This window comes from Dermacentor andersoni, chromosome 5 (assembly GCF_023375885.2).
Source record: "Dermacentor andersoni chromosome 5, qqDerAnde1_hic_scaffold, whole genome shotgun sequence".
NCBI classification, from domain to species: domain Eukaryota; kingdom Metazoa; phylum Arthropoda; class Arachnida; order Ixodida; family Ixodidae; genus Dermacentor; species Dermacentor andersoni.
This window is the reverse complement of record NC_092818.1, coordinates 9,231,873-9,303,961: the sequence shown is the minus strand read 5'-3', so window position 1 is coordinate 9,303,961 and position 72,089 is coordinate 9,231,873. Positions and strand designations below refer to the sequence as shown.

The 72,089-nt window shown below is 47.0% G+C and overlaps 1 long non-coding RNA gene across 1 annotated transcript; it reads left to right on the top strand.

Moving 5' to 3' along the window:
- Positions 1-18,022: 18,022 nt before the first annotated feature.
- Positions 18,023-27,879, top strand: LOC140218444 (uncharacterized). The gene is made up of 2 exons (XR_011894697.1): positions 18,023-19,866; positions 22,574-27,879. It is a non-coding gene; the product is annotated as an uncharacterized lncRNA (long non-coding RNA).
- Positions 27,880-72,089: the final 44,210 nt, after the last annotated feature.

The following is a 72,089-nucleotide window of genomic DNA, read 5'->3' as shown; positions in this document are numbered from 1 at the left end:
AGAAAAAGAGTGTCCACGTCACCTTTACCGGGAAGAGCTCATACGACAGCAATCGTAACACTATAAATAATGCTACTCTTGAACAAGTGTCAGAATATAAATACTTAGATGTATTTTTTTCTGCTGATCTAAGGTGGAACAGACACGTTACTCATGTTAGGAACAAGGCTGTCGGAGCATTAGATTTTTTGAAACGTAACTTTAGTAGCTTGCCACAGAAACTTAGGGAGCAACTGTATTTCACACATGTGCGCAGTACACTGGAGTATGCGTGTGTTTGCTGGGATCTATATGCTACAGAACTTGTAGATAAACTAGAAAAAGTGCAGAACAGGGCAGTTCGGTTTGTCCTTGGCAATTATGACAGGATGCTTAGCATGACAGAAAGCAAAAAAAGCATTAAATTGGCATCTTCTTGAACACCGTCGCCGAAATCTCAGATTAAAATTTCTTCATAACATATACCACTCTAATACGGGGATAGCCAGGTAATTGTATTTTCAGCTGCCCACATATGTTTCTAAAAGGCGAGATCACAAATTAAAAATATGTGAGATTCCTTTTGACCCTCTATTGCATGAATTATGAAAGTCATTTTTTCAGCTTTCATTATTGATTGAATGAACAAACATGACTGTAATAATAAAGATAAAGCTTTGTGCCAAATATGGCACACCATGAAGATGGCTGAGCGCTCTTGCTGCCATGGGCGGAAAACAAAGCTTCACGGACGGTGGCCTTTTAATGTGATGTGAGGAATGAAATGAAACAGTTGTTTGCTGCGTTCAGGCACAGATGAATGTTTCACTTCCTCTATCTTACCAACGACTTGTTTGTGCAAGGTGGCCGCTTACATCTTTGTTTCTTCTCTTCAAATTCTGGCCAGTGGCTGACTTGGTCAGATCGGTCGTCTTTGGGTGGCATTGCGGCCGCTGGTCCCTGTGCTTTTTTGACTTGAACATGGAATTCGATGTCCTGACTAGGAGTCCTTCCTGGTCGCTAGTTGGGTAGGCACTTGTTATGCGAGGTAAGGCATTCTGCAATTTCTGCTTTTAATTGAGCCAGCGGTAGTACTTGTCTCCTACTAAGCTGCTCCTGCACCCTCCTGTACAATACCCATGCTGTTAGTACCGATAAGTCTAGCATAGGCGTAACAATTCGAAAGTGCCATTTCTTCGACATCTGATATGTATGCAGTAAAGTCCAAACAGAGAGTCCAGCAGGTCGACTCCCCCCATGTGCCTGTTATGGACCTTTACTACGCTGGGGCAATCAATTTCGCGAAACACCTTGGCGGAGGTAAACCAGCGCTGAGTCTTTTGGACTGGATCTCTCCCAACAAAGCTCGACAGAAACGTCACGGCGCGGTTGTCGTATCAACGTACACACGATAACTCTACGTCATCTATCGCGCTTGTGAGTGCCTCTGAAGCACCACTTTCTTTACATTTCAGTTCCTTTTCACTTTTCAGGCGGCTGTTTGGTAGACAATTCGCCCTCACCGTACCGATCATCAAAATTACATCTTGTGATAGAGTGACCTGCAGCTTCGGGCTATTGAACAGATCGCAGCACGTTACCATATTTTGTATTTCAAGTTCATACTCCGCCAAATATGGCACACACCGATTTCGGTTTCTCTGCTGTAGTTGCAGGCAAAATTGAGAAAACTAGTAACTGCCTTGAATTGGCGAGGCCAAAAAATATGCCAAAATAATTTTTCTACGTTCCTGCGGTCGAACTTTTCAGAGAAAAAAAAACCAATTGCTCGTGTTTGCCCCCTCCGAGTTTCACGTCGCATCCCAAAATCTACTTCACCTCAGTTTTGCGTATCACTCAAGAAATGGCAGCACTTGCCCATAATAAGTGCGCATAACTACGAGATTTACTCTGACGGTATCACATTCTCAACTGGAAATCTTACACACGCGAAAAAGAATAGTAACCGGTATGTGCCAAATATGGGACGCCATGCAATAGAGGGTTAAAAGCGACGCTTTCCGCTACTCTTTCTATGTTTGTACTATATGAGACTGGAATACTCTACCACCTGACACTGTCTGTATTTGTTCAAATGATGATTTCTTCCATGCTTTATGACTGTAATTCTGAGTGTTCATTTATATGAGTTGTACCCTCCCTGCTGTAATGCCTGAATGGCGAAGCAGGTACCCAATGAATAAAATGAATAAATAAAGAAATGTTTCATTGTCATGATTTTGTTTATATTGTTGCACCTTGTTAAGCAGCAATTACGAGCATTATGTGAAATCATGCGTGCAAGAAATGCAATGTTGAAGCAACTCTTGAGTTTAAAGAAAGCAGTAGTAAGCATGAGTGTCTGCTATTTAAAAAAATCCTGCTCCAAAAAGTGCTCGGCATGTCTCGTTTGTTGCTATACGTTTTAATATGTGCTATACAGATTGCTCTGAACGACATTTCAGTTGCTGTGTAACTCGTGCTGTGCTTGCGTGTCACACATCAACAGACATCTTCAGCTTTGGAATAATGCATACTGCACAGTAAAATAGGCATCGCAAAGCAATATTCAACAATGCAAGATTGGTTGCCATTCACCTTGGAAATAACCTTTATTTAAAGAAAATTCCCTGGCGAGACAATATTCAAAAGCACAGTGAACAAAGCAAAGGAGTAACATAATGACACATGGTTACTTGTCACTGCATGTGTATCTGTCATGCTCAACACAGACAAATCATGTGCTTTTCACTACTGCAGTATGCAGCATACTACGATTAGCCACATGTGAGCACACGCAATGTGTTATCTTGAAGTGCACGGCCTATTTACTTCATGAAAAGAAAAACAAAACATGTTACACCAGCACACGTCTCCGCCTCATTTGCCAGCGAATGCGCCGGCGCACACTTTGCAGGTAGGCAATGCGCAAATTTCTGGGCAGCCAAAACACACCAACTATGGATTCGTGCACCGCACGGCCTCTTTGAAACAAAGCTCGAGAAGGCTGTACAGGGTGCGCCTGCGGCGGCACCTGTACTTGAAGCGGCACTTGTGCCTGGGCTGGCTCCTGTGCGCTGTCGTCATGTGCACCGTCGTCATCTGGGTCGTCTGGCAGAGGCACGCCTGCTGCAAGGCAGAGGTTATGCAGCGCTGCACAAGCTGCAACAATAGTGGCTGCTTTCTGAGGCGAGTAGTGGAGCACCCGATACCTCTGCAGGCATCGGAAGCGGCTCTTGACGACTCCTATGCACCGCTCAACGGCATTTCGCATTGATGCGTGTGCCTCATTATAGCGCCCCTCTGCCGTGAGGCGATTTGGGTGACCAGGCACAGGAGTCATGATCCATGGCTCTAGCGGGTACCCAGAGTCCCCTGTAAAGTGTTGCACGTCAGTGAACGAACGTGGATACATTAAGGCACAATGCAAGAACACAGTCTACGCCAGGGCCCTTTTACAACAGCAGCGGGTCTTGGATTTATTGTTGCAATATCTATCGAACATTGACCTTCCCAGAAAGTTGTAAAGAAAGTTCGACTCATTTTAAAGAAAAGCCCAATTTCACCTGTTGTCTCGGCTGCAAATCTCATTCTCGGGTTAAGTTGGACATGTAATATTTATTTCATACTCGTGGTTTTCTGCTCCGCTCATCCCATTTGCTTCTCCCTAAATGTACATCCTCCACTAAAACTAATTAGCTCTTCTCTCTTCAGAAGTGTTATTTTATAAAACACTTCTAAGGTCTACTCTCGAATATGCTGCCAGTATCTGGGATCCTTACTCTACCTTTTACCTCTACCTCTTCTCGTGAAGGTACCCGAACTCGAGCTACCCGTTTGATCCTTTCTAATCATTCCCGCACCGCATGTCGCTGCAACAAAAAAAATTGCAGACATTGTGACACAAAGAAAAATAGCGCAACTTGCACTATTCTACAATATATACTACACCGATCACAAACGTCGATGCCGAAAGTTTCACGCACACGCTTATTCCTTCGTTCCAAGGACAGTGACCAGGAACCAGCTACCCGAGTCCATTGTCACCAACCCTTTTCCATCATACTTGAAAAGTGCCATTTCGACGTGTTCTGTAGAATTACACCCCTGCCTGTAACGCTCCGCGTGGCATTCAGTGTATTGAAATTAATAAGTAAATAAACAGAATAACATGTCAGCTGTTGTATACATGCTGGTAAAAATATCTGCCTTCTAAGAGAGACATGTTTCTCTCGATAGTCGCTGCAGGTTCATTAGGTACTGCTGCATTCACAACACATTTCTAGCAAATCACGCTCTCTTAAAGCTTGCTAGGATGCAAAACTATTTGTGTATGTTTTACATGTGGAAGAAGCACTGCTACTTTAGGTGCACTTACCAAGCAAGACTTCTCCATGAAGTAACAGGCCACGAGTGAGGCGGCGGCGAAATGCAGAATGCCTCCAAACGAAATAATCGTGGCACGATCCCGGAAACCGTGGGTCAATTGCCAAGATATTCAGCTTTGCATCACACACCTCGGAAGGGAAAGCAAAGAGAAGGTGTCAATGCCACTGCAACAAATATCTGGCACAAACTTTTGCTTACAACACTACTTGCCAATCAGTTACTGTTCAGTCAGCCAACACAATTACAGAAAAGGAGATATCAACATACGCAGTAGGCAGTTGAACTAATCATCAGCATGATAACAATGTCATCTTAACCTACAAATGCAATGTTGGCATGAGTACATGTGCTCATGTATGGCATGCGGTCACAACACAATGTGCAAAATAATTCCTTTGGTTTCTTCCATTCATATTGTACAAGATTCTGCTAGAGAGCGCCACCTGTGTTTTTTTCTTGTTTTTCCAGACAAAGTGCCTATTACAAGCGAAAGAACGCGGAAGTGGCAGCATGTGCCGTATTAACAGCTAGAGCAAATGGGTGTCCACACATTCTCATTCTCCCTCACACCATTTTCATTGATGGGATGCTCCGTTTCACGTTTACAGTCTGTTGGCCACAATGCTTTAGTTTTACGTCGAATAAGAATCACAAGGGCTCGTCTTCTGTTAGGATCGCTCGCAGACGAAGACTCCCTTCACTGCTACGGCGTCTATTCCGGTTTAAGTCGCGCGTAATGTGTTTACATTGTAGCATCGAAAAGGCTATTCAACTGTGATTAGAGAGCACTGAAAAAGTGCGGCCGGGTTCTATTGCCAAGATCAAAGTCGTCATTACACGTACAGCACAAACGCTACTTTCTCGAATAGGAACGCAAGTATTACCGGCAATTGATGAAAAATAACGAAACGAAGTTTTTACAACGTGCACTCACGCAATCACATATCGAAAATATTTGTCAATGAACAATACTCACGACCATGCCGTTGAGGGCGTAATACCCTTTACGGCTCCAGTACGATTCCGTTTCGCCGGGGCCGAGTTTCTTAGGGCGAACGATGGCTATCAGACTCCCGTCCACACATCCTAGAACTCCTGGAATTTTTCCACGGCTAAGAAAGCCTTCCTTGACGGCGGCTTTCTGTTGCGCCGTGGATGGGAATCTAACCCATCCTTTTTCTTTGCCCACAACCGTAATGGCCTTGGCGACGGCTGTAATGATCCGGCTGACCGAAGGCTGCGACAGTGCATTCGCTTCTTCATTCCCGACGCACTGTTGAAAGCTCCCGGTGGCAAAAAACCGCAGCGCGCACAGCACTTTCATCGTAGTGTCGACACCACGAAATCTTTGAGGTCCGAGATGTCCTTCCAGCTCATCGCAAAGACGTCACACTGAGTCTTTGGAGAGCCTAAAATGCCTTCGAAACTCTTCTTCGGCCATGCCGAACGCGTCGCGTCGTTGCCTCTCGTCGCGTCGTTGTCTTTCGGCACTCGCCAGCAACACAACCAAAGGAGCCGCCATTGCCGTCTCTGTCTCGTCTCGTCTAGGTGCCGGCTCGTCAGCTGGCGCGAGATTAGCCGGCAGCCACGGTTGCCTTTGCAACCCTCGACATCATGCTCGCCCCCGCGCGCGACCCTCGAGAGAACTACTTCTCCGCGATTCCTCTCCTAGCAGGGAACCGGTTCCTTTCCAGAAGATTGGCAACCTGTGTGACGTCATCAAAATTTGTCGTCCCGCCCACCAGGGATGACGACAACGAAGCGCCGACCAATGGCAACAGCCAAAAGGAACCGGTTCCAAAAGGAACCGCTACAGAATACGGCCACTGGATTGGGGAGAATTGGGGATAAGAGTTAATGGAGAATACCTTGGTAACTTGCGATTCGCGGATGATATTGCCTTGCTTAGTAACTCAGGGGACCAACTGCAATGCATGCTCAGTGACCTGGAGACAAAGAAGAAGGGTGGGTCTAAAAATTAATCTGCAGAAAACTAAAGTAATGTTTAACAGTCTCGGAAGAGAACAGCAGTTTACAATAAGTAGCGAGGTACTGGAAGTAGTAAGGGAATACATCTACTGAGGACAGGTAGTGACCACGGATCCGGATCATGAGAACGAAATAATCAGAAGAATAAGAATGGGCTGGGGTGCGTTTGGCAGGCATTCTCAGATCATGAACAGCACGTTGCCATTATCCCTTAAGAGAAAAGTTTATAACAGCTGTGTCTTACCAGTACTCACGTACGGGGCAGAAACATGGAGGTTGACGAAAAGGGTTCTGCTTGAACTGAGGACGACGCAACGAGCTATGGAAAGAATAATGATGGGTGTAACGTTAAGGGATAAGAAAAGAACAGATTGGGTGAGGGAACGAACGCGCGTTAATGACATCTTAGTTGAAATCAAGAAAAAGAAATGGCCATGGGCAGGACATATAATGAGAAGGGGAGATAATCGTTGGTCATTAAGGGTTACGTATTGGAATGCAAGGGAAGGGAAGCGTAGCAGGGGGCGGCAGAAAGTTAGGTGGGCGGATGAGATTAAGAAGTTTGCAGGGACAACATGGCCACAATTAGTACACGACCGGGGTAGTTGGAGAAGTACGGGAGAGGCCTTTGTCCTGCAGTGGGCGTAACCAGGCTGATGATGATGATGAGTGGCGAAAAGGATTTAAATCAGAAATAACTCTTTTTTATTTGTTTAGTCAAATCATGCATAATCAGCGTGTACACGTCATATCAGTGGTGAGCTGTGGTGATTTTCGTGAAGCCGCGTGACAGACAGGTGAAGTGGGGGTGGTCCAAAAAAGCTTTTGTCCAATCGCAGAGGGCTGATTGCAGAATTGGAATAGAAAAATTTGGAATAGTTTTACGTTATAGCGCCTCAGGTCCAAACTTTATTGAACTTAATTTCTACACCGTACAGTCAAATTTCCCTTCTGAACGAGAAAGAAAATACAGAGAATCATACCTTATCCATAAGTCCAAGACATCGTAACCAATAGGCATAAACGTTTCAAAGGGAGATTTCGAATTTATTCGCTATGCTAAATTTCAAGCTATATATAGACTACAAAACTTAGTTTGGTTGCTTAGTGATTTTCCCTCGCTCTTTCCTTGTTTTTTCGTTTATTTATATTGTTACGTGTAGCTGAAGCTGAATGCCATTTACAATTTATTTACAAGGAAGCTAACGGAGGCCAAAATGGCGACGCTATATCAAACCGGCACACACGTCGTCTTCTTTCTCCTCAGTGCAGCCACACTGTGGCGGCTGTTCCGTAGCATCACCCCCGGTTGTAGAAGCACTGTCCCGGTGCTTAATCTACACATCCGCGGTGAAAGGTGTGTGGTATGGTTTTAGTCTCGCCACGTGAACGATGTCACTTGCAGCTGATGATGACGCTGAGAGGTCGGCGGGGATGATTTCATACGTGACATCATCTGTCACTTGTCGCACCACACGGTAAGGGCCAGTGTAGCGGGACAGCAGCTTTTCGGAAAGGCCCACACGTCGAATGGGTGACCAGAGAAGCACCAGAGAATCCGGAGAAAAGTGCACGTCGCGATGGTGGTAATCATAGAGGCGTCTCTGATGCTCCTGTGAGGCCTCGAGACGGGTGCGGGCGAGCTGGCGCGGGTGGTCGGCGTGTGCGATCGCGTCGCGGGCGTATTGAGTGGCTGAACGTGTGGCCCAGGGCAACGCGGGTTCTCGGCCATATAGAACGGTGAATAGCCGGCGGTGTCGTGACGCGATGAATTGTACGCGGACGTCACATATGGTAAGTAAAGATCCCAGTCGTGGTGGTCGGTCGCAACGTACTTCGGAAGCATGTCGGTGATGGTCCAGTTGAGGCGCTCGGTGAGGCCGTTGGTCTGTGGGTGGTAGGACATGCTGAACTTGTGCTTTGTCGAGCAGGAGCGGAGGATGTCCTCAACGACTGCCGAGAGAAAGCTGCGGCCACGGTCAGTGAGTAATTGGCGCAGAGCACCGTGCACTAAAATGATGTCATACAGAAGAAAGTCAGCAACGTCAGTAGCAGAACTTGTCGGGAGGGCTCTGGTGATTGCGTACCGCGTAGCATAATCAGTAGCGACGGCGACCCATTTATTTCCGGAGCCCGAGAGAGAAAATGGTCCAAGAAAGTCTAGACTAACACGGAAAAAGGGTTCGGGTGGGATATCGATCGGCTGGAAACATCCAGCTGGAGGTGTGGAGGGCTTCTTCCGGCGCTGACAGGGCTCACAAGCGGCAACGTAGCGCCGTACGGAGCGGGCGAGACCCGGCCAAAAGAATCGACGGCGCACACGGTTGTATGTACGGGAGACGCCCAAGTGTCCAGCCAAGGGAGCGTTGTGAAGTTGCTGGAGGACAGTCGAACGCAGGTGCGATGGAATGGCGAGCAGAAGGTCAAGGCCGTGTGGATCAAAATTCCGGCGCTACAATGCCCCCTCCTTAGGGAGAAACATCCGGAGAGAGGTGTCGCCAGGAGTTGACTCCAGACGGTCGATGAGGGCTCGTAACGAAGGATCGCGGTGTTGCTCGTTGCCGATTTGAAGCAACTGGGACACAGAGAAAACATAAGTGATGGCGTCCGCATCAGCCGGCTCGTCGACGGGGTAGCGGATTTGTTCCATTTCAATTGACAATGGACAAGAAGTTTATTAAGGTGTACTGAAGAACATGATTGGAAGGAGCCGAAGGCTCCCCAATCAGTCTGGCGGCTCCGCCCACGACGGCACCGGGAGGTGGTGACTCTTGCGACGTCGCGGGCCCTCTGCACGGCCTGTAGTCGGTGCGTGAATTCCGAGATCTTCAGCAAGGTGTCCCACTTGGACTTGTATTGAAGTTCGGAGCCCGCGTTATAACGGCACAGCCAGAGCATGTGGTCGAAGGAGCAGCGTGCGTGACTGCATTTGGAGCGCGACTGCGGGAAATTGGAGTCTATCCAACTTAGCGTCTGGGGGTGAGATACGATCTCGTAGGTAAAAGCCTTAAAGTAACGGTCTGAGCCCTGGTCAGTTTCGGGCTGGGGGCAGGGGATTTCCTCCTGCTTTGTCTGTAATGCGACGTAATTTCGTGATAGGTGGCAAGAGGATCTTTGAAGGGACAATCCTGTGGGAGAGCCGAACCGTTAGCTCGGGTGCGGTTCGTGAATTCAAGCGCCAGGCAATTGGCCCACTTGTTATGGTTGCAACACGCTTGGCTAATTATATCATTCACATCAGTAATTCTTTTAACGAGCACCGTTTTCTGCCGTTCCTTTTATTATCTGTTTCAGAGGCATGGTAGCCCACGAGAACCAGCTAAGCAGGTAATAGAGGGGTGCTGTGCACACGGCCGTTGACACGCCGACTAACACACGGCTGTGTCACCGGCCTCGTGGACAGCATTCTTTTATTCTACACCTTCGCCGCTAACACACCTTCGGTCGTTTGCGCGCCCTCCCGCCTTACACCCGCTCCCATTTAGAAGGACCCTACATATGCCAAGGAAAGCATATGGCGCCTTGAAAAAGACAAATTCACTTGTCGAAACGTTGGCGCCCGCTTTTACCTTGTTCTCGTTTTAACGCGATAGCGTTAAGGAGCCCATGTCGCAGAACACCAGCGTTAGACCTCGTTTCGGCGAGAATATATTCGAACCACCCATACTTAGGTGATTCATGTGACGCAAGGAATTTACTGAAGTAATTGAATTTCTCAAGCTAAAATACGTGGAACAATAGTAAACTACAATGTGCACACAATCTATAGACATGATATAGCTCTCGGATTGTAATTTGGCTATACGAGAAAACATATTTATGTTACGCGAAAACTCAAAGGAAAGCCTTTTCAAGTGTTTCCACAATTCACAGACCTACCGCCGCGTCCGCAATTAGCGCACGTCGGCGCGTGGGTGCCTCGGGGGCCACGGAGCGGCCCGGTTCCTTGCAATACCTCCAGGTGGCGCTCGCCTCCACGGCATCGGGCCGCACCTAGAATATTTTGGAACCACATAAAATTATTAGGTAGGAAGTCAACAACAATACAACAACATATCCTAGACGAAGATGAAAGCAGACTGGAAGGAGAAGCGGCAATAAATTACATCCGAAAAATAACAGCCGAACCATTCCAAGGCAATGACGAGGTTGTATTTGAGGAAAAAAAGAGCATGAAAGAGACCCAGGAAAAGGAGCTGGTTCTGACAAATTTAAACTGGAAGAAAGCGGAAGAGAAAATTCCTAAGCGCACAGCCACAGGGCTAGACGAGGTTCCCGATAAGCTGATAAATGAACTAGGACCAAAAAGTAAGGAAGCTCAGGTGAAAGCAGTGGAAAAAACTTTAAAAGATAGACGGATACCAGACAGTTGGCGACAAAGTAGAATGAATTTAATTTATAAGGGTAAGGGGGAGAAAGACAGAATTCACTCGTATAGACCGTTGACCATTACATCGGTAATATACAGGCTAGCAATGCAGGCAATCAAATTAAAGCTTCAAGCATGGACAGAGAATAATGGCATTTTGGGAGAGCTTCAGAATGGCTTCAGAATAGGTAGGCGTTTGGACGATAACTTGTTTGTTCTTACTCAGTGTATTGAAATATCAAAGGCAGAGGGCAGACCGTTGTATGTGGCCTTTTTGGACATTACAGGAGCCTACGACAACGTAGACCGCAACATTTTGTGGGATATTCTGGAAGGGGAAGGCTTAGGTAACGATTGTATACAGCTTTTGAGAGAGATTTACCTAGAAAATACCGTTTGCATTGAATGGGAAGGGATGATGAGCGCGGAGAAAGTTCATATCAACAAGGGACTGAGGCAAGGGTGCCCGTTATCCCCTCTGCTGTTTATGATGTACATGGTGAGGATGGAGAGGGCGCTGGAAGGAAGTAATATCGGGTTTAATCTCTCATACAAACAGGCAGGTACAGTAATAGAGCAGCAACTCCCGGGTTTGTTTTATGCGGACGACATTGTGTTGCTCGCTAACAAGCAAAGCGATTTGCAACGTCTGGCTAATATCTGTGGACAGGAAGGCAACAATTTAGGTTTGAAATTTAGTGTTAGAAAATCAGGTGTTATGGTATTCAATGAAAACAGTGAACAGACAGTGGAGATACAGGGCCAGGAAATACCTCGGGTAACAGAATATAAATACCTTGGTATATGGATAAACGAAGGCAACGGATATATGGAAACACAGGAAAAAACCATAACAGTCAAGGGGAAGAGAAATGCAGCCATAATGAAGCACAGAGCGCTATGGGGATACAATAGGTACGAGGTCCTCCGAGGTATGTGGAAAGGGGTAATGGTTCCAGGACTTACTTTTGGAAATGCGGTTGTTTGCTTTAAATCAGGGGTACAATCAGGACTCGACGGGAACCAAAGATCAGTGGGTCACCTCGCATTGGGCGCTCACGGGAAGACTACAAATGAAGCTGTGCAGGGGGATATGGGCTGGACTGGTTTTGAAGTGAGGGAAGCTCGCAGTAAAATTGAGTATGAAGAACGGCTGAGGAATATGGAAGAAAGTTAATGGGCCGGGAGAGTGTTCAGGTATCTGTACAGGCAAAACATTGATTCACAGTGGAGGAAAAGAACTAGGAAGCTTACCAGCAAGTATGCGGCCTGTGGGGTGGGAAACACAGCAACAAGGAAGGTCAAGCGGAAAGTCAGAGAGGCTGAATTAATCTCATGGGTGGCGGCAATGGAAAAGAAACCTGCCATGAGTAACTACTTAAGAGGAAAAAACGAAATCAGGAAAGAAACCATTTATGATAACTCAAAGGGAAGCTCATTACTTTTCGAAGCGAGATCGGGATGCCTTAGAACACGCACCTATAAAGCGAGATATAAGAAGGAAGAAGAAGCATGTGCTTGCTGCGCTAAAGCTAGGGAAACGACGGAGCATATTTTATTAGAATGTGAAGACGTCTACCCAGCGGTCGATTTAGGCACCACTGACCTCCTTGAAGCCCTTGGGTTCAGCGGGAGCAGTGGTAAAGCAAACAGGTCCGCAATAGACATTAGTAAGAGGCGATTGGAGGATTGGTGGAAGAAAAGTAGGGAAACGACAAAAGACGGAGACGTACAAAAGCACAATTCGCAATAGAGGATCAGAAAGCTTGGACGTGGTAGTTCATAGTGTTTTTTTTTCTTTTTTCATTGGTTAACCTAGGTAGGATATTAGGCAGCATAGTAGCAAGAGCTTGGTGGCGCAACCCACCGCCCCGTTCCAAAGGGGACGCTCACCCTTATGAAAATGACTGTTGAAAAGTTGTTGGCATATTGTTGACGAATTGTTGACTCAATAGCCTTTCAACAATACCTCAACAATTATTGAAACCACAGGCAATAATTCAAGAGTAAAATTGTTGGGCAGTTCACAACAAAAAAGTCGTTGACTAAATTCTGTTGGTATATTGTTGAATAGTATTGAGTATTATTGAGCCATTGTTGAGCAGTTTTCAACAATAAAGTCATTGACTAAATTCTCTTGATATATTGTTGAATAGTATTGAGTATTATTGAGCCATTGTTGAGTAGTTTCCAACAATAAAGTCGTTGACTAAATTCTGTTGATATATTGTTGAATAGTATTGAGTATTATTGAGCCAATATTGAGTAATTTTCAACAATGAAGTCGTTGACTAAATTCTCTTGACATATTGTTGAATAGTATTGACTATTGAACCATTGTTGAGTAGTTTCCAACAATAAAGTCGTTGACTAAATGCTGTTAACTTATTGTTGAATAAAATTGAGTCACGAGCAATATTGGGTTTCGAAGTACATGTGAAAAACACACGCACATATATATGTGTGCGTCTTTTGCACATATATGTTGCTTTACTGATCACTTGATCACCATTGCATATATACAGGGTGTTGTTTCACGTTACTTGAACCATAGACGTATATACACGTGTTTCAGCTAACTTTACTCAGAGTTTAAAAATATGCCGATGCACCATAAGACGATGCGACCAAATGCATGTTGCTCACTCTTGTACGTGTCACGCTATTCTTGTATTTTTCCTAAGTAGTTAATTAGTCAAGAAAATTAGCCATTCTGAAGGAACAAAGTTAGGCGAAAAATTCTAATTAGAAAGCTCTAGAGCACTTTGCAAAACGTCCTATTAGGCAATTTCTCACTTTCTATCTATTAAGTGTTAGTGTTTTTCAGCTTACTGCGGATGCCCGTGAAATAGAAAAAATATCACCTGACATATCCGCTTGCGCGCCGTGCTTGCAGCGCTCCCAAACGAGCATACCATCGAGCAGGGTGTGTTGCCGCTTAAAAGGCAACAGGGCAGTGACGAAGGCGTTGGCTGTGGTATTGACGCCAGCGACGTGCTTCCCTCGCTGCGGTTCATGATGGCGATAAGCAGACGGGTGTTCACACCGGTTAAATGGCATGTTTTCGTTTGTGCGCAGAAGGCTTAGGAGCAGTGCAATCACGACTCGCAGGCGGGCATATGTCACGTGGTGCTTTTTCTATTTCGCGAGCATCCGCAGTAAGCTGAAAAACAATAATACTTAACAGATAGAAAGACAGAAACTGTTTATTCGGACGTGTTGCCAACAGCTCTGCAACTTTCTAATTGGAATTTCTTTCCTAACTTCCTTGCTTCAGAAGTTGGTTAATTATGCTTGCCTAATTAGCTAATTAAGCAAAAATACACAAATAGCGCGACACGCTACATACCAAAGGGAGCAACATGCATTTAGTCGCGTCGTCATAGAGTTTACACTCGGCCTAAAGTTAGCAGAAACACCCTGCATATATATATATATATATATATATATGCAGTTTCAGAAGACAAACGTCCCTACAACCGATGATTGGACGCATCCTGCATTTCCATCGGCGTCCATTATAAGGGGCCAGTGCCCTGGCTGTGTGTTAGGAAACGGCATTGCATGCCTCCATGTTAAATATGATCAAGGTGGCGGAGAACGTTAACAAAATTCAAGTCTGGGGTTTGACGTGCCAAAACCACGCTTTGATTATGAGCCGCACCGTAGTAAGAAACGCCATATTTATTTTTGCCATCTGGGGTCCTTTAACCTGCACCGAACGCACAGTACACGGTAGTTTTTGCATTTCACCCCAATCGAAATGCAGCCGCCGCGGCCGGCATTAGATCCCAAGCACTCGGGTTAGTAGAGCAACAGCTCAGCCACTATGCCACCACGGTGGGTGCGGCGGAGAAAGGAGTGAACATCGTTTTTACAGAGTGCGTTTCGCTTACCCGTTAGCGCGCTATACAGAACGAAACGAAAAGCTTGGCCGATATGTACGACATGGTGCTCATATTTCACATGGAGGCCATATTCTTTTCTGTGACCTAGACGGGGTGCTGGCGAATGTGTTCGGAATCTGCTCGGCCACCAAGCACAATCTGCGCTGCTATACGTTCTCGGTGACAAATCGCACAGCGCAGGAGCACACGCACAAATGTTTAAAGAATGGGACGACAGACCGCCCGCAGTTTGCCATGACGTCGAAATAAGAAGCACAAACAGCGACGTTTCTGTACTTTTCTGGTCAATAGTTCAGTTCGCATGGTTGCGGCACGCATTACTTTTTTTTTTTAATCCAAACGACGAAAACTTTGCGCGCACAAATTAGCGCGGCGTTTGTGACGTTTGAATTTGGCGCCTTTTCCCGCGCATGCCATTAGCTCCGGCCGGTGCACAGCGTTACTGCGCTAAAGAAAGTAGTTCATCAAAAAAGCGAAGCAAAAAACTTTTATACACTTGCAAATCGCCACAATTGTTCAGTAATAACATGAGATTACATAATTTGTTATCCAATGGTACAATTTATGATAATATAAGCGTGTATTTGTATGAGTGTACATGTATGATTGCGCGTTTGCGATGTTGCTGCTTGGCGCATTCCGGCGAGTTCGTGCACGCCGTTAGCTTGAGAGTTTCCTGCGTTTTCTGTGTTCTTTGTGTGCTTCGCTGTGACATCTTTGGAATATTCCTGCGTGTTGCTCGCTTTTTATGGACTTGTTGCCTCGAAGATCGCCATGATCGCCTCCGACTCAGCGACATCAAGGGTGAGTGAGTGTTTCGAATTCCCCTTGTTCGTCCATTGCGACGCGGTGAACGGAAGCGGGGTAATGATTTCAGCGCTTGTGCGTGTCTTCCGCGCGCGTCTTTTCTAGTTTTCATTCCTAGTACTATCCTTCCGTTGCGAGAATGGGTTGTACAGCACTAGATTTGTGGTAGATAACGTGGAGTTTTGTCCTGGTTTAACTTTACACTCCGCTTGTGGTGACGTAAGGCAGCTATGTGGTGCCACCTAAAACAGGGCATGTTGTACGCCATGATTTCTGATACGGTGTTCGAGCACCGATTGAGTTAGCCTTATTAATGAGCGCAAAACAATGCGACGGGAAACCATCCGATCTGTACTGTAATCGAAGATATTTCGTTTGCGCCACGCTAGTACAAGGCGTGTGAGCGAGCTTTCAGCAAAAGGGGGGGGGGGGGGTGCGGTGGGATTGGCGAAAGTGTATTCTGTTGCGCTGTTCCCTTCAGGATCGAGTGACTCCGCGGTGCTTCAAGGCCACTATCTGACACGCCGTGCGGCCGATGTTCGCGCCATCGGAAAACACAGAGGAGGCTGTCGCGCAATAATAATAAAGAATTTCAAGGGTGTACATGCGATACGTGAGATACAATAGGGTTGATGCCACAGAGTGCTGCGAAATCATCGACTTATACGCCTTGCCAACCGCGTGCGTTTTGTTTTCCCCCAGGTCGCGCGCATTCAACTTTATTTTTTCATCTCCGTTCGTCGCCATCGAGTGCTTCGCCCAAACGGCTTCGCGTAGGCGCTCTTTGCATTCACGGAAAGGCAGATTTCATGGCACTCCAGGTCCTACAACATTCAAAATAATGTAATTTCGTGAAATTGCAGCTTTTCGCACTTCAGTAACTGATTTAACAATAGTTTCAAAATCAGTAAAGGAACGAGATGCCTGGCATATCTGCGTTGTCGTCCCACTGTGTTTCGAGGCGGCATGTATACGTTATCGGCAATATAAACATCAATAATTAGCATTGTTTCTTGTGACTATAGAAGTAGCTAGTTATGTCGAAAAGCAATTTTTGCTTTGAATCAGAGCACTATAGAGTGAACAGATTGAAAGGGGAGCGCATCGTTGTGAACTAAATCACGACGCTTTGCCACAAGCTTGGAATAATGCTTTGTCGAAAGAGCAGTTCTGTGAAATTCTTTCTTTGAGAGTAAGCAAAACTTCAGTAGCATCAGGTAGACGGGGAGTAAAAGAATGTAACACTGGTTTTATATGACGGAGCTGCCTTTAATATGTGGCCATAACAGTTAAGTAGATGCGTGGAAATAATGGTTAAAGTAACTAGAGGAATGTGAAATAAATTTTTTGACAAGCTCACACTGCCATTGGCAAGAGCGGCCACACTTTAGTGTATTCAATGACTAGTCATTTGTATCCGTCCATTTATGTCAGCCTAATGGTCCATGTAGCTCTTTTGATTGTCGCTTTTGCTGCATCGTGGCTTCACGTTTTAATAGTGACATCTTTTTTCAGATTCAAAGTGAGCTGGGAGAGGCCCCAGCTGGAACGGTATAAGTGAATTCTTTGGCCATCCATTCTGTAGCGTCACGATGATCAAATGCAGTGATACCGTGAAAATGTATTGCAGGAAGCAGAAAAAACAACAACATTGCTGATGCAACTGCAACGCATTTGCTCCAGTGATCAATTGGTGCAGAGTGCCTTCATTAGGAGACATGGTGCCTTTAAGCACTCAGCTTAAAGACTTTGCAACTGCACCGGGACTGGGAGTGAATTTCATTGTCACTTGTGAACATATTAAACGCGGAATGTGCCGTTTTCAGTGTATATGCCTGATATGAGAGGGGCGTTCAGAAAGTGTGGACATTAGTGCACACTAAGTTTCTGAACGCCCCTCTAACTAACTAGAGTGCACATCTTTCTAGTTTTACCAGAACGAAGGTATTATGACCTACGTCATACAGCAGTGCACAGCTAGAGGTATCAAACCAGAACAGCAGCACCCTTTGAGAAAGTTGGCTGAAGAACGAGCAGCGATCGGGGCTTTCTGCATTTCAAGGGCCAAATTCCAAAAAGATTGATGCCGAGCTGGACGGTGTGAAGTGCCGGTCACCACATGCTGTAGCCAGCATGGCATTTTTAATCTCCTTGGCATTATGTCTCGTTAAGATACAGAAATTGCATCACTGCTCATAAAGAAATTGGAAATTGGGAGGTTGAGGGGAAGTGGAAGGGCTCCCCTCTGGAGCAGCCAGTGCATGCCCTTTGCTATACTGATAATCCTACCTTAATGAGAACCAGTGATGCATGTTAACCTATTACGCAGCCAAGTGCATTCCTTGTTTTGTATTAAGGGGACACTAATGACACCTTAAATGAATTTAAAATAAAGCATCGTCTTAAATAACTACTTCTGTAACTTTCTTGGTAGTTGTTTGATTATTAGAGAAAATAAAGCTCAAAGTTCAATTTTCTGAGTATCGCCCCAAAATCTTTGTGCTGACACCTCATTGTCACATCATGGATTCCAAGTATTTTTTCAAACTTGGGCTGTATTGGTTCTGTAAAATTTCCTGACGCTTTTTATTTTGGGTTTTTGGAATACGATGAAGAACATCTTTATTTGTAAAAAAAATTGCTACACCTCAACAGACATCATCAAAATCCATGACGTCACAGCAAGCGGGTGTGGTAACTTCAAGGCAGCACTGCCACCAATCTTTCCTCTTGCTGCTTTTACAGTTTACTCAGCCTCTTGTCACGGTATGAGTGAATCTCTTGAATTGTAGGAAGGTCATGTACAGATACATCTAAAATAATTTTTCTCTTTAGTGCTTTCATGCCGTAGTTGCTTAGGGGTGTTGGCACAGCTTTGCTAAGCACGAGGTCACAGGATCAAACAGCCGCATTTTGATGGAGGTGAAATACAAAACTGCCCAGGTACCTTGCAGCCTGATTTGGTAAAAATTAGTCCAGAGTTCCCCACTAAGGCGTGCCTAAACATCAGATTATCGTTTTGGCACTTAATACGCCAGAATTTAATTAATTTAATTTTGCTTTAGTGCACCTTTAAGCTGTAGAATTCATGATGTTTGCAAAAACTCATGCTCAAAGTATTCTCCATAAAGATTAAATAAAGAGTAGATATAAGTGTCTATTTATATTTTGAATTGTGGTGATACATGATGACTATTAGAACGGTGGTACGAGACAGACAGAATTGTAATACAATGTATGACGGCACGATGATGCACATCGAGGAAATGACTGAGTTTCCCTAGAGGTCCCTGACATGGACATCAACTGACTGTCCACAAACTTCTGAGTTCACTCCGTGATCTTGTGCAGCCTGTGCTTTGCGAGTCGATTAATTTAATTGAGGTGGTGGTTGGCACATACTGTCCTTGCAGCTTATGTACATTTCATACAGTGGAGTGGAATCTCGCATATTACTTCTGCAGCACAGCAAGCTAACGTGACGTGTAGTGGTAATCTTAGTAATGATCGACAATCATGTCCCTCTTTGAGCTCCTAATGCTGCTTGCCAACACAAGCAGCAGCAGTTGCCCAAGATAGCGGGAAGGAGATTCATTGAAAAGTGGCATATGCCCAGGGTCGCATACCCAGTCACCCAAGCTGTTCCAACGGTTGATTTTGAACTCTTCCCTTAACATAGCAGCCCAATCTCCCCATTAGACCATGGACTACCTATTGACACAATTGGATGGGAAAATAGAGACAAACACCTGAAAATATGAAGTATCCTAAAAATGGTAATCACAATAAATAGTACTAGATGTGCATTAGCGCAAGCTCTTGGGCCAGTTGGTGCGTGATGAACTTGAAAAAGGGGGGTACCAGCAAAACAAAGGACGCGCACACACGTAAAAGGCGTTAGACAGGGACGGACGCTGGTCCGTCCCAACGTCCGTCCGTGTCTAATGCCGTTTCCTTGTGTGCGTGTCATTTGTGTTTCGCTGGTACTCCCCTTTTTCAAGTACTATATGTTTGGATACTTTGGCTTATTATTCTTGTTTGTGCTGGATTGTTTTTCTGAAACATGTGGCGTCCAGACAGCATAAGAAGCTTGTAAGAAGTCAAGTTTAGCAATCTAGATTTGCAACAGGTACTTTTGTAATTTATTTGCAGTAGGGCTGTTGTGTGAATGTGCTTGAAATGCTTAAAACTGTTTTGCTAACATTTACTTAAACATGCAGGTTCACATAGGTTGAAGGAGTGCACATTGAGAAGGTTATCCTGGCACAGTTTACCATGGCCTGCCATGGTAGACCAGGAAAGTTTGCAAGGGCCTTGCTTCACCATGTGTTCACAGAGGAGGAGCTCATGGGCCATTTGGGCTTTGGAAATGACACCAAGGGGCAAAAAAGGCTCTTGACCCCACCAGGGTCAGTGCTGTTATAGGCAAGTACCATATATCCTGTCTGGTTGCATTTTTACATTCACATTTTTTTCTAAAATTATGAACTTGCCATTGGCATAACAAACGACTTTCAAGTAGCCCATGTGTGCAATTGTATGCGACAATAGCCTACTATTTGGATTGACTGTTCGTACGATCTTAAGTGCGTAATGCCGCCATACTCAAATGCTTCTAAAATTTAAAAGCTGCCTTCACTGCTGAAAGTTTTTAGAGGCTCCACCACATAAAATGAGCTGCATTTGCGCATTAGCAGTGTTACTTGGCTGTCATTGCAAGGAATAGTTGTCTGTGAAGCACGCTCCAAATCTATTGGCATGGAGGACATGTTAGCCTGAAAAGTTATTCTAATACGCGAATTGCGGAGAAGGTATGCTCTAGTGTGGTTACTGCTCAGCTCGAGCAGGAGCATGTTCACCAAATTGCAGAAGTTAAAACAGCTCTCCAGGTTCTGAGATGTGAAACAGTAGTTTCACCAATTTTAACAGACCACATTGAATTAAGGTTGCTCCTATATTGAAGGAGGTCCATGTGATGCCAGACAGCAGCCTTTTAGCAGAGGGAACCTGAGTGGTGTGGCAATTTTCTTTTGGTTGTTTCAATCAAAGAAACAACAGGGACAGAGTTGCAAGCATTGCTGTCAACAGTACTACGTTTAGTGGGCGCTTACTCATTCTAAGCACTTAACCTATGACTCGTATTTATTAACGCACACCTTATCGCTTTGTATTCTAAGATATGAAAAAAATATTTATGTGTATTCTAAGATATGAAAAAAATATTTATGTGGCTTTTCCCCATATACTTCAATAAATTGAGAATAGGCTCTTGGGGCCTAATGTATAAAGCTTCTTACAGACCATCGGACATGTCCACTACTCCCATTCTGAAATTGTTAGAATTGATTCCTGCTTCCTTACTTCACCTACCTGTTAACAGGGTTATTATGAACCATTGCCAAGTAGATTATGGGCTTAAATTAATCAAAAAGATGAATGGGCTTTTCTGTCACTCTTGTTTAGCCCGTTGAGGATCACATTTTGGGGAGAAATATGCCTCTCTAATTTAGGAGTTATGTATTTTTTGTGGTGTGCAAATGCTCAAAACTTTCGAATTGAATAGTGTCCTATTCAATTTAGTCTTTGAATGGTCACTATTTGTAAATGCGAGTATTCTAATATTTCGAAACACCAATAAAACATGAAATTTGAGCCAAAGTACGGTAAATTCTCGCCTCCAATAACATAGTGTAGACATAAAACGTAACAACTTCTAATAGCAGACCAGGCTACGTTACTTCAGTAGCTGTACTTTAGAGGCTGTACAGCAATCATTTATGCTTACTGAAGAGTCCTGTGCATGTGACGAAACTTTCTGCTGCTCCATTTGTGCTTTTAATAAACAGCTTTTCATAACATAACAATGACAGAAACTTGCTAACTTTAATAATACTAGGATGTGAGCCTCATCTTACATTAATTGTGATATCAGCTGTTCATTATTCAGAAACTATCCATTATTTGATTTGCTTCTAGCATTATTCGGTTCAGCCTCAAAAATCACTTTTCGCGCACCCTTAATATTTTTATTGCAGATTTAAGTTCTTCAGAGTGACATTCCGAGAAAATAAGCTGGTAAATAATATTTTTAAATAACAATAAAGTGGCAATACCATTTCAGTATTTGCAGTTTTACATGTTTTATTTTTTTATGCAGGATAAAGCAGCATAATTTTTTTGTGTAATGAAACTTACAAAAAACTTGTGGCAACACTCCCAAATTACTGCAATGACAGACACCAAGGAGCTAGGTGAAAAATCAGTTTTGGAGAAACCCAAGGAGCGACAGCACTATAAGAATATTTTCTAGAAGTCTCAGAAGGTTGCAGCACCTCCAGTGGGATGCTAGGCAACACTTTGTTCTGAAAAGGCAAATTTTTTTCGGAACGTTCCATCACAGCCACAGATGTACGGCAGTGAACCCTAAAAGGGTTAAAGAAGTCAGTCCTATCGCATATGGCTCTTAAAAGACGGCATTTCTTCGTCTCTGTCACATTCTGCATGTGTCATGCTAAGCAGCTTGGTGCACTACACGGAATCCTCATTAGAACAGTAATTGAGTCGTCGAGGCAGAAAACATACTTCACTATAAGCAGTGTCTTCTTTAATGTAGAAAGTCTTAAGTCATTGTAAGGCGAGAAGTACATTCCGATTGCATGTGAACTCAGGAAACCTAACATCAAATGAAGCTACACTCAGTTGTAGTGACATGACAGTATCGTATTTGGAGCATGGAAAAGCACAGTGAAGTGCAGCAAATTTTAATTATAAAAGTTACAAGAAATAATTTTAGTTGTCAGTTCAGGTTTATTTATGAACGACATGAATTTGTTTCACCATTTCGTTTCTCAGCAAGCAAAGCTCACATCTTTGACATTGAGGATATTCATAAAGTTATTTTGCTACAGTGTTTTGTTCCTCTTTGCCCTTTCCTGCATTTGACACTTAGTGGAGTCCTGTGCCGCACTGAATAAATTTAAATGGTCATGCTGTAAAGCTGTACCCGTGGAAAGTTGGACTAAAGCAACACAAATACATAAATCAATTTCGTTATAACGAGGGCAGATTGCATGCCATTCTTTTGCATTTGAAGGTGCTTTTTAAAACTTGTTCTGGCTTCTTGTTTTTGCAGGCTTCACGTGTCGCAAATTGCCTGGTACCAACATGCCCTATGTAAAGAACTGTGGCCTCGCTTCTCGCATGGGACCAATAACCTCTCAAGAGCCCAAGTTGGACAGCTCAAACCAAAACACAAGTGTTGTGCTTTTGTAACTCTCGACATTTTTATGTTCTGTGTTAGTCTCCTGAAGGGCCCAATTTGGATTTCTCAAATGAGCTTACAAATGTTGTGCCTTTCTATGCCTTCACATTTTTATGTTAATTTTATTTATGTTAATTATGCTAGTCTCCTGAGAGGTCCACATTGGATTGCTCAATCCAGAATACAAGTGCTGTGCTTTGTTATAGTTCACTACATTTTTATGTTAGTTTTTGGTATGGTTCTAGTAAGGAAAGTGTTTCCTTATTAGTATATTTTTTAAGTATCTTAAGCCATTTCATGCCAAACCACCCAATTTTGTCAAGAACTGTTCCATTATGGCAAACCATTTCAAGTTTGCTTGATTTTGAGTAGGTACAATGAGAAAATTTGCTTTCGTACATACACTTGAGTCGTTCTAGGGCAACCAACCAACGTTCTTTTGACCATCACAGATATAGTTGAAGCTCCAAACTCTTGCTCCCCATTTATTTTCCTTCGCAAAATTTTTTTTGAACTTTGGCAAAAATTTATTGTTCTTGCCCAGCTAAGCTAGAAGGCACTGATACACGTTTCTTCTGAAAGGGAAATTGTATGATCCAAATATTCAGATGGTGTTCATGTCAAGAGACTGAAGTGGTGTGAGTGCCAAAATTTGCAAAGTTTGAATTTTCTTCTAACATAGGGAAATACAGAAGGCACAAAATAAATATAAAGTCAGACTGGTTGACTTGGGATAGCTGCAAAATATTTCAAGCCTTAGAGGTTCAGATGATCAGCTAAAAAACTGTAAAGTTCAAATTTTTTGCAAGAAGCTTCGTGTTGAAGGTAAAAAAATTAGCTTTGGTGGTTGGCACAAAAGTATATGTCGCCCATCGTTACACAGCCCTACATGTCTGCTATACATGTGACAAGTAACAAAAAGGTATTATTGTTAAAGTGCGATAAATTATTTTTTATAATGTTGATATGTGGATCACACATACAGCATAAATATAGCATAAATATATGAAGCCATGTCATCTAGTAAGGAAATATTGTTAATATAATTAGCCACAAGAACTATTCAACAAACTGACTGCCTTTTTTATCATTGCGAAGGCAGGTGACGTCTAGCGCTGCAGCTGCAGTCTCAATTCGTATTTTTTTAACATGAACACAAGAAGTGGTTGCCAATGGTGTCTGACCACATCAGACTAAACATGGCACATATGACTTATAGATGAGCATGTTCCGGCTCTAAAACAGTGGTAGCAAACAACACCACAAGAATTTGTTCGTACTCATGTAGGTTTTCAGTCCTAATTATGAAGGTGTTTTCTACTTGCATCGTCATTGGGCTTCAGGGAGCAGGGCACAAAGTGTCCTGCTCCCTCTATGTTGCATTGCACTGCGACATGCCCTTTTAAAGGCTTTGTATAAACAATATCAGTGCTCTTTCTGGATTTACTGTCTACATAGTAGCTGATATTTCTTTTTGTAAACTGCACGAACCATATCTTTTAGCACTGCAGGATTCCCTCACGTATTTAATACGTACGAGGTCTGTTAGAAAAGTATTTGACCTTTTTTTACGAACACCTGATGAATATGTAACAAGTGCATTTTCATCAGCCGCCCTTGAACCTTTGTGCGCATGCACGAATTTTTTCCTGCCTGCCAATAGCGTGACTTGCTGGGACGCAGCATTTGAATGAGGTAGTACACAGTGCTCTCGTCGGTTTTTTATTGCAAGGAAAATGGCGGAGTGACTGGAGCAGTGCTACTGCATCAAATTTTGCCAGAAACTGGGCGACAGCCAAGTGGAAACCATTCCGAACATTCAGACTGCTTTTGGTGACTATGCTATGAGCAGCACACAGATTAAGGAGTGGTACAACCAGTTTAAAGACGGCCACGCATCGGTGGAGAGCGAGCCATGCTCCAGTCGGCCATCAACATGCCGAAATGACCAGGTCATTGCCGAAGTGAACCCCGTGGTGATGCGGGACTGTCGTGTGACTATCCAAGAAATTGTGGTAGAGGTGGGCATCAGCACATTTTATCGACATTCCATTATCACTGAAGATTTGGCCATGAAGAGAGTTGCACCGAAATTCGTTCCCAAACTGCTCATGATGGAGCTAAAGCAACTTCGTGTTGAAGTCTCACAGACATGCTGGATTCCACAAACAGTGACCCCAACTTCATGAACACCATAATCACTGGTGACAAGTCTTGGGGGTATGTTTACGACCCGGAAACCAAATCCCAGTCATTACAGTGGAAGCATTACACGTCACTAACCAAAGACCGCTAAGTGCGCATCAACGTTAAAGTGTTGCTGACTGCTTTCTTTGACTTCCGCAGTGTGGTACACCACGGGTACACACCACAGGGTCAAACAATCACTAAAGACTACTACAGGGATGTCCTCCATGGCCTCTGTGATGCTGTGTGGCACAAGATACCGAAGTTGTCAACAGGAAATTGGCGCATCCATGACGACAATGCTTTTCTCGCACTTGATTCAGACATTTTTGGCGAATAACCAGACTCCTGTAGTTCGACAGGCTCCTTACTCCTGATGTGGCCCCCTGCGACTTCTGGCTGTTTCCCAAAATCAAGTGGCCATTGAAAGAAGCGCGATTTCAGACAAGAGAAGACATTATGGCTGCAACGACAGCTGAGCTAAACTCCGTTCTGAAAGAGGCCTTCTCGGAATGCTTCTAACAATGGCAGCACTGCTGGGAGAAGTGACTGGAGTCCCAAGGAGACTACTTTGAGGGTGATTAGGTTTCCAACGCTCCAGTTATGCCAGTTTTTTTTTCTTCAGCCAAAGGTCAGATACTTTTCTAACAGACCTTGTATTGATAGTTTATGTGCAATGGCTGTATCGTTTACCTGGCCCACACCAAACACAAGCCTCGTTGCGTTAGAGCATGTGGCCCTTGGCAATAAAATGCAGACCCTAACACCGCTTCTCTGTCATCTGTGTGGAGACAAAGCCAGCTTTGTCGTGTGCATTCCCAGCCGGCAAGCTGTGCGCACATCCGAGAAAAGTCGGTGCTGACAAAATTTCAAAAAAGAATTTCTCGCATTTAAAAATAATGCCTTCTTTAACTTCACACATGCATAGTAGACATGTAGAGCTATCCAATAATGTATCACATATTTTTTGGCCAACTACGAAAGCTGTTTTTTCCTTCAACATGAAGCTTCTTGCAAAAGATTAGAATTTGTTTTTTTTTTACAGGCGATCAGCTGAACCTTCAAAGCTGCACATATTTTTTTGCTATACTATGTCACTTGGGCTACCATTCTGTATTTAAGTTCTGTCCTGTGAATTTCTCGTTACGAAAAAAAATCTAATGGATTGCAATTTGACTCATTTTTGCCGGTGCCAAAAGCAATTGAAGTATTCAAATATTTGAAAAATTGGCTATTTTGGCAGTTGCATCACTTCACCGTATTTGCACGCACACCATTTGAAGGCCTCGATCAATACAATGTGCATTTGAAAAAGAATGTTGATTGATGTCCTCTAGCTCAGCTGAGCAGGAAAACTAAACTGTCACCAAAATGCTACAAAATATCTGGCAAAAATTAATAAAAGTGGGCAACGAGTTTTGAACTCTAGTAAACACATGGCAATGTTTCAGCTATATGTGTGGTGTCAAAAAACACTGGTCGATTCGGCATGGAATCGCACACCTGCAAGTGCATCTGCGCCATTGTCAGAGTTCAGTAAAAACTGCATTTTACATAGCTTTGTAAACATGGTTTATTGCTATCTAAAATACATGAGTAAAAATTATTAGGTATAAGTCGGCTTAAATTTAAAATGCAACAAAAAATCTCCGGTCATGGCAATGATGTGCCTTTCATGTTTGCATGAAACCATATCTTTTTCTGAATTCTTTCGTTATTTTTTGTGACAGTGAATAAAATTGAACTCACAAAAGGAGTAACTTTGTTTTATTCCAGCACATCACTAATAGTTTTTTTTTTCATATAAAAATCTGAAGTAGTTAATATGAATAAGTCGCTTGATATGGAATGACCTGCGCAGGAACGTTATCATGGCAGAAAACGCAACTGTATCATGCAACAGCAATGCAGCATAATAAACTGCTCCCATAAGCATCACTTATTGTGATTGCCATATTTCAGAAGTATGTAAGGTTTACTGAAATTGGCACACACTATTCAACCAACAAATAAGGATTGTACAGTGGTCCTTTTTCAGTTTTACAGATTTTTTTAAAGTTGTCTGTGCCAGGTAGCATAATTTTTCTTCTTGAGCTGGATTATTCAGAGGTGGACATTACTAGCACAAGAAATGGAAACATTAAACTGATTCTCATAAATTTATTAATTCACTTAAACATCACGGCACATATTTCAGTTTGCAAATTGTAGCCAGTGAGGTTGAAAGACATATTCACTTGAAATTAATTTCCAGGGTGTTACCAGTTGCGAGATTTTTTCATAAATGTGAGAGAAATACATGGGCATTCCGGTTACTTTTGTGCTTCAATGCATAACAGTGCGTTTTGTTAACAAAAAAGTGCTACAGCAGTGCATTTCTACAGCCAGTTTGATGGCATGTGTCTCGTTACTGGTGTCATTCTGGAAGTTCGTTCTTAGTGCATACACCTTGTAAAATTACCGTCTACAATTCGTAAAAACTTTATTAGGAACTGAGTTTTTCTTAATCAGCTGACTATGGTGTCTTGATTTCTCATGCAAGTAATGTTTGGCACTCTGTATCTAGAATTATGTTAGCTGCAACAGTCCGTGTTTAATAAATTCCATGAAACTTAAAAGATAACCACCCTGCATATCAGGTCTCATTTGAGTGCGGTGGGCTCAAGCAAATCGTGCCATGGTAATAGTACCACTGGCTCCCTAATAGAGAAAGCAAGTACCTTTTTGAGTGTTCTTATTGACAGTCATGTCAGTCTGCTTCTACATTTATTTATTTAGGTATTTATTTTTTTAAATTTATTTCTTTTGGGAAATGTGTTTTACTTGAAGGCCACACATACTACACCTTCAGTATTCAATTTCGTTATGGTGTCAAGCTGCAGGAAGTTTGTACTGTGCAATAGTTTTTAAGTTTCTGATGTTCTCAAACTACAAATGGTTGTACATTTACACAGATGTTTGGTTACAAATAAACAGTTCACCTAGAAAAATGGTTTTTGTCTGCATCAGTTCAGCACTCTTAGTTTTGTGGAGGACCATTCACTCTGACAATTGAAAAAAGTGGCATAATAGTACTGCTAGCAGTTTTGCAATACGTCTTATTACAGCCAATCTAGGAGCATGTTTTGAGCCCAGGGTGACAGAGGCCTGCGATACAAAACGGCTGTATTTAAATTTTATCCCTATCCTCTCACAGCAAACATACCAACGTGACATCAAAGGTAATTATATGCAACATAGCTCAGCAGTATCTTAAGGTAAGTGCAGGTTTAAACTGCTAAATACCCAGTGGGGCATAAAGGGATTTCAACATAATTTGTGTTGATGTTCAACAGATCTGCAACAATTCTTCCATGGGCTTTCAATATTGACGAACAACACATTTCAACAATACGTCAATGGGCTTTCAATTTTGAGACTGAACACATCTTCAGCAATGCTTCAATGGGCTTTCAACATTGACAAACAACACATTTCAACAATACCTCAATGGGCTTTCAATTTTGAGCTTCAACAATGCTTCAATGGGCTTTCAACATTGACAAACAACACATTCCAACAATACGTCAATTGGGTTTCAACATTGACAAACAACACATCTTCAACAATGCTTCAATGGGCTTTCAGCATTGAAGTACACCATAGTTTCAACGATATGCCAATGATCTTTCAAATTGAGAGGCCACAATGATGTTTCTGGTGAATGTCGCGGGCCAATTATCAACACTTGTCAACAATTTCCTCAATGATGTTTCAACAATTCCTCGATGATCTTTCAAGGTTATTTGTTGACGTTGAACAATGATACGTCAATAACCTTTCAACAATTTTTTTTGTAAGGGTGTCCATGCTGTGGTGTATAGAAGGGTATGATGACCGGCCAGGAAAAACTGGCCCCCGTTCGCGTGAACGCCGCGGAGCGGCGCTGTTGTCAGGGGTGCCGTCAGCGCGCGCGGCCGTCCTCTGCGTGTGCAGAGGGAATGCTGTAGTGGAAACGCACTTGACTGAGTTTTAGAAATTTTAGCTGATACTGCAGTCCCTTAGAAATCGCAAAGATGGTGTTGCGCAACGGTTATCACGCGGTTTTTGAATACGGGGTAACACAACCGAAATTTCTGCTGGCAGAAAGCGAGCAGGCATTTTAGAAATTCCATATTAAAGCCACTAAATCAGCGGGGAGCTTATCTATCGTAGAATGCTCTTTGCACGATTTATATGCAATCGTATTCTTTTTTCTCCGAGGTTAATACGATAACTGCTAGGATCACCCGAGATGTTTATTCTTGCCACCCGTCTTTCTTTTTGTTGTTGTTGTGGGCGTTATTACGTACGAAAGCGTTTAGGTTGGTTTACACCTGCCAAATCAGCATTAAACCATGACATACAATGTAGTGCAACGTCCTGGAGTCATTTCATTCTCTCTGCAATTCAAAAACACGATAAAAAAGTAGCATGTTTCTGGACAAGCAACCTTTATTGCATACAGCAGAATGTACTTCACCAATTCTGCTGCTTGTTCCACATCACGCAAGGCTTTGTTCTTTCGCCTTTTTTCTTGTTCATTTCCCGGTTGAGGCTCTTAAAAAAAGTGAATTTTGGTAAGGCAGAAAAACCTGACCACTGATTTTGTAAGTTCCAGGTGATGCTCCACACAACCAATTTGTGGCACATTTGTGCTCACTTTCTCGAGTATGCTGAGAGCAGCTTTAGAATGCAGACGCGTCCTGCTAAATTCATGCGTTAGCCTCCTTTCAAGAGCTTGCATCAGACGATACAGTGACTCCGACGGGTAGAAAAGCCCACTCAAGTCCCACTCTTTGGAGGCATCAGCGGGGAGTTCTTTTGGGACACAGTCCCTCGGCACAAGGCAGGCATCCCTGCATGCTGCACAGCTAGTTGAGAGAACATGCTTCCTGGCCACGTAGCCTGCAATGTTGTACACCAAGCGAGCATCGCTTCGCTTTTCAACATAATCCGCATGGTCCACTGCCACTTCAACAGCCTCTATGGGAAATACATCATCTCGCTTCTCATTTTCCAGGAGTATCTCTTCCGCACAAAGGAGTCCAGAAGTCCTGGCGACACGCTTTCACCTCTAGGGATCTTTGCAAGGCTGTGAAAGCTCAAACACCTGCAAACGTTGAAATTACAGGAAGCAATTCAGCGAAATTATTTTTACAGTCAAAGGTATACAAGCACCTGATGATAAGAATGAACTGGGCAGGGGTGGGGTGGTCATTTGCACCGCTTGCCTGCCGTACTATCCCAGAGGAGCGCTCAAGGCAGTCCTGGCTCAGGTGCGACGTCATCAGGTATGAGATGAAAGATGGTATATCAGAGAGATGAAAGATGGTATGCATCAGCGCCTGGAAGGACTCCAGTCACCATAATGGGAATAAAAATGAAATACGCGCAAAACGTCATAAGCTCGTACTTCAGCTGTAGAGAATTGTTTGTGTTTGTACCACGTGTTTTAAAGGCGGTGAGGTATAGCCGCCCAAATCTCTAATTAGCGTGCGCGAGCGGTGACTTGCTGTGCGCCAGCACCTAAGAAATAACTATACTATCTTCACGAGCTTTGTGAGCATGAGTTACCATCGACCATTTCGCAACTTCGTTCCGTCGTAACGCGCTGGAAAGCAGAAAAAAAAAACAGCATTTAGATATGCTAGCTAAGGATTTGGCCGGCTGTGCATACATTAACATGCTAGAACTACTTACCTTGAGTCGAAGTGCTTTGCACAAACAGCTGAATTCTCCTGCAGCGGTTTGTCGGCTCTTGGAATGGCACGCGCCCACTTCAAGAACAGTTCTTGGCAAGTCGGCGTACGGAAAAGGGACACTTTTTCCGAACAAGATTTGTAACCGGAATCGCACCCTGGCACGAAGCACCAACTCTGAGTTTTTTTCTTTGAAGTTGAAGGCATCTTCGTCAGCCCACAGCAGTCATAAATAAGCCGCACACGCACAATCTGCAGCAAAACAAGCCGTGAAAATCCGCTGCCCAGGCGCTGCCGAGCCGGACTCGTTGCCTTCTCTCCGCCGTCTCCGCGGGCATGGGAGCAGCGCCTTCGGCACCGCTCCTAATCGTCAAACTTTCGCCATGCAGGTCATTCAGGTGCTCTTCGTGCCATGGTTATCGGCTGTGGTCAGTGACTGCTCAAGCTTTTTCACCCCGCTGTCAATGACGGTCCCTTGGATTGGCCGGCCGGACGAAATGTCAGCTGCGTCGACCTGCTGCGCGGTTGACTATGATGGACCTGCAATTGTACAACTCGTCTACTGCCCAACAGCGCACTGGACAACTGCATCAATCACTGGGGACGATTTAAGCAGCCGGCTCGCCAGCGTTTCCTTCAGTGGGCATGGGAGCAGCGCCTTCGGCACCGCTCCTAATCGTCAAACTTTCGCCATGCAGGTGTGTACCTACTTTTCCCTGTATGCGAAAAAAGCGACAATCGTTGTTTGTTGCTGTTCCCATGCCCACACGTCTTGCGCGAAACCTTGTCGGAGTGCTTTTCTATGGCGTTACTGTTATTGTGCTGCGGGGATATTGAATCTAACCCTGGGCCCACCACTAGATCCGATGCACTTCTTGATATCGAATCTTTACCAGACAACCCCGCTGAACAAATGGGTGCCCTTTTTCGTTTGCTAAAGGATGTTCACACACGTTCATTACAGAGCACAAAATTCCAAGCCGAACTAGCAGCCGACATAAAAAGCATTAAATCTGGACAAAAAAAAAATATTGAAGCCAAAGTATCCGATGTGCAAACGAGACTTGACGCCCTGGAAAAGAAATCCTGTACAATAGACGACCTTGGTGCACAAATTACACATATACAGTCAACTACTGACTTGCTGGCTGTACAGGACAACCTCTTGCAGTCACGTGTTGACGAAATGGAAGATCGGTCACGAAGAAATAAACTAATATTTTATGGTTTGCCTGATGCGAAGGAAACATGGCAAGAAACGGAAACAAAATTAATTGAAGTACTACGTAAAGTCGTACATTCATTTCCAGCTGGTTCAATTGAACGTGCGCATCGTCTGGGCACTCTATCACCGAACAAATGCCGTCCCGTTATTGTGAAGCTTGTGAACTTTAAAACCAAGGAACAGCTACTTTCCGCACGCAAGCTGTTGAAATCAAAAAATGTAACAGTATCTGAAGATTTCTCGCCCGCCACCCGTGTCATACGAAAAGAAGTAACCGAATTCGCCAAAAACCTTCCTGGTTCCCCATCCTTTCTACTCAGCTACAATAAGGTCATTGTTAATAAGAAACGCTACACTTACAACACATTGACGGATAGCAACGAAGAAATTAAAACCAATGAACGCACTGAGCGGCATGAGCCCGTCACTAACACTGCAAATGCTATGCCCTAGGAAGGCGAGAGGGGTGCTGGACGGCCATTCGCAAATCTGTCTATCATGTACACCAATGCACGCAGCGTCGTCAACAAACATGATTCGTTGTCATCGGCGATAGATTCCTGCTCTGCGCACATTGTTGCTCTTACGGAAACTTGGCTCTTTCCTGACGTACAAGATTGTGAAATCTTACATGAAGCCTCACATTTTAACATATACCGATGCGACCGCACTACGTCTCGAGGTGGGGGCACTACTTGCGAATTTAAATGATATTCCTTCATCGAGCATATCAGTTAGCACATACCTCGAAATCGTCTGGGCATCAGTAAAAATTGACCATCGTAAACTCATTTTTGGCGAGTGCTATAGACCCCCTTCTTCCGCTTCCTGTTTTTTAAATGAACTGCATGACGTCCTTAACACGATTTACACTCGGTTTCCCACGTCACCCGTCATACTTTTAGGGGATTTCAACTTCCCTGATATAATATGGAATACGAACCCTCCTACTTAAACTCCGTACTCAACCGAATCACAAGAATTTTCGGATATATGTTCTGCATTTTCGTTAACCCAAACTGTTTCTGAACCAACCAGATTATCCGCTACTGCACCCCACACACTTGACTTAGTTCTAACAACTACCCCTGATCTTCTCTCTGATGTTACTTGCTATCCTGGAATTAGTGACCACCTACTGCTAAACTTTCACATCGAAACAGCCGCGCCAAAACGCTCAAAACAACGCAAAACTATTTTTGACTACAACAGAGCAAACTTTGACGCAATCAATACTGAACTCCATGCATTCATAGACATCTTGCATAACTTCGACAATAATTAGGTGCACGCTAATTGGGACGCATTCGAAACTAAAGCGCACGAACTAATAAGAAAACACATTCCAAAGCGAGTCATCACCACCTATTCGCAGGCACCATGGTATAACATTCATTTAAAACGGCTATCCTACAAGAAAAAACGTCTTTATCGCGCAGCCAGGCTCTCACCTTCTAATTTACGTTGGGATGCGCACAAGGCTGCATCTGACGCTTATCTTGCAGCCATTAGAGACGCCAGAGAAAACTATTTATCTACTGTGCTTCCATCGATGCTAGCCTCTAACGTAAAGAAATTTTGGCGCACCATTAACCCTCCACCACACGACACTATCACCTTACATGATTCGTCTGACGAACCCGTACCCAACAATCTTTGTGCGACCCTTCTTAATCAAACATTTGTACAGAATTTTTCCTCTGCTTCCTCAAATGAATTACCCCTGACACAAGCGTTCAACTACGTAGCTATGCCTTCAGTACGAATCGACGTATCTGGTGTCGCTAAGCTTATCTACGGGTTAAACAACTCGTCCTCTCCCGGCTTCGATGGTATTAACACCAAATTTTTGAAAAACACCAGTACCTACTGCTCTATTATATTAACAAAAATATTCCAACAATCCTTGGACACGGGTACGCTCCCCGAAAAATGGAAAATAGGAAAGGTGATTCCAATCTTGAAATCAGGCAATAACAACCTTCCTTGTAATTATCGCCCTATTTCTCTCACCAGTAACTGTTGTAAAATACTAGAACACGTAATCTACACTAACTTGGTTAACTTTCTGGAATCAAACTCATTTTTTAGCGCGACTCAACACGGCTTTCGCAAAACATGTTCATGTGAAATGCAACTTATGTGCTTTACTCACGCGTTGCACCAAATCTTAGATCGATCATCTCATGCCGTTTGCTTATTCTTAGATTTTTCAAAAGCGTTTGACAAGGTATCACATAGATTACTGCTTCATAAACTAAATCAACTAAATTTAGACACTGGTTTGTTAAAATGGATTGAATTTTTTCTTACACATCGTTCACAGTTTGTTGTCGCGAATCAGTGCTGCACGGCTTTTAGTCACGTTTCTTCAGGCGTTCCGCAGGGATCGGTTCTTGGACCGCTTTTGTTTCTTATCTATATCAATGACTTGGCGCCTCTCTTAAAATCTAACGTTCTTTTATTTGCTGACGACTGTGTTATCTTTCGTGAAATAAGAACTGTTAATGACACTACCCACTTACAGTCCGATCTAGATGCGGTTGCTACTTGGTCCAAAACGTGGCTCATGGAACTTAACACTAGCAAATGTAAAACAATGCACATTTCCCGCACTAAGACCTCCATATCTCCTTTTTACCTTAACAATGTTCAATTAGAATCAGTCATCTCGTACAAATACCTTGGCATTCACATTACCACTAACTTAACCTGGAACATTCATATTGAACATATAGTTAGCAACGCAAACCGGATGTTAGGTTACCTACGTCGTAACTTTCTTAGAGCGCCATCGTCACTTAAACTATTGCTGTATAAAACACTAATACGTTCCAAGCTGGAATACGCATGCTCGATATGGGATCCAAGTCAGGACAAGCTTGTAACGGCACTAGAACTTGTTCAAAATAACTCCGTTAGGTTTATTTTGTGCAACTACAATAGAACTGTTAGTATTACTGCCATGAAGTCTAATCTTGCTCTCCCATCCCTGTCTGCGCGCCGCCAAATTTCCAGACTAACTCTTTTTCATAAGTTGTACTATCATCCTGTTTTGCGCGACCAATTTATCTCTAGGCCTCACTACCGATCCCATCGCATCGATCACAGCCACGAAGTTGGTATTGACATTTGCAACACTAAACATTTCTTTCACTCCTTTTTGCCCAGGACTAGTCGCGATTGGAATCACCTTCCTTCTGATGCTGTATCTATCATCCATAACCATCACTTCCGAAATCTTCTAGCCAACTATGTATAAATAAGGTTTTTTTTTTCATGTTATTGTGCTAATATTTTACGTAATTTTTCCAATGATATAGCTAACATTGTATAATGAGCGAATATTGTATTTTTCTTGTACGTTTTGCTTGTACATTAACACCACTCCCCTCTGTAATGCCTTTGGCCCTGAGGGTATCATAAATAAATAAATAAATAAATAAATAAATAAATAAATAAATAAATGCGGCCGGCGGCCCGGGCGGCAGCGCTCTGTATTGTGCGTGCTCTGTATTGTGCGGCAGTCACGCACAAAGGGATCACGCCTCTCTATGGGAAGGGAGCCGCGGTCATCACACCTCCCCTAGACACCATATCCATGCTGCGTTGACCTCTGGATAGGCTTTGATGGATTGGTGGTGGTTTGGTTCGGGGCAAACGTCCAATTAACGCATTTGTGGTGTTGAGACGTAACGAACACCTCCGCCGCCAAGAGATTCGACCTGAAGGGGACCAGGTGTCAGGTTGCCCGAAGTGTCGATGCTCGGTCGTGGCCTCGGGGATCGTTCTAGTTGCGATCGCTGATGTCACGCGGCAGCTCGAGGCTCAGCCCTTGTTTCGTTGTGTCCACCTCCCTGTGTGTGCGCACGCACGCACGCACGCACGCACGCACGGACGCACACACGCACGCACGCACACACACGTCGGAGTGCCCGAGCGACACGCCTACCGGACGATGTTTACAATGTTTTACCCCTCTCTCGGTCTCTCTTTCCTAATTGTGGTCTGCTCTCAACAAGGGAGAAATAGAGAGCCTCACTCAATAAGATGACTAGCAATATGTACAAAATACGTTCCTGAAAAATTTACTCCGAGTTCATTGTTTATTCCCGGTTCAGACCGTCTGCATTCTTATTCTGGCTCCCTTTAATATACTTGACCTCGAAGTTTTATTCCTGCCAGATGAGACTCCATCTCAGTAGTCTCCCGTGCTTTATTGACATTTGCTTCAGCCATGCAAGAGGGCAATGGTCGCTCTCGACAGTGAATTTAGTGCCTTGACTATAGCATCCTAGTTTTTGAATGGCCCATGGCATACATGCGGAAACACTTTTTCTCCGAGGTGCTAAACGCCTCTTCTCGCGGTGTCAGTTTTCGACTGCGGCACAGCACAGGATGCTCTTCTCCGTGTTCATTTAGTTGGGAAAGGACGGCACCTATAGACAACGGTTGCTGGCATCACATTGGACAAATAATTATCTGCGAAAGTCTCTCGAGACAAGTACAGGCCGTCAAGACAAAGCTTTCTTCAGATTCTGGAAAGTCGCTTCCCTATCGTCGCTCCATATGACCCCTTCCGATTCTCGATCGCTTTCGGAGGCTGTGAGTTAGCGTACTGGCAAGCTCCGAATAATTTGGAATATAGTGCTGCTAACAACCAGCGATTCCCTGAAATGACTGCAGATCTTTTTTTTTTTGTTACGGGCCTCGGAGAGTTAACTATGGCCGCCACTTTGGCTTTCATAGGTTCCCGCTTCCCGTGTCCTATTTCGTGCCCCAAATAAGTGACACGACCCTGGTCGAACTGACACTTCTCGGCTTTGATTGTCAAGCCCGCCCGTTGGATTCTTTCAAGCACCGTTCGAGTATGTTGCAAGTGAGATTCCCAATCATTCGAAAACACGGCCACGTGATCCAGATAAACAGCGCGAATTCTTCTAGTCATTCAAGCACTTGAGCCATAAGCCTCGAAATTAAACAGAATGGCGCGTTCTTCAAGCCATAGCTCATGGTAACTGGCTGGTAAACCCCGAAAGGTGTTACAAACGTCGCGTAGCAACTAGTTCGTTCTGTTAAGGGCACCCGCCAATATCCTCTCACTAAGTCTAGGATTGAAATAAATGCAGCCCTGCTTACGAGTTCTGCCCTCTCCTTTATATTCGGGAAGGGGTAGATTTGGTCTCTCGTGAAGGCATTTAACTTTCGATAATCCAGAAATGGCCATGGTTCTTTCCCGGGTATTCCAACTAGCATCAGCGGAGAGAAATATTCACTATGTGCTTCCTTGATCGCCCCTGGCGAAGCATCCTTTTTACTTGTACCTTCATTATGTCTAGCTGCCTCGGGGATAGGCGGTGCGCTTCAGACTTAAAAGGAACCTCAATTGTTAGTTCGAGGTCATGTTTTATCAAACAAGCCCTTCCTAGCTCATCCCCAAAACAATCCACATATTCCCGAATAAGGCTCCTGAAATCTTCCACTTTCTCATTTCGTAGCTCCTCCCTTTTAACAGACTTCCTTATTACTTCTTTACACTAGGGTTCATTTTCCCGTAAAAGCTAGGTAACTTTAGAGGAACATCCCCTGAAACATTCACAGCCATGCTAACAATAGCTGTTCGCTCCAAGGAGGGTTTCGTTAATTTACATGATAAACCCGTTCATCACGTCTACGTCCAGGTAACTTCACGGTGAAATTCACCTCTGAAATGCGATCAGTAACTTCGGCGGGTCCATCCCAGTGGACTACCAGTTTATTTTGGCGATTTGGCCTCAAGATCATCACTTTGTCGCCAGTGTCAAATGATCGCTTCCTCGAATTTCTGTCGTCATATCGCTTTGAAGCGTCCTGCGCTGCCTCTAGGTTACACTTCACAATCTCACGAGACTCATGTAACCTTTTGATCAGGTTCAGCACGTACTCCACCACACTTGTGGGCACCCGATCGTCCTCCCATAGCTCGCGAACTAACCTCAGGGAACGTCGACGATTTCGGCCACATACCATCTCTGCCGGGGGCAAACCCTGTTCCTTCGTGTGGCACCCTGCGCTACGCCAAGAGTATGCCCGGTAGGCAACAGTACCAGTCACGCTTCCTCTCATGGCAAACCGCTCTCAAAACTTTCTTGAGGACGGAATGGCATCTCTCTACGCTCATAATGGTAAAAGCGCGAACAAAACGACGATGGAGAGAAAGGAGACAGGACGAGCGCGGACTCACAACTAAACAGTGTCCTCACTTCGTTAGGACTCCGTTTCGCGTTTTGTTCGCGCTGTTACCACTATCAATGTATACCACTCGTCCAACTTTCCACTTTAATACAGAATATCTCTCTACGCTGTCGCTCTGAGGATGAAAGACTGAGCTATGCAAAATTCTAACGCCACATTTCTCGAGAAACGTTATCGTGAGTGTGCTTGTGAAAAATGTTTTGTGGTCTGGTTGTATTTCTGCCGGGAAAGCGAGGCGTCAAAATATGGAAAACAGAGCATCCGCTACCTCGGCCGAAGTTGCCTCCTTTAAGAGAACCGCCTCAGGAAACTTTGTGGCCGGGCACAATAAGGTGAAAATGTATCTGTTTCCCACGTTTGTTTTTGGCAGCGGTCCCACTAAATCCGCAACTCTGCGGAAGGGCCCGGAAATAATGGGCACCTTTACCATGGGGGCTTTACATTCGTCGTTAGACTTGACTGTTCTCTAAAAAGTCTCACAAGTGCGGACGAAATCCTGCGCTTCTCTGAAACAACCCGGCCAATAAAATTCCTGCAGCAGTCTTTTCTTCGTCTTATTTATAGCTAGGTGTCCTGCCCACGAGTGGTCATGACAAAGGCTCAGCAAGCTCAGCAAGGAGCCGGCAGCACCAGTTGATCGTAAGACTGCCCTCACCTATCTTGGTACTTACGGCACAGTGCCTAGAAAACTTGAAGTGGGATTACCCCCAAGCGGCGCGTATGGGAAGCGCTGAAGCCGTTTGGCGATGCTGCCGCTAGGTGGCGTGCTCGCCTGCTTAAACGTCAGGTCACCGCATGAAACGCATGCTTGTATCATCGACTGCGTGCGTGGTGCGGGCTCTATGCATTCTTTTCGTGAAAATTCTGCCTTGAACATAAACGATGAGCCAACAACAAAGTCATTGTTTTGTACCCGGCTGCAAAAGCGGGTACAAATCATGCAAGGAGAAGTTGTCGTTGTTTGGTGTGCCTAAAGAAGAGGACGTATTTCAGCAATGGCAGCGCAATATTCCAAGAGCAGTCAGGCCTCTTAAGCGCAACGCAGCTGTCTTCGAGCTTCACTTTGACATACAGTTCGTGTCTCGTGACTTCGAGCATACCATTGAAGGCAAAACTGTGCGCCTTGAGAGAACGAGGCCTGTCCTTCGGCCTGGCGCTCTTCCGACTATTTTTCTGAATGTGCCTTCTTACCTGTCAAAACCCGCTCCCAGTAAAAGAAATCCTAAGGAGAGGGAGTGCCCACCTATTCATGAAAAGCGACAACGGATGTGCAAGGTGCCGCAGCCCAGGTGAGGAGTCGGATGAGCCTGCTACGGCTGCTCCTGAGCCTCGAATTCTGTTCATTCACAAGGACATTGCTCTTCCGTCAGACAGCTGGGGAAAGCACGTGTTCAGTGGTGCACCATTGTAGGTCGCGTACAGTGTGTGCGCACCCGGACCTGACATGAGTGTCCTGTGCACCGAGAAGCTTGTGTTGTTTACTGTAACAGACGACACGGTGGCGCATGATGTGTTTGTGCGCGGACTTAAACTCGTCATAGACAAGCCTGGCGACCCACCTTCGATTCTCCAGGCCGTTGATAGTATGCATGTATGTTCAGGGGCAGGATTTCTTGAAGAGTTCCGATTCGCGTGTTCCAGCTCTAATTTGACAGTGTGTAATGGGAGATTTTACAACATGAAGTGCACAGGAACCTCACTTGAGCGGTGTGAAGTCTGCAAATATCTCCGGAGGATCCTGATCAATCAAAGATGCCGGAGAAAGAAAACTAAGTCAGAAACAAATGCTTCTAGAAAGGTCAAAGAGAAAACTCAAGCAGTGCGGCGCTTGAAGGCCAAAGTGAAAGCGTTACATGAGGTAATTTCGCAAAAGAAAGAGGAAAATAAGAAGATTGAGGAAGCGGCACTTCTGAGAAAGATCGATAACCTTCCTCTAAAACAGAAAGCTGCCATCCTTCAATGTTTTGAAGCTGCCAACCGTAAATCGCCAAACGGCTTGCGCTACAGCTCTGAGGGGGTTCTTGAATGTGTCATTATGCGTATTAAGAGCCCAAGGTTGTATGAACATGTACGCAGGGAAAAAATTCTTACACTTCCCAGCCGCACTTGTCTCAGAAAGTTTATAAAGAAATATGAGAGCACCTTCGGTTTTAACTCCACTGTTCTCTCAGGAATAGCAAAGAAAACCGAAAATATGGATGAGTTTCAGCGCCATGGCGGTCTTATAATAGATGAGATCAAACTCGCCGGATACTTTGGAGTGGCACAAGGCACTGGGAAAATTGATGGCTTTGTGGACCTCAGTGTGTTCCCTCCTGACAACGAAAACACCGTGCCGTGTGACCATGGTATGGTTGTAATGTTTCAGACTTTGTCCGGGTCCTGGCACCAAATATTAGCCGTTTTTTGCGTCTAGAGGGAACGTGAAGCCTCATTTCTTGTCCAAGATTATTTTGGAAGCGGTTGTATTGTCAGAAAAAGCAGGGCTTAAAGTTCATTATGTCACCTGCGATGGGGCATTCTGGAACCTTGCGATGTGGCATCAGTTTGGTATACATGGTACGGGAGCAGCTGTCACACCATCAGTACAAAACCATACTGGAGATGGCAGACGCCTTTTCTTTCTGTCAGACTTTCAGCATTTGGTCAACTGTGTGAGGAATGGCTTCATAAAATCTGGATACAAAACGCCAGATGGTCACGTTGACGTGCGGCCAATCAAAGTTGCCTATCAATTGGACAAGTGTGCTACGAGACTTAAAGCGATGCCCAAGATAACTCATGTACACTTGAATCCAAATAATTTTGGGAAGATGAAGGTCAATTATGCTTTTCATCTCTTCAGCACCAAAGGCCTGCGTGGCCTTTTTTTGTACAAAGAGTAAATTTAAAAGTCTTGCGCATACAGAGAACTAACAGAACAGTTTATCTCCTTCATGCAGAAACTGATTTCTGTCATGACGTCAAGAGTGTCCTCAGCAGCACTGAGAAAGAACTCCGAAGAGGAAGCAGTGCTGCGAAATGCCCTGGAATACATAAATAGGTGGGAAGCCAGCACAGGGCCCACAAAGGCAGGCTTTCTGTCGCAAAGCACAGCTGAAGGCCTTAGAGTAACACTCAAAGGTACGCTGCAACTTCTTGGATATCTGACTGAATGCGTCGGATATAAATACTTACTAACCTCACGTCTCAGCCAAGACCCTATTGAAAAGTTATTCGGAATAATTCGACAGTTCTCCGGCTGCAACAATCACCCAACGTCATCGCAGTTCCTAACAGCACTAAAGTGCCTAAGTTTTTATAAGTTGGTTGAAGCACTGCACACGGGGAACTGTGCCGGAGGTGCTCTAACTTCCTTAGTTAGAGCGGATGAAGCCACCAACCATGTGGACACTTTAATTGACAAGGGGAGACACGACAAGGCTTCAAGTGCCCTCGATAAGTCTGATCTTGGTGACCATGTCTACACACAGAAGACGAGCGACGCCAGACATAACATATTACTTGGCTGGATATGTGGCTCGAAAGAAGGTGATGGCTACAAAGTGTCGTGAATGTTTCAATCAGCTGTTAACATCTGCTGAAGATGCACATAGGGGTCTCTCCTAATTTACAGCATTTTGTGATCAAGGAGGCCTTCTGTATCCTTCAGTCCAGCTGCTTGCATTTGTGGAAGCATTAGAACATGTATTCACGATGTGGTTTAGCTGGCACAAACTTCAGCGAGACAGCATGATGGAAATTCTTCACATCATGGGAGGGAGTGCTCTCCAGCGATCGCCAGGTCGACCAAGAAGGTCTGATTCGGCGAGCACAACTGGCAGCAGCATCCAGCGGAGCCCTGGACTAAGGGCAACCGACCGTTGTGCTAAAAGATGGACGGTTCCATCTGAAGACCGCAGAAGACCAGCGAATCTAGAGCTGATAAAGTTTTTCACTCACTCACTCACACATCATGATGAATGTGGCCCGTGTTGGGTGTCAGGCACACCAGGAAGAACTTACCAACAACATAATGAAGTTCCTCCTTCTGACTAGGCTACATTTTTTCACAAAGTCCCTGAATAAAGATAGGCTGTCAGCAAGCGAAAGAAGGAAACACCTGAAATTAAGGAGAACCACTTGAATGGCAAAAGCTTATGTTGGACGTATGACGTGTTCTCATTTGTGTCCTTGATAATGTAGAAAGCCACCCCTTTAAAATTAGAGTTGAATATGTTTGACCTAACTGAAACAAAAAAGAATATTCAGAGTGCTCGCTGCATTTTTGTAATTTGTTCAATGTTTTAGTGTCGCTTATTTGTCGAATAAAGGTTTTTTGTAGCAAAAATTCGTTTTTCGATTGTAGATTAAAAACAGTGAGATGGCCATTCAAGTAAATATTCAACTGCCCCTAGATCGTATTGCAACAGCTCGCTCGGTCCGAAGAGAACTTGCCGACATTTCTTTCTCGTGCGCCGAGACCTTCGCAAAGTGCGTCACTTTTGATAGCGGCACCGCATCCTCATTTGAACTAAACGCCACAAATTTCATTGCGCTAGCGAATGCGCTTGGGGCTCCTGGAATCCGTACTGTATCAGCATGCTAAAAAAGCATGCAAAAGAAGCGCGAGATCCGAGAGCAATCTGCAGCAACGAAATTCACGGCGAAAAAAAAAAGATCGGTTTACAAAAGCCTTCATGCACATCGGCAGCACACAAAGTTAGCGCAGAAAGAAAGCACCGGAATTCAAAGGCAGGTCAGCAAACTCGGGTCTATTTACTGCGCGGTGAGCAGACGACATCGCAGCGCGGACGTGTAAGTGGCGGCCAGCGCCACCTGGACCTCTCTTTCCGACGCATCGCGGAAGGGCTTCAGAGCCGGCGGCGCGGCACGCACACTTCCCTATTCTAGACACTGTACTCACGGTATAGGACACCGTTTCTCACTTCGAAAGAAGCGTTTTTCGATGACACACCCTCATTTGTTCCGCTGTTCAGAACCGCGACCACCGAGTCATTTTGTTGTGCCACCCGTAGCGTTTCTATAGTGTGCGTTCATAGCTGTGCGTGATCGATGCGAACGCGGACCCCCGGAACCTGTTTTCTTTTCCTGTGCTGTTTCTTTTTTTCAATGGTGGCTTCTCGGCGGGACCCTTGTTCTGATTTTCTTTCGGGAAAATCGGAAAGATTTTCTCCTCTGATTTTCCTACGTGTCCGGAGCTAGTTGTTTCCTCCTTCGTTATTGTACTTCGTTCCTCGCCGTAACGCAGCTGCTGAGCTCGTTCGCGTGCTTGGGTTCTCGTCAAGGCCATGACCTGGGCTTCAGCGAATATGTACCCCCCTTTTTTTAGTAGCAACTCGGAGGTGTTTGCGAAAAGGTAAAGGTAACTTCCCGGTAGCCCACTGGAGACTTCAGACACTGTCTCGATATATCCGACAGGCCTCTCTGTCTGTTTCTTTGCCAAAGGTAGGCACACTGAGTCTTCGCTCGCGGCCTGCCTTATCCACGCGCATTCGGACACGCAGTCTTCACTTTTCACATACTCTGGATGGACGACGTCCGTGGAGTCCCTGAGTACCCTACACTCTTGGCCATTTACCATTAGATCTGTCATGTGGACACGGCAACCAAGCCGTGACCATGCCACCTAATGTACCCCTACTTGTGCAGGTTTTGACAGGATGCCTTGCTTTGTCGACCGGCTCTTTGGCGTTTTGCACGGACCAGTTTGAACACCTACGTCACACCGTTGCTACATCGCTCAAGCTCAGCACGGGCATCGATGCTGGCGATATCTTCAATAAGCCGGTATTACCGCTCCTGCATGACGAGCACCATCTCTACTGCGCACAACTACGTGGCATGACGATGTCATCAATCCACCCCGCCAGCGCCACGCCAGTGCCTATAGAAGGGACGTCTATTGCTTCGAGCGGCAGAGTACACGGCAACCAAGCCGTGACGATGCCACCTAATGTACCCCCTACTTGTGGAAGGTTGGTGACTGGAAATTTGGTTATCATAGTGACGATACTTGCTTAGTTGTGTTGCCGTGTTTACACACTATTATAAACTGTATAAGTGACTGTTTTGCGCTAGCAGGGCTGTTGGTTTTCATTGTCAGGAGATGTCGAGGTAAACCCTAGACCTATTAAGGATTCAATGTTTCAGGAACTATTAGAAACGCAAAAAACAATCCTGTCTAAAGTTTCGCAAATGCAAGAAAAACAGGCCTCATCTGAGTCCACTATGATTCAAGTACAGAACAGAGCATTAACCATTGAGAAGAAATTAGAGTGCATAAATAAAGTGGATGGTAGGCTGCAAAAACTTCAGAATGCAATTGATAGGAGCGATATTGAAGTGAGCGCTCTGTGTAGGCAGGTTGACGACTTAGAAAACCGCTGGAGACGAAATTACATTATTATTAGAGGAGTAAAATAGGAAGGCCCCGAGAATGATGACGACCTACTGAGATAAATAAATGGCAACATATTGGGGTCTATTCTTAATCAAAAACTGTGTTCTATGAAAGGATACATGAACTGGGAAAGAAATTTGCTGGCAAGGATCGCCCTGTAGTCATTAGAGTTTCAGATTATCGGTACAAAGTAAAAATATTGAAGAATTGTTTCAAGCTAAAGGGCCCTCACATTAACATTAGTGAGGACTAGTCTAAAGGAGTTACTGAGATACCGAGAAACTTGTGGATCTCACCTCTAGAAGAAAGAAATAAAGAAAGGAGTGAAAGTAAGAATATTTGATGTTTAATGGCGCAAGGGCCAGGTATGGCCAGGAGTGAAAGTAAGACTGGTTTATGACAAAGTGCTGGTGATCAATGCTCTGTACACCTGGAATGAAAATTTCAAAGAAAAAGTCAGGTGCAAAGCATCTGCTACGCCCAACCACCGCTGACCTGTAACACCCAAAAAAGTTGACATTAAGATAATAAACTTAAATGCTCGAAGCGTGTTGAATAAAATTCATTTATTTGAAAGTTTAACCCTGGATCATAATCCTGACATATTGGCAATCACCGAGACATGGCTGCACAGTGATGTACATGATGTAGAAGTTACACCGCCAGGTTACATTTTAATAAGGAAAGATCGAGATGGGAGAGGAGGCGGGGTAGCAGTTATGATTAAAAGAGCATATGGTTTCAAATTTTACCAGGTCCTGATGCTATTGAGGCGGTATGGGTTAAGATTCGATTGCACACGTGTTTTTAAGGTTGCTTCCTCTACTCTCGACCTTGTATTTGTATCATCGCCCCTGGAAGCAAACGTTTAAACTTGTGATGTAATTGAGGGTATATCATATTGACACGTGTACTTATCTTTATCGGGCGACCACGTTTCGCCGCCTAACAAATGTTATCGCACAGCGCGGGACGCGCCCGCATGTATCCGAAGTTTCCTGAAAACCAGTAATGCGTTTGTCCTCCGGATTCCGCCGCATCTACCCCGACGACCATGGTTCCCGAGCCAGACTACGACATTAATCCAAGTCTCCCCGTAATTAAGCAACAGCAGCTCAGAAGGCTGCTCCGACGATACAAAGGCTGCTTTTTGGCGTCATCCAGGATTCGACAAACACCAGTCGCCAAGCATCGCATAATCACCGAGGAGTGCGCTCGACCACTCCGGCAGAGCCCTTACCGAGTTTCGACGCGAGAACGTGAAGCTATAAGAGAACAAGTCGACGAAATGCTGCGCGACGACATCATCCAGCCGTCAAAAAGCCCATGGGCATCCCCTGTTGTCCTGGTGAAGAAAAAGGACGGAACCTTACGTTTCTGCGTCGATTATCGTCGACTGAACAAGATCACAAAGAAAGATGTATACCCCGCCCCTCCACCAGATGTCACGTGGTCGTGACGTTGAAGAACACAGTAGCAATACTGTGAAAGACAAAACTAACTTTTATTGGGCGAACCTGTGCCCACAAAGACAGGCTACACTTATAGCACAACGATAGCGGCGAACATGGTCGGCGATCGTCGAAAATCTGATCGGCGGGTTAAGCGCGTCGGCTTTTATACAGCAGTCGTCGAATGTTCCAGACTAATCGTTGAGACCGGCGTGCCTTCCACAAAGTTCTACACCATTCGCGTTAGGCGATGAAATCAGATAACACAAGGTTCGGCGACAACAGACAGCGGATAGAAGCATCGATAACTTTCCAGAAACTTCGGATACATGCGGGCGCGTCGCGCGCTGAGCGATAACATTTGTTAGGCGGCGAAACGTGGTCGCCCGATAAAGATAAGTACACGTGTCAATATCATAAGATGGCTATATTTTCCTCAGATATGGCGCCCGCCAAGTTGCATAGTGATTACAAAAAGACAGTTTTGAATTTTGAGGCTGCCGATGACTTCTCTGCTTTAGAAATGTTTGAAAACTCCTTCAATACATTTGTTCTCCTGCAACAATCGAATGCAGGTACGGATAGTCACTGTACGGAGGTCAATGAATGCATTCCAATGTTTATTCCAACACGCCAAAAAAAGATAGCAAACAAAAATCCTTGTGTAACACGTGAAGTGATCCATGGCAAAAGGCAACTGAAACGGAAACGTAAAGCACACTGAAAGAATCCTTGCCCTGAGGGGAAGATAACCATTCACATTATGAGCACGGAATTGAGGCGTCTTGTTAAAATATCCAAAGGTAATTTTATAATGTTAAGTTCGAGAAATTCTTACGCGAAGCACCAGAAAAATTCTGGACATACGTGAACCCAAATGCACAAACCAGTCTTAATGCCGATAAAGAAGACCTACAAGCACGTGCTGAAAGTTATAACGCTTTTTTTTCACCAGTGTTCACCCACGATGATAGACAAGTACTCACTTTTAATGAGGCTTCTGACACACCTGCCATAGAAGAAAGAGCGATTAGCGAACAAGGGCTATTGAACCTGCTCCTTAAAATCGATAAAAAGAAATGCACAGGACCTAACGGAATACCGAATGAATTTCTATACGGGTACGCAGTTTGGGTTTCGAAGTATTTAACAATTATTTTTCAGTTCTCAATAACCAGTGGTTGCCTTCCCAATGCTTTGAAGGACGCTAAGATTATACCGATACATAAAGGTGGCAGTACTAATGACTGCAAAAAATTCCGTCCCATTTCACCTACAAATACTTGTTCCAAGCTTCTGGAGCATGTTGTCTCCAAGCATCTTTTGGCATATCTAGATGTTCTCAACATAATATACCCTCAGCAACATGGATTTTGGAAAGGCCTATCCACGATTACTCTGCTCGTTGAGCTTGTTCGTGATCTCGCCTCTGAAATAAACTTCCGGGGTCACGTTGATATAATATTTTTGGATCTCGCGAGAGCGTTCAATAAGGTGTCTCATACTAAACTGTTGTTAAAAAGAAATGATATCTTTAAAAACCCAAACATAACGCAATTGTTTTCCTCCGATTTCTTCAATCGCAAGCAGTACGTTCAAGTTAACACTAAAAAATCTACATTTACTAACGTTATTTCTGGAGTTCCCCAAGGTAGTGTCTTGGGCCTACTGCTGTTTTTGATTTTTATCAACGATTTACCTAAAGATATTATGGTATTATGGTAGACAAAGTGTTTACTAAGGTAATTGCAAATAGAATCAGGAACACCTTAGACTTCCATCAACCAAAGGACCAGGCAGGATTCCGTAAAGGCTACTCAACAATAGATCATATTCACACTATCAATCAGGTGATAGAGAAATGTGCGGAATATAACTAACCATTATATATAGCTTTCATTGATTATGAGAAAGCGTTTGATTCAGTCGAAACCTCAGCAGTCATGGAGGCATTGCGGAATCAGGGTGTAGACGAGCCGTACGTAAAAATACTGAAAGATATCTATAGCGGCTCCACAGCCACTGTAGTCCTCCATAAAGAAAGCAACAAAATCCCTATAAAGAAAGGAGTCAGGCAGGGAGATACGATCTCTCCAATGCTATTCACAGCATGTTTACAGGAGGTATTCAGAGACCTGGATTGGGAAGAATTGGGGATAAGAGTAAATCGAGAATACCTTAGTAACTTGCGCTTCGCTGATGATATTGCCTTGCTTAGTAACTCAGGGGACCAACTGTAATGCATGTTCACTGACCTGGAGAGGCAGAGCAGAAGGGTGGGACTAAAAATTAATCTGCAGAAAACTAAAGTAATGTTTAACAGGGTCGGAAGGGAACAGCAGTTTACGATAGGTAGCGAGGCACTGGAAGTGGTAAGGGAATACATCTACTTAGGACAGGTAGTGACTGCTGATCCGGATCATGAGAGTGAAATAATCAGAAGAATAAGAATGGGCTGGGGTGCGTTTGGCAGGCATTCTGAGATCATGAACAGCAGGTTGCCATTATCCCTCAAGAGAAAAGTTTATAACAGCTGTGTCTTACCAGTACTCACGTACGGGACAGAAACCTGGAGGCTTACGAAAAGGGTTCTACTTAAATTGAGGACGACGCAACGAGCTATGGAAAGAAGAATGATAGGTGTAACATTAAGGGATAAGAAAAGAACAGATTGGGTGAGGGAACAAACGCGCGTTAATGACATCTTAGTTGAAATCAAGAAAAAGAAATGGGCATGGGCAGGACATGTAATGAGGAGGGAAGATAACCGATGGTCATTAAGGGTTACGGACTGGATTCCGAGGGAAGGGAAGCGTAGCAGGGGGCGACGGAAAGTTAGGTGGGCAGATGAGATTAGGAAGTTTGGAGGGTCAATATGGCCACAATTAGTACATGACCGGGGCAGTTGGAGAAGTATGGGAGAGGCCTTTGCCCTGCAGTGGGCGTAACCAGGCTGCTGCTGCTGCTGCTGCTGCTGCTGCTGCTGCTGCTGCTGCTGATGATGATGATGATTATGGTTCCTATAAGATTTCTTGCAGGTGATTGCGAAATTTATAATCCAGGCAAAATCTCCTTCTGATCAGTCAGAACTAAGTCTAAACCTCCAGAAAATAAATAACTGGTGCCTTATTTGGCAGATGCATCTAAACGTGCAAAATTCGTTGCAATGAGCGTTCCCAGAACAAAAAAAAAGCATCCTGGAGTGGACGTACTCCATAGGTGATCACGAGTTTTGCAGAATCGAACAACACAAATACTTGGGTTTATGGATAACTTCAGATATGCGATGGAATTTACATATCCACTCCGTTTGTGCTAAGACCAACAAAGCACTTTGGAGACTTCGGAAAAATTTGCACAATGCCAGCCCAGAAATCAAATGTTTTGCTTTCAAGGAACTCGTATGGCTAATCATGGAGTACGCAAAGATGGTGTGGGATCCGTATACAAAAGGTAATTGCAGTAAGCTAGATAGAATACAAGGACTGGTTTTACGTTTCATATTTAACAAATACCAGCGTTTGCACTCGTCAACTCAGCTTTGTAAACTAGCCCACCTTCAACTACTAGAACAATGGACAAAGTATGAAAAGCTTAAATTACTCTTTCTAATAAATAAAGATCAAGTAAATATTGACAAATCAAAGTACATAGAAATAAACACTGGGGAAACATTGAGGCACCGGAATAACATATTGACACGTGTACTTATATTGATCGGGCGACCACGTTTCGCCGCCTAACAAATCTTATCGCACAGCGCGGGACGCGTCTGCATGTATCCGAAGTTTCTAGAAAGTTATCGATGCTTCTATCCGCTGTCTGTTGTCGCCGAGCCTTGTCTTATCTGATTTCATCGCGTGACTCGAATGTTGAAGAACTTTGTGGAAGGCATGCGGGTCCCAGCGATTAGTCTGGAACATTCGATGACTGCTGTATAAAAGCCGACGCACTTGACCCGCTGATCAGATTTTCGACGATCGCCGACAGTGTTCGCCGCTATCGTTGTGCTGTAAGTGTAGCCTGTTTTCGTGGGCACAGGTTCGCCCAATAAAAGTTAGTTTTGTTCTTCACAGTATTGCTACTGTGTTCTTGAACGTCACCACCACGTGACATCTGGTGGAGGTGCTTTTCGTTCATGTACCGGACGCCCCCGACAAGCCGTGATCCAAGCCCGGACCGCAAAGAGAACACCAACGTAGTCACGGAGCATCGAGCAAGCCGCCGTCTTCAACAGCTGCCCCCGGAGCACGGACTTCTACCTGAGAAGACCAAGAAGATTGTGGACAAGGCAACCCCAATGGCAGCCCCAGCGTCCCCCATCGTGCTGCAGCAGCCCAGGGAACCTCCGACGTTCCGCGGATCAACATTTGAGGACCCGGAAACCTGGCTCGAGACGTATGAGAGGGTCGCTAGGTTTAACAGTTGGGACAGCGACGACAAGCTGCGGCATGTCTATTTCGCACTGGAAGACGCCGCCAGGACCTGGTTCGAGAATCGAGAAGCCACTTTAACGACGTGGGACCTGTTCCGAAGCGGCTTCTTGCAAACGTTTACAAGCGTCGTGCGAAAAGAGCGAGCCCAAGCACTACTAGAAACCAGAGTGCAGCTGCCAAACGAGACGATCGCGATCTTCACGGAAGAGATGGCCCGTCTTTTCCGGCACGCCGACCCGGAAATGTCAGAAGAGAAAAAAGTCCGCTTCCTGATGCGGGGCGTCAAGCAAGAACTTTTCGCAGGACTTATTCGTAACCCGCCGAAGACCGTAGCTGAGTTTTCGGCAGAGGCATCGACGATCGAGAAAACTCTGGAGATGCGCACCCGGCAATATAACCGCCAGGGGCTCACGCCGCAGTACGCCATCCAAGGACTGGATTCCGGCGACCTTCAGGAGACCATCAGGGCCATTGTGCGCGAAGAACTGCGCAAGGTCCTGCCTTCGTCGCAGCCCCAAGTGGCTTCGATCGCCGACATCGTCAAAGAAGAGGTGCACCGAGCGCTTGGAGTTCCCGAGCTGCAACCACAATTACCGCAGCCCAAACCAGAAGCGATGACCTACGCCGCCGTCGCACGCCGTCAAGGTCCCCCTCCGCGACCACGCCAGGGCCCTGCAACGACGCAATTCCGTCGTCCGCCGCCGCCGCCGCCAGCACGCCCACCCGTCGCCCAGCGTACCTACGCGAGGAAGACGGATATTTGGCGAGCCCCCGACCACCGCCCGCTCTGCTATCACTGCGGAGAAGCCGGCCATGTGTACCGCCGATGCCCATACCGCGACATGGGATTGCGAGGGTTCGCCGTCGACGCACCGCGCCCTCGGGAAGGTGAACGCCCTCGTGACATCGCCGACTACCTCGCCGCTACTCAGTGGAGCCCTCGACGACCGTCCCGTTCGCCGTCACCAGGCCGCTACCTGTCGCCGCAGCGCCGACCATACACTGGCCCAGCCCGGGGCCGGTCAGCGAGCCCATATCCGGAAAACTAAAAGCAGCAACCGATGGAGGTGCGGTTGCTGTTCGTCGAACTGACGAAGATCCTCCGCCGCCGACAAAGACGATGAAGAGACCATCTCGACGACATAACAACCCGCCGCCGTCCCGACGAAGTCTGGCAGGAAAGAACACGCCGACGAAAGACCACCTGACGACGCCACGTACCAACCACAGGTCAACTCGACGCAGCCGTGATCCGACGCCGAGGCCTAACTGTAACGCAAGACAAAGAACCACCGACCTCGACGTGCTTCTCGACGGCCACGCAGTTACCGCCTTAGTAGACACAGGAGCCGATTACTCCGTCATGAGTGGACCCATCGCAGCCCAATTGAAGAAAGTTAAGACTGCATGGGAAGGCCCGTTAATTCGGACCGCTGGAGGACACCTCATCACGCCGAGTGGAATCTGCACAGCAAGAATTACCATTCATGACCGGACTTACCCTGCCACCTTCGTTATCCTCCAACAGTGTTCACGAGACGTCATTCTCGGCATGGACTTCCTCAACCAACACGGCGCAGTCATCGACCTGAAGTCGAAGTCAATAACTCTGTCGGAAGACCATGCGATACCGTCGGAGAACCCTCGTAGTCACCACGCCTTGAGTATGCTCGAAGATCAGGTGAGCATCCCGCCTCGCTCCAGCATTGTTATTTCGGTCGGCACCGAAACACCCGCTGACTTAGGAGGCGTCATCGAAGGCGACCAACGTTTACTGCTCGACCGTGAAATTTGCGTCGCAAGAGGGATCGCTCGACTGCACGGAGGAAACACGAAAGTGTTGCTGACAAACTTCAGCCAGGAGTTCAAGCACATCAACAAGGGCACGACGATCGCATACATCGAAGAAATTCAGGAAACCAGCGATGCCTTTGTCCTCTCGGATTCTGTTGCATCTACCCCGACGACCATAGTTCCCGAGCCAGACTTCGACATAAATCCAAGTCTCCCCGTGATTAAGCAGCAACAGCTCAGAAGTCTGCTTCGACGGTACAAAGACTGCTTTTCGACGTCATCGAGGATTCGACAAACACCAGTCGCAAAGCATCGCATAATAACCGAAGAGTGCGCTCGACCACTACGCCAGAGCCCCTACCGAGTTTCGACGCGAGAACGCGAAGCTATAAGACAACAAGTCGACGAAATGCTGCGCGACGACATCATCCAGCCGTCGAAAAGCCCGTGGGCGTCTCCAGTTGTTTTAGTGAAGAAAAAGGACGGAACCCTACGTTTCTGCGTCGATTATCGTCGACTGAACAAAATCACGAAGAAAGACGTATACCCCCTCCCACGGATAGACGACGCATTGGATCGGCTCTGCAATGCTAAATACTTCTCATCGATGGACCTCAAGTCTGGCTACTGGCAAATAGAAGTCGACGAAAGGGATCGCGAAAAGACCGCCTTCATCACGCCAGACGGCCTCTATGAATTCAAGGTTATGCCATTTGGACTGTGCTCGGTGCCTGCAACGTTCCAGCGCGTGATGGACACAGTTTTAGCAGGATTGAAGTGGCAGACCTGTCTTGTTTACTTGGATGACGTCGTCGTCTTCGCCGGAAATTTCGACGATCACCTCAAGCGGCTTGCGACAGTATTAGAGGCCATCAAGTCATCAGGGCTCACTCTGAAGCCGGAAAAGTGTCGCTTCGCTTACGATGAGCTTCTATTCCTAGGCCACGTCATCAGCAAATCTGGAGTACGCCCCGACCCGCAGAAGACAGCTGCCATCGCAAAGTTCCCGCAGCCAATCGACAAGAAGGCAGTGCGCAGATTCCTTGGCATGTGTGCCTACTATAGGCGCTTTGTCAAGGACTTTTCACGCATCGCGGAGCCGCTAACACATCTAACGAAATGTGATGTCGAGTTCAAGTGGGAAACGCCGCAGGCCGACGCATTTCAAGAACTCAAACGACGCATGCAGTCGCCGCCGGTGCTTGCACACTTCGACGAGGACGCCGATACTGAAATCCACACTGACGCCAGTAGCCTAGGCCTCGGTGCCGTCCTAGTCCAGAGGAAAGACGGACTTGAACGGGTAATATCGTATGCTAGTCGGTCGCTGTCAAAAGCGGAAGGCAATTATTCTACGACTGAAAAGGAATGCCTCGCCATCATTTGGGCTACAGCAAAATTCCGCCCTTACCTCTATGGCAGGCCATTCAAAGTCGTCAGCGACCATCACGCGTTGTGTTGGCTAGCTAACTTAAAGGACCCTTCAGGACGGCTGGCCCGGTGGAGCCTCAGACTACAAGAATATGACGTCACGGTAATATACAAGTCCGGAAGAAAACACTCCGACGCCGACTGCTTATCACGTGCCCCCATCGATCCCCCGCCACAAGACGACGAGGACGACGACGCCTTTCTTGGAATAATAAGCGCGGAAGACTTCACTAAACAGCAGCGAGCAGACCCGGAGTTAAAAGGCCTCGTCGAGTACTTGGAAGGGAACACCGACGTTGTCCCTAGGGCATTTAAGCGCGGGTTGTCTTCGTTCACGCTACAAAACAACCTGCTCGTGAAGCAGAACTTCTCACCAGTCCGCGCCAGCTACCTTCTTGTTGTACCGTCAGCGCTGCGTCCAGAAGTACTGCACGCCTTACACGACGACCCAACCGCTGGGCACCTCGGATTCTCCCGGACGCTGTCGAGGATACAGGAAAGGTATTACTGGCCGCGCCTCACCGCCGACGTCGCCCGTTACGTCAAGACATGCCGAGACTGTCAGCGGCGCAAGACACCACCGACAAGGCCAGCAGGATTTCTACAGCCGATCGAACCTCCTCGTCGACCATTCCAGCAGATTGGGATGGATTTGTTGGGGCCGTTTCCGACGTCAACATCTGGGAATAAGTGGATCGTCGTGGCAACAGACTATCTCACCCGCTTTGCTGAAACTAAAGCTCTACCAAAAGGCAGCGCAGCCGAAGTGGCGCAATTTTTCGTCGAGAACATCCTGCTGCGACATGGTGCCCCAGAAATCCTCATCACCGACAGAGGAACGGCTTTTACAGCAGAGCTCACCCAAGCCATTCTGCTGTACAGCCAGACAAGTCACAGGAGGACGACTGCCTACCATCCGCAGACGAATGGTCTCACGGAGCGCCTGAACAAGACCCTCGCCGACATGCTAGCAATGTACGTCGACGTCGAACACAAGACCTGGGATGCCGTCCTGCCGTACGTAACATTCGCTTACAACACGGCGGTGCAAGAAACAACACAGATCACGCCGTTTAAGCTGGTTTACGGCAGGAATCCGACGACGACGCTCGACGCCATGCTGCCGCACGTCACTGACGAGGAAAATCTTGACGTCGCTAGCTATCTCCAGCGCGCCGAAGAAGCTCGACAGCTCGCCCGCCTGCGGATCAAGAACCAGCAGAGGACCGACAACCGACATTACAACCTCCGACGACGCTTTGTCGAGTACCAGCCCGGTGACCGTGTTTGGGTTTGGACCCCTATACGCCGACGAGGACTGAGCGAGAAGCTCTTGCGTCGCTATTTCGGACCGTACAAGATCATCCGACGTATTGGCGCACTGGACTATGAGGTCGTGCCAGACGGCATTTCGCTGTCACAGCGGCGCCGCTCACGTCCTGAAATTGTCCACGTTGTGCGACTCAAGCCGTACCACCAGCGTTGACGAACTTTGGGACTTCGCGTAACTGACCTTCGGATTTGATTGCTTTTCGTTGTTTTGTTACTTATGTTTAATAAGCGTCCTTTTGTGTTTCGCTCTCTTATATTTGTAGCATCGGGACGATGCTTTTTAAGAGGGGGGTATTGACACGTGTACTTATATTGATCGGGCGACCACGTTTCGCCGCCTAACAAATCTTATCGCACAGCGCGGGACGCGTCTGCATGTATCCGAAGTTTCTAGAAAGTTATCGATGCTTCTATCCGCTGTCTGTTGTCGCCGAGCCTTGTCTTATCTGATTTCATCGCGTGACTCGAATATTGAAGAACTTTGTGGAAGGCATGCGGGTCCCAGCGATTAGTCTGGAACATTCGATGACTGCTGTATAAAAGCCGACGCACTTGACCCGCTGATCAGATTTTCGACGATCGCCGACAGTGTTCGCCGCTATCGTTGTGCTGTAAGTGTAGCCTGTTTTCGTGGGCACAGGTTCGCCCAATAAAAGTTAGTTTTGTTCTTCACAGTATTGCTACTGTGTTCTTGCTCCTCCGAGACACCACAACGATTGTTTTAAGTACAGTTTTTTTTCGCGGGCGATCTATGAGTGGAACAGGCTGCCAAATTCCACTGTTTCATCTGAATGTGTACCTGCTTTCGTAAAAAAGGTAAATGACTTAGTGTTTAAGGATGTATAGTGTATCTTATGCATTGTTTTCTGTGCTTCAGAGCAAAGAGCATTGGCTATCCTTTGTCAATCATTGTTATATGTTTATAGTTCTTGGTATAAGGAATGCTTATTTTTAAGTATGTATGCTCCTGTCTACGCCTGTTATAGCCCAAATGGGGCTGACAGTATAAGGATATGAAATGTATAGCTTTAGAAGATCGTTGTTACACTGATGATTGCTTACGCAAGCGAATACTGACCTTTTATTTGTGCAGTTTCGGGCAAAGTTACCCGTTTTCCTAAATTGATAACATGCCAAATGCACTCTCGATTCGAGCTCTTCGGAATGATTTATAAGTTCCTTTCTACCCCTTTCAAGTGCTTTCGCTATGCCTTCGGTGCGCACCGAACTGCGACTAGTGTCGTCTCTTTCCTGTTGGGTCGTTTGCTGCCCTAGAGGTTAAGATCGTGGCCGTGGGGAAGGCTTTTGATAGTACTGCGTGGTACTGCTCCGTGGCCGGAAGCCACAGCATGCCGCGCACTCATCGGCCAGCTGTGCTCCACACCTTCCTGCCTGTCCTGAGCCCAAAGGCGTACTTTATTCGGCAAAGCCTCGTAAAACTGGCTTAAGCAGACTAAATCTGACAGTTTACTGACGTTATCCGCCCCCTGATACTTTCACCCACTCTGCAAAATTATCCCTCAGGTCACATGCGAATGCAACAAAGCTTTCATAAGGCTTCTTTCATGCCGAAATCTCATCGGAAATTTCTCGGTGGAAAGCTTCTATTTTGCGAGCAAAGTCGCCTTCACGTAACTGTACGTGCTAGACTTTGCTGCGCTAAGTCGGGCTACGACTTGCGGGGCCTCTCCCGGCACAACACCAGCAACTGCTGCCGCCATGTGTCTTGGTGAAATTATTGTTTCTCACAAACCCGTTCAAAATTAATTATGTAGAGACCACTGTCATCGGCTGTCTTGTACGGGTGAAGCAAACCCGTCATTCTCACGCTTTCTGTTTGTGGTGGCACCACATTAGCACTCCACGCTGTTCTCGTTTCCTCTTATTTTCACGAGCTCAATTTCATATTGCCTCTTCTAGCACTCATTTTCGGCCTGCCTTCGTTCCCTGTCATGCTCAATATCTTCCTGCCTTTGTTTCGCTTGCCTCTCGCACTTCTCTTCTTTTTCGCGGCATTTCTTTTCCCCGGCCTCTGTCAGCTCGTCTTCATCGAAACCCACTTCAATAGCCTTATGAATTTCGGACTTCCTCAACTAAATGGTTAATATCCATACCGAGCTCTGCTGCTATGAGCAACAGCTCCTCTTTTTTTAACACTGGAATATTCATGCTTTTCGAGAGCTGAATACAATTTCACCTGTATCGCTCGCACAACCGGTGGCGTTCAATCATAGCTAATTGCCCGATAGAACCCTGTGCTTATCGTCCGGCAAAACGTAGTCGCTTAAGCACTCACCCAACGTTGAGCTTCCGAAGGTCGTGTCCCCCAGAGCGAAGTTCCCAGGTCTGCCAATTCCAGATGGTGTAACTGCCTTCTGCTGTTTTTCCCCTTCCAGTTTCCACGAGTCGTTCAAGACTCTACGCCGTTACTGCGACGGTTGTGTCTCCCTGAGCCACGAAGAGGAGGTCTGCCGATCCCGGATCCGCAGAAGTCGTGCTTCCGTCCAGTTTATTTTATTTTATTTCACAATACTGCAGGCCAGATTCGCCAAGCAGTAGGGGCATGAAAACGCTAATCATAACAGCACGCAAATGCAAAAAAAAAAATGAAAGAAAGATTACATTGCATGTGACATACAAGAGAATCGAAAATTAAAAGATGTCAGAGCAGTAACTGAAACAATGAACATTGAAATGGTTTACTTTTTACTGAAGAAACAAAGTTTGAAGGGCCTGTTCCACGTCAGGAGGGCAAAAAATCGATACAGGAAGCGCGTTCCAATCAGCTATTGCTTGAGGGAAAAAACTGCGCTTAAATGAGTTTGTTTTAGCAAATATAGGCTGTAATGAGTGTTCGCTATATTGTCGGGTCCTTCGAGTAGTGGAGTGCCTAAGGTCCAGTTTCCCTCGATCTTCGAAGTTCGTGTTTCCAGAAGCCACGTTTACAGGTGCACCGATCCCAGATCCTGAGGACTGCCTTCATAATCTCTTCCTTCCAGATTCCTCGAGTTGTCCAAGACTCCGCGCAGTTACTGCGACAGTTGTGCTTCCCTGAGGCACGAAGCGAAAGTCTGCTGATACCGAATCCGCAGAAGTCACTCTTTCGTCCGTAGTTTCTCTCTATCTTGCGAAGTTCGTGCCTCCCGGAGCCACGTACACTGGTTCGGCGATCCCAGATTGTGAGGACTGCCTTTTTGATCTCACTGTTGCCAACCAGTTTGTTGCGGCTTAGGGTGCCGTTAGGGCAAGGAATCCACTAAGCCCATCGACTGCTACGTCAGACTGTAGAAAAATAAAGGAAAAGGGTTTATATGTTTAGTTATAGCTTACCTGCACGGCATGTTGGCCCGGCATTGCACAATCTTCGCTGTCGGCACTAGGAGTGCTTAACATCTACTTCACTTCCGCCGCGGGTCGGCCCGGTATTCCACTAACTTCGCAATTGGCGCATGTATGGGGAGTGCTTAACTCAAACGTCATCTGCGCCGCGGGTCGCCCAGGCATTGCAGTATCCTTGAAATAGACCCCCCATAGGGAGTGCTTCACGCCTGCTTCACCTCCGCTAAAGGTCGGCTCGGTATCGCACTAACATCTTGATCTGCGCATAGATGGGGAGTGCTTAACACCTATTTCACCTCCGCCGCGGGTCGGTTCGGCATTGCACTATCTTCCCTATTGGCGCTTGTAAAAGAAGTGCTCAACATCTGCTTCACCTTCGCCATAAGTCCGCGTGGTATTGTATTATTTTGGGATCAACGTATGGAGAGTGCTTAGCGCCTGCTTCACCTCTGCAGCGGGTGGGGCTGGCATTGCCCGGTCTTCGGGATAGGCCCCCATGTAAGGAGTGCTTCACGCCTGCTTCTACTCCGCCGCGGGTCAGCTCGGTATTGCACTAACATCGGCATCCGCGCATGTATGGGGAGTGCTTATCACCTACTTGACATCGGCGACGGGTGGGTTCGGCATTGCACTATTTTCGCGATAGGCTCGCGTGTAGGGAGTGCTTTACGCCTGCTTCACCACCGCTGGGGGAAGGCCCGATATTTAACTATTTTCTGGATCGGCTCACGTATTAAGAGTTCTTCACGTCTGCTTCACCTCGGCCGCGCGTCGGCCTGGTACTACACTCTCTTCGGGATCAGGCGACGTATGGAGACTGTTTACGGCCTGCTGAGCGAAAGCCAGGGGTGGGCCTGGTATTGCACTATCTTCTGGAATGGTCAACGTATGGAAAGTGCTCAACTCCTGCTTCACCTCCGCAGGGGTTCGGCTTGGCATCGTACTATCTTTGTTATAGGCCCCCGCGTAGGGGGCCTATCCCAAAAATAGATCACACCTGCTTCTCCTCCGTCGCGGGTCGCTTCGACATTGCACTTCTTCGGGATCCAGCCACGTGTAGGGAGTGCTTCAATCCTGCTTCACCTCCGTCACTGGTCGTCCCGGCAATGTACTATCTTCGTGATCTGCCCACGTGCGGGGAGAACCCACGTGTGGGGAAACGTTTGCATCGTTTCCGATGCAGGTTGTGACGGCATTGTACTATCACCGGGATCGGCCAACGTGTGGGGAATGCTTCACGCCTGCTTGACTTGCGCCGCATGTCGGCCCCGCATTACACCAGCTTCGCGATGTGCGATTGTATGGGGAGTGCTTAACACCTGATGCCCCTTCGCCGCGGGTCGGCTCGGTATTGCACTGACTTCGGGATCGGTCCATGTATGGAGAGTACTCTACGCCGGCTTCACCTCCGCCGTGGGTCGGCCCGTCATTGCACGTTCTTCGGGATAGACCCCCGCCTAGGGAATGCTTCACGCCTGCTTCTCCGCCGTCATGGGTCGGCACGGTGGTGCACTAACATTGCGATCGGCGCATCTACTCGCCGTGCTTAACACTTATTTCACCACCGCCACGGGTATGCTCGGCATTGCACTATCTGCGGGATCGGCCACCGTATTGAGAGTGCTACACGCCTGCTATGATTCCGGCGGGGGTCGGCCCGGTATTGCAGTAATTTCTGGAACATCCACGTATGGGGAGTGCTTAACGCCTTCTTCACCTACGCCGCGGGTCTGCCCGTCATTCTACTCTCTTCGCGGTCAGCCCACGTGTGGTATGTGCTTCACAGCTGCTTCACATCCAGTGCGCGTCAACCCCGTATCGCACCATTTTTATGAACGGTCCACGTATGCTGAGGGCTTAACACCTCCTTCACATCCGCCGCGGGTCGGCCCGGCATTGCACTATTATCGGGATCGGTGCACCTGTTGGGAGTACTTTACTTCGGCTTCAGATGAGCCGTGGGTCTGCCCAGCATTGCACTGTCTTCGGAATAGCCCTACATGTGGTGAATGCCTCAAACGTCGTTCACTTGCCCCGCAGGTCGGCCCGGCATTGCGCTATCTTCGGTATCGCTTCACGTTTTGGGTGTGCTTCCCGCTTGATTTACTTGCGCCGCGGGACGGCCCGGTATTGTATTATCTTCGAAGTCAGTCCACATATGGAAAGTGCTGAACACCTGCTCCTGCTCCGTCCCGGTTAGGCTCAGTATTGCAGTAACATCGCGAGCGGCGAACGTATGGGGAGTGCTTAACACCTATTTCACCTCCGCCGGTGGTCGCTTCGGCATTGTGATAGCTTCATGTTCTGCCCACTTGTGGGGAGTGCTTAACGCCTGCTCCACCGGCACCGCTGGTCTGCCCGGCGTTGCACTAGCTTCGGGATCTCTCCAAGTGTGGGAAGGGCTTTACGCCAGCTTCACTTGCGCAGCACGTTGTCCCGACGTTGCACTATTTTCGCTATCGGCGCTTGTACGAGGAGTGCTTAACACCTGCTTCAAATCCGCCGCGGATCGGCCCGGTATTCCGCTAACTTCTGGATCGGACCACGTATGGGGCGTATGGATGTATGGGACCACGTATGGGACCACGCCTGCGTCACCTCCGCCGCGGGTTGGCCCTGTATTGCGCTAACTACGGGATCGGCGTATGCATTGGGGGTGGTTAATGACTGCTTCACCTCCGCCGCGGTTCGACCCGGTATTGCGCTAACTTCGCGATCGGCGCCTGCAATGGGAGTGCTTTACTCCAGCTTCACCTGCACCTCGGGTCGCCCAGGCATTGTACTATCTTTGGGATAGATCCCCGTAGGGACTGCTTCACGCCCGCTTCTACTCCGCCGGGGGTCCGCCCGCTATTGCACTAACATAGCGATCCGCGCATGTATGGGGAGTGCTTATCACCTACTTCACATCCGCCAAAGGTCGGTTCGGCATCGCACTATCTTCGGGATCGGCTCGCGTGTAGGGAGTGCTTTACGGCTGCTTTACCTCCGCTGGGGGTAGGCCGGTATTGCACTATTTCTGGTAAAGTCCACGTATGGGGAAGGGTTATCGCCTAATTCACCTCCTCCACGCATCGGCCCGGCATTTCACTATCTTCGCCATCGGTGCATGTATAGGGAGTGCTCAACGCCTGCTTCACCTGAGCCACCGGTAAGCCCGGTATTTAACTATTTTCTGGATCGCCTCCCGCCTTACCGCTTGGTGCACGTCCGCCGGGGCTTGGCATTGCCCTATATTCTGGAAGGGCCCACGTATGGAGAGTGCTTAATGCCTGCTTCACATCCGCAGGGGTTCGGGTCGGCTAGGTATTCCATTAACATCGTGTCGGCGCAAGTATGGGAAGTGCTTAATACCTATTTCACCTCCGCAGCGAGTCGCTTCCGCATTAACTATCTTCGGGATCGCCCCACGTGCAGGGAGTCCTTCACGCATATTGTCGTACACGTTGTCCCTGCAATGTACTATCTTCGAGATCTGCAAACGTGTCGGGAGTACTTCATCATCAGCCTGGCTACGCCCACTGCAGGGCAAACGCCTCTCCCATACTTCTCCAACTACCCCGGCCATGTGCTAATTGTCGCCACGATGTCCCTGCAAACTTCTTGATCTCATCCTCTCACCTAACTTCCTGCCACCCCCTGCCACGCTTCCCTTCTCTTGGAATCCAGTTCGTAAACCTAGCGACCACCGGTTATCTTCCCTCCTCACTACATGTCCTGCCCAAGCCCTTTTTTTTTCTTGTTTTCAACTAAGATGTAGTTAACTCGCGTTTGTTCCCTCACCCAATCTGCTCTTTTCTTATCCCTTAATGTTACACCCATCATTCTTCTTTCAATAGCTCGTTGCGTCGTCTTCAATTTAAGTAGAGCCCTTTTCGTAAGCCTCCAGGTTTCTGCCCCGTAGGTGAGTACTGGTAAGACACAGCTGTTATACACTTTCCTATTGAGGGATAATGGCAACCTGATGTTCATGATCTGAGAATGCCTGTCAAACGCACCCTAGCCCATTTTTATTCTTCCGATTATTTCAGTCTCATAATCCGGATCCGCGATCACTACCTGTCCTAAGTAGATGTATTCCCTTACTACTTCCAGTGCCTCGGTACATATCGTAAAGTGCTGTTCTCTTCCGAGACTGTTAAGCATTACTTTAGTTTCCTGCAGATTAATTTTTTGACCCACCCTTCTGCTTTGCCTCTCCAGGTCAGTGAGCATGCATTGCAGTTGGTCCCCTGAGTTACTAAGCAAGGCAATATCATCAGCGAATCGCAAGTTACTAAGGTATTCTCCATTAACTCTCATCCCAAATTCTCCCCAATCCACGTCTCTGAATACCTCCTGTTAAGACGCTGTGAATAGCATTGGAGAGATCGTATCTCCCTGCCTGACGCCCTTGTTTATAGGGATTTTGTTGCTTTCGTTATAGAGGACTACGGTGGCTGTGGAGCCGCTGTAGATATCTTTCCGTATTTTTACATACGGCTCGTCTACACACTGATTCCGTAATGTATACATGACTGCTGAGGTTTCGACTGAATAAAACGCTTTCTCGTAACGATGAAAGCTATATATAAGGGTCGGGTATATTCCGCGCATTTCTCTATCACCTGATTGATAGTTTGAACATGGTCTATTGTTGAGTAGCCTTTACGAAATCCTGCCTGCTCTTTTAGTTTACAGAAGTCTGCTATTCTATTTCCGATTACCTTAGTAAATATTTTGTAGGCAACGGACAGTAAGCTGATCGGTCTATAATTTTTCACGTTTTTGGCGTCCTCTTTCTTATGGATTAAGATTATGCTGGCGCTCTTCCAAGATTCGGGTACGCTCGAGGTCATGTGGCATTGAGTATACAGGGTGGCCAGTTTTGTTAGAACAATCTGCCCACCATCCTTAAAGAAATGTGCTGTTATCTGATCCTCCCCTGCTGCTTTCCCCCTTTGCATAGCTCCCAAGGCTTTTTTTTTACTTTTTCCGGCGTTACTTGTGGCATGTCAAATTCCTCGAGACTATTCTCTCTTTCATTATCTTAGTGAGTGCCACTGGTAATCTGTAAATCTCTATAGAATTCCTCAGCCACTCGAACTATTTTCTGGAAAGGTCCACGCATGGAGAGTTCTCAATTCCTGCTTCTCCTCCGCAGGGGTTCGGCCCGGCATTGTTCTATCTTCGGGATAGGCCGCCGCGTAGGGAGTGCTTCGCGACCGCTCGGTATTGCACTAACATCGCTGTCGGCGCATGCATGGGGAGTGCTTAACACCTATTTCAACTCCGCAGCGGGTCACTTCGCCATTGCACTATCTTCGGTATCAGCCCACATGCAGGGAGCGCTTCACGCATGTTTCCCCTGGGTCGCAGGTCGTACCGGCAAAGTAAAATCTTCGGGATCGAGCCACGTGTGGGGAGTGCTAAACGCCTGCTTCACCTCCGCCGCAGCTAGTCACGTAATTGTACTATCTTCTGGAACTGGCCAACGTGTGCGGCGTTCCTCACGCCTGTTTCACTTCACGACTGTTTCACTTCGCACGTCGCGAAGCACTAGCTTCGCGACGTGCGCATGCATGAGGAGTGCTTAACACCTGATGCACCTCCACGGCGGGTCGGCCCGGTATTGCACTGATTCGGGATCGGTCCACGTACGGGGAGTGCTTAACGCCTCCTTCACGTCCGCCGGGGGTCAGCCCAGCATTGCAGTATCTTCGAGACCGGCCCACGTGTGGCGAGTGCTTCACACCTGCTTCACCTACACTGTGGTTCGGCCCGGTATTGCAATATCTTCGGGAACGGTCCACGTATGGGAAATGCTTAACGGCTGCTTTACCTACGCCGCGTGTCGGCCCGGCACTGTGCTATATGCGGGATCGGTCCACGTATAGAGAATGCTGAGTGCCGGCTTCACCAGTGCCGCGGGTTGGCGTGGCAGTGCACTATCATCGTGATCGTCGTATGTATGGGGAGTGCTGAATAACCTACTTCACCGGCGCCGCGGGTCGGCCCGACATTGCACTATCTACGGGTTCAGCGCACGCGTGGGGAGTGATTAACATCTGCTTCACCTCGGTCGTAGGTCAACCCGGTATTGTATTACCTTCACCGCGGGTAGGCCCTGCATTGCATTAACTTCGGGGTTGGCCCCCGTGTCGGGAGTGCTTCACACATGCTTTACATTCACCGCGGTTCGGCCCGGTACTGCACTAACTTCGCGATCGGCGAATGTATGGGGAGTGCTTACCGCTTGCTGTACCTCAGCCGAGCGTGGGCCTTGTATTGCACTATTTTCTGGAAAGGTCCAGGCTTGGGATATGCTAAACGCCTGCTTCACTTCCTGCGCGGTCCGGACCGGTATTGTACTATCTTTACGATCTATCCACCTTTGGAGAGTGGAAATGCCTGCTTCACATTCGCCGCGGGCCGGCTGGTATTCCCCTCACTACCGGATTGGCCCATTATAGAGAGTGCTTAACGCCGCATTCAATTCAGCCATGGGTTGGCTCGGCATTGCACTAACTTCGGTATACGCCCCCGCGTAGGGAGTGCTCTATACGCAATGCCTCATGGCTTCGAGCATACCGGAATCATTGAAGAACGCTAACATAATCCTAATCCATAAGAAATCGGACGCCAAAGACTAGAAAAATTATAGACCGATCAGCTTACTGTCCGTTGCCCACAAAGTATTTGCTAAGGTAATCGCAAATGCGATCAGGAACACCATAGACTTCTGTCAACCAAAGGACCAGGCAGGATTCCGTAAAGGCTGCTCATCAATAGACCATATTCACACTATCAATCAGGCGATAGAGAAATGTGCGGAGTATAACTAACCCTTATATATAGCTTTCATGGATTACGAGAAAGCGTTTGATTCAGCAGTCATGGAGGCATTACGGAGTCAGGGTGTAGACGAGTCGTATGTAAAAGTACTGAACGATATCTATAGCGGCTCCACAGCCACCGTAGTCCTCCATAAAGAAAGCAACGAAATCCCAATAATGATCTGTTTTAGGCTTGTAGCGCAGCTCAGGAAGAGCAAGAAAGGAAGGAGGTAGGGGTAATCAAAGGGAACGGAAAACAGAGTGAGTGCTAACTTCCAACTGATGGTTTATTTCGTGACACAAGACTACTTATACACTCGGCAAACCATATGACATCAAGAGATAACAAAGAAACCAAGCAACAAAACCGATAGTAACCAAGTGGTAACATATTCAGACAGCCTGTGGCTGCAGTCGGAGATACGCCAATTCATTGCTTGATAGTGATAATGAAGGCGAACTTACACATGCATGGCCCAGACCAATAATAGCCTTTGCTTCGATGATTTCTCTTGTGAGCTGATTACGACTGCGACCAAGAATGACGCATTCCTCTAAGACAGGTTGGCAACCACACGTTTTGCAGTGCTGTGCAAGAAACCCCCCAGCTGTAATACAATTCTTGGCATTGTATCCATGTTCGTGCAGCCTGTCATTCAGCCATCGGCCAGTTTGACCAACGTAACGTTTTCCGCACTTGAGTGGAAAACAATAAACAATATAATGGGCGCAATTACCAAACTTATTTGTGTGGTCCTTGTCACAGAAAAGAGGAGCTACATTATTGGGATTAGTGAGCTTGCAAATCCGCATTAGCTTGTTAGGGGCAGAAAACACTACACGAACATTCGCTCGCTGGGCGATTTTCTTCAGATTATATGAGACGGTGTGATTATAAGGGATGACGCTAGTCCTACCCCGAGTAGTTACAGGATTATCTGCGTGCTGGTTGTCTTTTCTACGCTCTCTTAGAATTCGTTCTGCTATTGAAACTTGTAGGGACACGGGATAACCAGTCTGCGAAAGCCGTTCGCACTGAGAGGCAAAGCTAGACGAAACACTGTGGTGGCGCGACTTTTTCAAAGCATTATTAAGGCAAAGGTTAGCAATGCCCTTCTTGATCACCTTGATCAAAGGTGATCTCTTGATCACCTTTGATCAGGGAGATACGATCTCTCCAATGCTATTCACAGCGTGTTTACAGGAGGTATTCAGAGACCTGGATTGGGCAGAATTGGGGATAAGGGTAAATGGAGAATACCTTAGTCACTTGCAATTCGCTGATGATATTGACTTGCTTAGTAACTCAGGGGAAGGAAATCCAATGCATGCTCACCGACTTGGAGAGGCAAAGCAGAAGGGTGGGTCTAAAAATTAATCTGCAGAAAACTAAAATAATGTTTAACAGTCTCGTAAGAGATTAGCAGTTTGCGATAGGTAGCGAGGCACTGGAAGTGTGTATGAGAATGCATCTACTTAGGGCCGGTAGTGACGCAGATCCGGATCATGAGACTAAAATAATCAGAAGAATAAGAATGGGCTGGGGTTCGTTTGGCAGGCATTCTCAGATCATGAACAGCAGGTTGCCATTATCCCTCAAGAGAAAAGTGTATAACAGCTGTGTCTTACCAGTACTCACGTGCGGTGCAGAAACCTAGAGGCTTACGCAAAGGGTTCTACATAAATTGAGGACGACGCAACGATCCATGGAAAGAAGAAATATAGGTGTAACGTTAAGGAATAAGAAAAGAACAGATTAGGTGAGGGGAGAAACGCGAGTTTATGACATCTTAGTTGAGATCAAGAAAAAGAAATGGGCATGGGCAGGACATGTAATGAGGAGAGAAGATAACCCATGGTCATTAAGGGTTACGGACGGGTTTCCAAGGGAAGGGAAGCGTAGCAGGGGACGGCAGAAAGTTAGGTGGGCGGGTGAGGTTAAGAAGTTTGCAGGGAGAACATGGCCACAATTAGTACATGACCGGAATAGGTGGAGAAGTATGGGAGAGGCCTACGCCCTGCAGTGGGCGTAACCAGGCTGATGATGATGATGTAGATGATGTAGGGAGTGCTTCATGTCTGCTGCCGCTCTGTAGCGGGACGGCTCGGCATTGCACTAACATCGCGATCGGCGCAAGTACGGGCAGTGCTTAGTATCTATCCACCTCCGCCATGCGTTGGCTAAGCATTGCGTTATCTTCGGGATCTGCCCATGTGATGGGAGTGCTAAACGCCTGCTTCACAGGCGCCGTGGGTCGCCCGGCAGAGAACTAGCTTCGGGATCGGTCCAAAGGTGGGGAGTGTCTCACGCCTGCTTCACTTGCGCAGATCGTCCCGGCATTGTACTATCTTCGGGATCAGCCCACGTGTGGGGTGTGATTAACGCCTGCTTTGCCTGCGCTGCAGGTTGGGACGGCATTGCGCTATCTTTGGGATCGGTCCAAGTCTAGGGAGTGTTTCAGGCCTGCTTCACCTGCACCGCGGGTCGGGCCGGAATTGCACAACTTTGCAATCAGCGCTTGTATGGGGAGTGCCTAATACTTGCTTCACCTCCGCTGCAGGTAGGCCCGGTATTGTATTATTTCAGGATTAGTCCACATATGGAGAGCGCTTAACGGCTGCTTCACATCCACCGTTGGTTACCCCGGTATTGCACTAGCATTGAGATCAGCGCATGTATGGGGAGCGCTTAACTCCTGCTGCACCTCCGCCGCGGGTCCGCCCGGCATCGCACTACCTTCGCGATCGGCGCATGTATGGGGAGTGCTAAACGCTTGCTTCACCTCAACCGTCGGATGTCACGTCATTGTACTATCTTCGGCATCTGCCCACGTGTGGCCAGTTCTTCATACCTGCTTCACCTACACCGAGGGTCGGCGCGGCACTGAATTAACTTCGGGGTCGGCCCACGCATGGGGTTCCTAACGCCTACTTCACCTCCTTCGCAGGTTGGCCCGGTATTGTACTATCCTGAGGATCCGTTCACGTTTGGGGAGTGCAAATGCCTGCTTTAGGTTCCCCGCGGGCAGGCCAATATTGCATTACCTTCACGATCGAAGAATTTATGGAAAGTGCTAAACGCCTTCTTCACTTCCGGTGAGGGTCGGCCCGGTGTAGCACTATCTCCAGGATCGGTACACCTATGGGAAGTGCGAAAGGGTGCTTCGCCTCTGCCGCGGGTCGGCCAGGTATCGTACTAGTTTGGGGACCATACCACACATGGGGATTTCTTAACGCCTGCTTTACCTACGCCGCGGAGTGGCCCGAGATTGCACTATCTCCGGGATCAGCCCACCTGTGGGTTTTGTCACGGCTGATTCACAACCGCAGCGGGTCGGCACGGCATTGCACTAACTTTGCGATCGGCGCCTGTGCTTAGTACCGGGTGCACCTCCCCCGCGGGTCGGTTGGGTATTGCCCTAACTTCGGGATCTGTCCACGAACGGGGTGTGCTTAACGCCCCCTTCAGCCTCCGCCGCGGGTCGGCCCGTCGTTGCACTATTTTCGGGACCAGCCCTCGTGTGGCCAGTGCTTCACACCTGCTTCACCTGCACGCCGAGCGGCCCGGCGTTGCTTTAATTTCGGGATCGGCCCACGCCGGGGGAGTTCTAAACACCTGACTCACTTCCTGCGCTGGTTGGCCCGGTACTCTACTACCTTGAGGATTTGTCCACATTTGAGGAGTGCAAACGGCTGCTTCATTTTCGCCGCGGGCAGGCCGGTATTGCATCAACTTTTGGATCAGTCCACATATGGCATGTGCTTAACGCCTGCTTCACCTACGCCGCCGGGTCGGCCCGTTTAATTGTTCCGGTATTGGACACGTCGCCCGTCATTGCCGTAACCATTGGTCGTCACCCCCTCGGTAGTCGTCTCCGAGTCACTACCGCCAAATACTAGAGAATCGTACTTTCTTGCCCTATACGCCGTCTAGGAACATCAACGCCGACAGTGCTCCACCAAGATCTAGCCGCTCCCCGTCTCCGCAAGGTCGTAGGTCCCGTTCGCCTCTCGTTCACCGCTCTTCGTCCCCTTCTGCAACCGGTCGCTTCGCTTCGGGAAACTAGGCGGTGCAGCTCCCGGAGGTGAAGCTGCAACTACGACCCGGCCCACAAATCCTCTGTTGACCCGGCCTACATGTGGAAACCTACTGGACATTGAAGTTGATGGCGTTCCTGTTAGATCTCTCGTTGATACAGGAGCGCAGCTTTCAGTTATGAGCGCTGCTCTCCGCCGAAGGCTCACGAAGGCTCTGACACCCGCCGTACTGGGCACTGTGCGAGTCGCCGATGGGAGTACTTCACCTGTCCTTGGAATGTGCACAGCACGTGGGACCATCGGGGGCCATTATAGCGTTGTTCTATTTATCGTCCTTGAACACTGTCCGCACGACCTAATTCTCGGCCTCGACTTCCTTTCCAAACACTCTGCCCAAATTGACTGCTCCGCAGGTGTTGTACAGTTGGATCTGCCGCTTCCTGCCGACGCAACAACTTGCGCTTCACACCGCTTATGTTCAGCTGAGTTTGCAAGGCTGTCTCCACAAGCGACTACAAATGTACTTCGGGATCCATGTGTGGAGAGCGCTTAACGCCTGCTTCACCTTCGCCGCGGGTTGTCCTGGCATTGCATTAACTTCGGTATAGACCTCTGTGTAGGGTGTGCTTCACAGCTGCTTAACCTCCGCCGCGGGTCGCTCCGGCATTGCATTAACTTCGCGATCGGTGCTTGTATGGGGAGTGTTTAAGACCTGGTGCACCTTCGCCGCGGGTCGGCCCGGCATTGCACTAACTTCTGGATCGGTGCACGTATGAGGAGTGCTTAACGCACCCTTCACCTACGCCGCGGGTCGGCCCGCCATTGCACTATCTCCGGGACCGGCCTGCGTTTGTCGGGTGCTTCACCCCTGTTTCACTAACAGGGTGGGTCGGCCGGAAATTGTGTTAACTTCGGGATCGGCCCACGTCTCGAATGTGCTAAACACTTACTTTACCTCCTGTGCTGGCCGACCTGCTGTTGTACTACCGTGAGGATCTGTCTGCGTTTGGAGAGTGCAAACGCCTGCTTCACTTTAGGTGTGGGTAGGCCGGTATTGCTCCAAGTTCGGGATGGGTCCACGCATAGGGAGCTCTTGACGCCTGCTTCACCTCCGTGGTGGGTCGGCCCGCTATTGTATTAACTTCAGGATCGGTCCGCGTATGCAGAACGCTTAACGCCTGCGTCACTTTCACCGTGGGTCGGCCTGGCATTGCACGATCATAGGGATAGGCCCTCGTGTAGGGAGTGCTTAACACTTGCTTCACCTCTGCCGCTGGTCGGACTGGTATAGCAATATCTACAGGATCGACCCACGTGTGTGGTTGTCTGACGGCTTGTTCACTGCCGCGGCTGCTCGGCACAGCATAGCACTAACTTCGCGATCGGCGCATGTTGGGGAGTGCTAAACGCCTGCTTCACCCCCACCACAGGTCGTCACGACATTGTAATATATCTTCGGGATATGCCCACGTGTTGGGAGTGCTTCACGCCAGCTTCCCCTCCGCGCTGGGTAGGCCCCGCATTGCACCCGCTCCGCGAGCTGCGCATGTATGGGGAGTGCTTAAGACCCGGTGCACCTCAACCAAGGGTCGGCCCGGTATTGCACTAGTTTCGGGATCGGTCGACGTAAGGGGAGGCCTTAACACACCCTTCACCACCACCACGGGTCGGCCGCGGATTTTACTATCTTCGGGACAGCTCCACGTGTGGCCAGTGCTTCATAGCTACTTCACCTACAGCGCGGGTCTGCCCGGCAGTGGATTAAGTTCGGGACCTGCCCACATGCGGGGAGTGCTTCACGCCTACTTGACCTCCACGCAAGGTCGGCCCCGCACTGCACCAGCTTCGCGATTTTCGCATGTATGGGGAGTGCTTAAGGCCTTCTTCCCCTCCGCCGAATGTCGGCGCGGTATAGTACTATCTTCAGGATTGGTTAGTGCGAAAGGCTGCTTCACCTCCGCCGCGTGTCGGGCTGGTATTGCAGTAACACTGGGATCGGATCACGTATGGGGAGTGCTTAACGCCTGCTTCGCTTCCATCGTGAGTAGGCCCGACATTGCACGACCTTCGGGATAGGCCCCCATGTAGGGAGTGCTTAAATCCCGGAATACATGGAGTGGAAAACCGGCGTCCAGGCAGTGAAATACGCCCGGCGGCGAACGCTCGCCCCTCGGCGTCCAAAAATTTGACTTCTGCCAGCTACCCGTCCCTATCGGAAAAACGCCGCCCGGCGAAAATCGCCGTCGGAAGCCGCGGGAGCATCTCGCGCGCTCACCAGGCGTCGCGACGTTCGATCTCCCTCCGACTTCCGGCAGCTGGTTCGTTTTTGTGCATTTTTGCGTTTCCATCGGAGTGTCCGCTGCGCGGCCGCGCTGAAGCGACGTAATGCGGGTGTTTGGGCTAGATTGGCTGCGCACTTTAGAGTTCTGCGCATGAAAGGGGCACCGTTGATCATTACGTCTGGATAATGAATGTTTAAGAGTACAGATTTGTGCAAACCTATTATTCGTCTAGAAAATTAGTGCTCACGAAACACATAATTACAAGTGCGGTGCAGTTTTTGTACCAAAGCAATCGAAGGTTCTATGGCGCAATATAGTGTGCGCATTGTACTGCTTTTCTTATGATATGGGTTCCATATATGTGGACCCATATGGGTTACGGTATAGGGGACGAAGCGCTTTCTCGTTGGCGGCGCCCCAAGCTATCTTTTTTTTTTCGCGGTCGGCACGGGTGCTCGCAAAAGTTTGGTTTTGTGCTTCTTTGGTCAGAAACCACCCGTGGTCAACTACAACCACAAGTCCCTTCTGCTCGAGTGCGTTGAGGGAAAAGCGCAACAGATTATAGTTAGAAGCCGACCATGCCTGGCCTTCTGGCTCTTTGCAGCTGGGCCCGGACGGCGCACGGAATGCCTACGGCATTGAGAACTAGAGCCACTGACAGGTGCATTTCACGCCAGATACCAATAATTCTATCCTCTCC